The sequence below is a fragment of the Carlito syrichta genome, unplaced genomic scaffold, assembly GCF_000164805.1.
Source record: "Carlito syrichta isolate Samal-C Ts95f unplaced genomic scaffold, Tarsius_syrichta-2.0.1 Scaffold104742, whole genome shotgun sequence".
NCBI lineage: Eukaryota > Metazoa > Chordata > Mammalia > Primates > Tarsiidae > Carlito > Carlito syrichta.
This window is the reverse complement of record NW_007048838.1, coordinates 516091-588179: the sequence shown is the minus strand read 5'-3', so window position 1 is coordinate 588179 and position 72089 is coordinate 516091. Positions and strand designations below refer to the sequence as shown.

Genomic DNA, 72089 nt, shown 5'->3' with positions numbered 1-72089 from the left:
CTAGACAGAATAGTACAATGGTCCTCCAGCACCCAGCCCTGAAACCTTAGACTTATGGCCAGTCCTGACACATCCACACACTCATTCATTTCCTTCTTCTTTATTATTTTGAAGCAAATATCAGGTATTTCATCCATAAATATATCATTATGTATCTCTCAAAGAAAATAATTGCTCTCTCCCCTTTTTTAATATAATCACAATACCATCTAATAATTCTATCTAGTGTTCATTTTTCCAGTAATTTTTAAATGAGTTAGTAGCCAAATAAAGATTGGACATAGTGTTCATTTGTGTCATTTTTAATTTTTTTTATTTTATTTTTTTGAGTTGGAGTCTCACTCTGTCGCCCAGACTGGAGTGCAGTGGCCGCTCCTGGCCACCGCAGCCTCGACCTGCTGGGCTCCAGCGATCCTTCCGCCTCAGCCTTCCGAGTAGCTGGAACTACAGGCGTGTGCTACCACACCCAGCTGATTTTTTTATTTATTGTAGAGATGAGGTCTCGCTGCCCAGGCGGGTCTCGAACCCGCGGGCTCAGGCAATCCACTCACCTCAGCCTCCCAAAGGCGCGGGATTACAGGCTGAGCCACCGAGCCCGGCTTCATTTTTTATTTTTACATTTAAGGACTGCTTTAAAATTTTAATTTTGTTTAATAATTGTGAAAAATATTTACAAAAATCCAAACTCAAATGTACCTAAACAAGGTGCATTCAAAGATGTCTAGCTGTTCTTTATGTCTATTCTACCTGTTTCCTCCCTCCCCTTATAGACAGCCACTTAAAAAATTATGACATTCTATTATTTTTCAAAAAATATAAGCAGATAGGGATGTATATTTTCTTTTCTTTTCTTTTTTTTTTTTTTTGAGTTGGAGTCTCCCTCTGTCGCCCAGGCTGGAGTGCAGTAGCACGCTCATGGCCATTGCAACCTCAAACTGCTGGGCTCAGGTGATGCTTCCGTTTTAGCCTTCCAAGTAATTGGAACCACAGGTGCATGCCACCACGCCCAGCTAATTTTTTGATTTATTGTAGAGACAGGTCTTGCCATGTTGTCCAGGCTGGTCTCAAACACACAGGCTCAGGCAGTCCTCTTGCCTCTGTCTCCAAAGTGCTGGGATTATAGGCATGAGCCACAGCATCCAGCCTGGTATGTATATTTTCATCTTGCCTCTTAAGTAATGGTAGCTTATACTATGTATCTTTTTTTCAACTTTATTCTTAACCTTATATTCTGGAGATTATTCCACAGTAGCACTTAGAAATAATTCACAAGCCAGGCTCGGTGGCTCAGCCTGTAATCCCAGCACTTTGGAAGGCCGAGGAGAGTGGATTGCGTTAAGCCCACAGGTTTGAGACCAGCCCAAGCAATTTAGCGAGACCTTGTCTCTACAATAAATCAAAAATTAGCCAGAGTGGTAGCGCGTGCCTGTAGTTCCGGCTACTCGGAAGGCCGAGGTGGAATCATTGCCGGAGCCTAGCAGGTCAACACTGGGGTGGCCGTGAGTGTGCCACTGTACTCCAGCCTGGGAGACAGAGTGAGACTCCAACTCAAAAAAAGAAAGAAAGAATCTGCACTCCATTTCTCAAGCAGCATAATACTCTATTGTATCGCATCCGCATCATAGTTTATTCAGCCAGTTCCCATTTTTTGAACATTTTTGTTCTTTGTTGTTGTTGTTGTTGTTTTTGAGTCAGAGTGTCACTTTGTTGCCCAGGCTGGAGTACAGGGGCATGAGTGGCACTATCATAGTTACTGCAGCCTCGACCAGCTGGGCTCAGGCAGTCCTTCCACCTCAGCCTTACAAGTAGCTGGGCCTACAGGCGCACTCTACCATGTCCGGCTAATTTTTTGATTTATTGTAGAGATGGGATCTCACCATGTTTCCCATGCTGGTTTTGAACTCCTGGGCTCAGGTAATCATCTGACCTCGGCCTTCCAAAGTGTTTGCATTATAGCCACCACATGCAGTCCCTGTTCCAGTCTTTTGATATTACTGATAATCCTGTAACTAATAGTCTGGTGCATGTCTTTTTACATTTTGCTCATATACCAATGGAATAGAATCTTAGAAATAGGACTGATGAATCCAAGAGTGATACATATGCATCTCAGCTAGATAACATGAAATATTCATGCGTAGGGACTGCGCCCTTCGCTTTCCTACACTGCCCAGCCAGTAGAGAATCCTGTCAAGCTCTGCCTGCCCTAATATGTGTCAGAAGTAGTTCATTGTAGTTTTACTATGCATTTCTCTTATTTTAAGCAGGATATATATGTGCTTATTGATTCTTACCACAGTATTTCACTAAGTATTACTAATTTGGGTTTTTTCTTTGTTTAAAAGAATGTAAGCGTGGGAGAGAAAGTTCTCTATGGTCTCTATGGCATAGTGGAACATAGTGGCTCGATGCGAGGTGGTCACTACACTGCTTATGTGAAAGTGAGGACACCTTCCAGGAAACTACTGGAACACATCACTGGAAAGAAAAATGTGCCTAGTATGCCATCCTGAGTTTATTTTCTTTCTTTTTTTTTTTTTTTTTTTAGAAAGCAAGATTTATTGAGAGGACAGAAAAGCTCCCACAGTTGGGAGGGGACCTGAGAGGGTTGCCCTAGTTTATTCTTAAAAATAAATGAATTGATTCTTTTCTGGAAGAGATAAGTTATTTCACAGATATCTCAAGTGGATTCACATTGTTTTAAGTGAGAATTCCCCCTAAGAGTGCTTAGAGAATCTTAAATATCATGAAGACTGTACTCTGCTACATGATATCAAGTGGCATATGTTTTCTCAAGGTCATTGTATACTGCAGTGGAGTAGTGGTATTTTATTTAGCGATACCAAAATGTTTTGAAGATGTGCCAGGTCCTCAGAACAGAGCTGGAGGTGAAAATTGCTGGCTTTGTTTATGGGTCCTGAAAGTAACTTTGCTTTTTTGCTTTTTTTCCTTCCTCTTTTAGTAAAAACGATCTTTTCCCTGAGTGATTAAGTATTTATAAAGCTAATATTTCATTAGCTGTTGAAATTAAGTATTACAGTCTAGAGATGATTCATTATCCCTATATTAGTCATGCTTTAAAAGAATTAGTTTATTTTGGAAGATGTTTAACCCAAGAAGAAACAGACTACTTCAGGAAGATCTAGCATTAGATAAAGCTAGTTTGTAATGAATATGTTGCTGTTTATAATTTAGAGTAAGAACATAATGTCTCCTTTTTGTAAAATTGTGCTTCTTTTTGTTAGGTTTCAAAGAACCTGGTAGTGAATCGGCAGGCCAGTGGGTCCATGTTAGTGACACTTACGTGCAGGTGGTTCCGGAATCAAGAGCCCTTAGTGCCCAAGCTTACCTTCTTTTTTATGAACGAGTATTATAAGTATTCATGGTAATGATTACTTAGGTCGCTTTTATTTGAATCCTGCGATGATGACTGTAGTCTGTAACGTGCCTTCGTCGTCGCCTCTCTCCCGTAGGGTTAGCCTGTACCTCGAATGCTCCTGAACTTTGTCACCATTGTGGTAAACCCTTTTCAAGTAAATTAAATGTACTCAATGCTTTCCCATGTAAATTCTTATAAATGTAAACACTTTTTTCAAATTATTTGTCCTGGGGACAAAAAATGACCCCAGAATTTACAGTAGGAGCAGAAACCCCTTTATGATGCGGCTCATTATTATAGTCATTCAGAAATGATGCTGGCTAAGTCACATCATCTCTTGAGACAGCGTTTCCTAAATGTCACACCACCTTCTGATTTCATATGTGTTCAATGCCATTGTTTACTTATTTTTTAAGACATTTTAGCCTTTTTAAATTTTAGCTTTGTTTTGAGCAATCAAATTCTATGTTTATTGTACTTGTTATATTTTCCTAATAAACATTAAATATATAACACTTAAAGAAAAATTGTTTATCCATGCACCACTCTGCTTGCAATCATCTCAGGGTTAAGTATAGGTGTCCTACTGTGTAGGAAACACTGCTATGACATAATTTCAGGAAGTAACACCTAATATGGCATAGTTACTTAGTCGTATTTTCCATAATTCAGCCATATTGAAAGGTTTCGGTATAATTTCCATAGTGTGGGTTTACAAATAATATATTGATTAGCTTATTGCCTTGTAGTTTTGAGAAACAAATATATTGAAACCTTTCATAAACATATTTGCAGCCTATTCATGGTGGAGTCAAGGATAATTTACAAGTGGTCGGCCAAGGTCAAAATATAATTACAGATGATAACAACATGCAGAATTGGTCATTAGAAGTTGATAACTCATATGGGATATAGGATACCTTTGAAATATAAATTTATCTGATCATACTTGTAAATGATAGATAATTATATTCTTATACATAACAGAAAAATATACATTTTTTACTTCTTATTTCAGTAAATGTTAAACATGGTTTGGGGAATTTGAAATCACTACTTTTGTCTTCAACAAGCATCATTAATAAATTCATTTATTAATGAATTATTTGGCTTTTATTTTAATGGAGCATAAAGATGGCATTTCTGATTTTCTTTTAAAATAAATAAATAACAGCAACAATGTGATAGTTTTTCCCTGTAGAGTACAAATTATTAAACTGTCAAAACTGGTCATGAGAAGTGTTACTATTTCTTAGGCTTAAATTTCTGAAAATAATGGCTACTTCAGTATCATATTATTGAATCCACTCATAGCTTCATGGTTCAAGCATCTTAATCATTAGTGTTAGTGAATGATACTACTGATAAGTGTCTAGTCTCAGTTCATTCTCCTGTTGACAAGAGAGGATAAGAATAGTAGCTGTAGACCAGGCATGGTGGCTCACACCTGTAATCTTGACATTTTGAGAGGACAAGGTGGGAAGAGCACTTGAGCTCAGCAGTTTGAGACCAGCCTGGGAAACATAGTAAGACCTCGTCTCTATTACAAATAATAATTTTAAAATAAATAAATAAAATGTTTAAGAATAGTGGCTGTAAATAATATGTGGAAATATTTAACCAAGACTTTTTAACATATAAGTGTATATAACATTATCAAGGCTATCAGTGCTACCTTTTGATACATGAATGAATATAATTGTGATTGATGCGAGAGATGGTAATAGTATACAAAATGCAATGCTTAAAAATGTCATCGCATAAATTTCACTTTTAAGCTGTTGAAATTTTAATGGTGTTTTTCTTGGTTTTTAACAGAAATAATGGGGATATAGATGAGTTAATCTGCACAGTCGTGTCTGTAAGAGATAGTTTACTGTATTTTCTGTGTAATTGCAATCTATTAATGTTGAAGATTTCACTACCAGAGCAGTGAATTTTTTGAAAAAATACTAAATTTTTTTATTCAAGACAGCAATGTTGGTAAAATCAATTGCCATTCTTCCCCTAACTAAGTGTAAATTCATTTTTATTTTATGAAGATAGTGTTAAGAGTCATGTACTTCTCATTGGTCAATCACTTGTTTCTTGTTTCAAAATAGATATTTGAATATATACCCTTATCTGCTATGGGTCAATCACTGTGCTGATACTATTTTAACACCTTTTAAAATGGAAACACCTATATAGATATTAGACATTATTCCAGAACTAACATACAAATAAGATTTATTTTCTTAGTGTTCAATGAGCTAATTTTAAAGTCTATTTTTTTTATGGCCTCGAGTTTATAAGTGCTCTTTCCTTGTTTTCTGAAAATGGAATAAATTTGACTTTGAAATCTAAGAATTTCCTCAAGATAGCTTTTGTAATAGAGAAAGCTTGTTAAATTCTACATTTAATTTTTTTTTTTTTTAAGTCCAAGTCTCTCTCTGTCATCCAGGCTGGAGTGCAGTGGCATGATCATGGCCACCACAGCTTTGACCTGCTAGGTTCAGGCGATCCTTCTGCCTCAGCCTTCCAGGTATCTGAAACCACAGGCACATGCCACCACACCAACTGATTTTTTAATTTATTGTAAAGGCAAGGTCTTGCCAACTTGCTCAGGCTGGTCTCAAACTCTGGACTCAGGCAATCCTCTTACCTCCACCTCCCAAAGTGCTGGGATTACAGGCATGAGCCACCGTGCCCATTTTGCAGGGATTATTAAATTGTGAGGCTACTATAACAACAATAGTTTCCAGATCACCTCAGGAAACAGTACAAATAAATAAGAATGTTTACAGACATCAACACAACTACCATAGTGTTTGAATGAATGAATTTTAAAAAGTGAAACAAGTTCCATTAGCTTTATTTAGAAACTGGTTTACAGGGTATGCTCAACCCCAGATCCCCCTAGTTTTTCCATATTTAAAGTGATAAAATTTCAATTGTGTGCCAATATTTTGTCATTTAATGTTTCTAAAAGTAGTGAAGATCACCTTTTTAGGTGGCCAAGGAGAGTGACAGTTGATACCTGTTCTCTTATTTTAAATGTACCAACAGAACTCTTATAGTATATTTCATAACTCTTAGTTTGCATGTGTGATGATTTTAGTCAGTGATTTTATGCAATAGCTGAATGAAATTTCTTAACGATTAAGCTGTGAAATGTATCAACCCTCATCTATTTTTTAGTACAAAATAACATCCTGCCTACTTTTAAAAAATCTGTATTTGTAATTTATTTTTCTGCATGATATTTGATCAAATAAGCCTAAACCAAATATGTGCAATAAAAATGAGCCTTCAGATAGTATATAGTGCATTGTTAAGAAATATTATTTCTAGATATTTAAAATGTTTTTGCTCATGTAGAAATCAACAATTTAAATCTGTTTAAACGATAGATGACTATATTTTCAATTTAATAAATTGAATAAATTCATAATGTCATTTCTACTGTCTTTACTTTTTTTCAGTGTTTTTAGAAAATAGCTGTGTAACTTATTGAGCATTATTTTGAAGTTACTGTATAAACATTCATAATAAATATTAAATTCTTATTTATCTCATGTTACAAGATTGGTCGTGACATTTTTGCAGTACACATTGTTGACAGAATGTTTTATATAGCAACACTGCATTTGCTTATGTCTTAGTCCACTCGAGCTGCTATAACAAAATGCCATAGATTGAGTGGCTTATTAACAGAAATGTATTTTTCAGTTCCAGAGACTGAGAAATTGAAGATCAAGGTGCCAGTAGATTCTGTGTCTGGTGAGGGCCGTCTTCTGGCTCATAAAGAAAGCACCTTCTTGCTGTGTCCTCACATACTAGAAGGGACAAGGAGTCTCTCTGGGGCTTCTTTATGAAGGCACTAATCCCATTCCTGAGGGCTCCATCCTCATGACCTAGTCACTTCCCAAAGGCCTCACCTCCAAATTCCCTCACATTGCATATTTGTGAATTTTGGGAACACATAAACATTGTCCATAGCAACTTATCAACTAAATTCAAACTATCCTTCATATTTTAGAAATTCACTGTTTCAAAACAGTACTTTATGGGCCACTTTGACTCAGATTTCAGCATCTACCAAGGGCGAATCTTTTTCCATCCATGTTTCTCAAAATGTTGGAGTTATTTCGATGGGATAACTCATTAGGAAATATTTTGTCCACCTGTGTGTCTAAGCTTTTTTGGGTGGTCATGAAGCTCTTTGAGATTATGATGAACATTACAGTCCATCTTTTATTTGTTTTATCATTTAATAAGTATGCATCGAATAGCTGCTATACTAGGGATACAGCAGTGAACATAAGAGACAAATCTCTCTAAGAAGTGAGGAAATAGACACTCTAAGAAATGTAAGGAGTAAAAAGCTGGGTGCATTGACTCACGCCTGTAATCCCAGCACTTTGGGAGGCTAAGGTGAGAGGATTGAGCACAGGGGTTTAAGCCTGGGAAACTTGGCAAGATCTCATCTCTACAATAAATAAAAAAAAATTAGCTGGGTGCGGTGGTGTGCACCTGTAGTTGCAGCTACTTGTAAGGCTGAGGCGGAAGGATTGCCTGAGCCCAGCAGGTAGAGGTTGCGGTGGCCATGAGCATGCCACTGCACTCCAACCTGGGCAACAGATTGAGACTTCGACTCAAAAAAACAAACAAAAAAAAGGAGTAAGGAAAAGTTATGTCAAATGATAACAGTATGGAGTAAAATCTGCCTATGGAATCATATGGAAATTAAAGTCCAGGGGTTGAAGACGTCCTAGGAGTAAAAAGCATGGTGATACTAGCCCTGATAGTCTCAAAGAGAAAGCTGAGTGTTAGGGGAAGAGTGGTGTTTTAATACTGGGAACCTCTTTTCTGGCAAGATAGCGATGGGGAAGGGAAACCTGACATCTGTATGTTCCCAGAACAATGTGTCTCCCAAATTTTTGTGTGTAATTTCAGAGGTTCATAGACACCCCTGAAGCCACTTCATATTTTAAACTGCACCCAAGCAGAAATTTCCAAAATGTTTGCATTCTCATATGTATTAGGATAGGCTGCATTACATGACAGTAACAACCCCAAATCCCAGTGACTAAACACAACAAAAGTTATTTCTTGCTCACCCAAAGTTCACTGTGAGTCTGCAAAGGCAACTGATCTCCAGCTGGTCATTCTGTGACGCAGGCTCGTTCAGTCTGTGGCTCTCCCATCCCAACAGCCAGTCTCCTAGCTGTGGTAGGTGAATACAGCATTAAGGGGTCTTGCACCAGCAATTAGCCTCTTCATCTTGGATGTGTGACAACCTGTTGGCCAGCAGTAGTAACATGACCCTACCTGACTGTCAGGCAGGATGGATAGGAAAAAGCAAGCCTCCCATGGGCAGAAGAAAAGGAGAATGGAACATGTGACTTTACTAGAAGTCTCTATCACAGTCTGCCTCTCTGATCACCAAATACTCAGCTCACTCTTTTGAACAGTGGCTCTCTCTTCAAAGGACACAGCCCAAAAGTCCCATCCAGGTAAAGTTTTGTCCTCCATGACTTGGCTCTCCAGAAGTGCCATGTCAGGTTGAGATATCACTCCCAGTGTTCTGGAGACCCAGGAACATACTTAATGCACAGTAGTGAAACCATGCCGCAGCAAACATTCCCATTCAGAAGGGAGAATAAGAACGAGAGATGCTGTCAGGTCCCTTATCCTGGGTATGGGGTATGTTTATGATTATGCTTCTTTAGGAAGAAGTCCCTTGGTTGTCGTCCTCTGTGACCAAGACTACATCCTCTGGATTTTCTTTTTTTTTTTAGTTGGAGTCTCACTCCATCACCCAGGTTGGGGTGCAGTGGCATACTCACAGCCACCCCAGTGTCAGCCTGCTGGGCTCCAGCAATCCTTCCACCTCAGCATTCCAAGTAACCGGAACTACAGGTGCATGCTAACACACCCAGCTAATTTTTTATTTATTGTAGAGATGAGGTCTCACCAAATTACCCGGGCTGGTCTCAAACCCATGGGCTCCCAAAGTGCTGGAATTACAGGCTGAGCCACCGAGCCTGGCCACCTCTGGAAGGATTTTTTTTTTTATTAATATTTTTATTACGGTTTTGTGGAAACAACGATGCTGCCCATCAAAAGAGGACTGGATTTTTTAAATGTGGTACATGTACACAGTGGAATACTACGCAGCCATAAAAAAGAACAAAATCATGAATTTCGCAGCAACCTGGATGGAAATAGAGTCTATAATACTGAGTGACCTCTCACAGAAACAAAGATCCGAGTATCACATGTTCTCACTCATATAATGGACCTTGAACATCCAATGTAATACTATAAGAAAATGACTGACGGTACTGGGAAACTATGGGCGGGGAGGGGGATGGGATTAACAGTAGCAAATATCTGTCTGGGGATGGGGAAATGCCTCTTATCAACAGGGTGCCTGAATGAAACGTAATTGTACACCTAACCCTTAACTGTACACAAATGCTTTTATTAACCTCCATGGCTACATCTGAATGGCAATATGACCCTTGAGGAATTTGCCATCCTTGGGAGTTGCATAGCTTTTTTTAAGACTACTTCTTTTCTTTTTTTTTTTTTGAGTTGGAGTCTCACTCTGTCGCCCAGACTGGAGTGCAGTGGCCAGCCTCGACCTGCTGGGCTCTGGCGATCCTTCCGCCTCAGTCTTCCAAGAAGCCGGAATTACAGGCATGCGCTACCACGCCCGGCTGATTTTTTTATTTTATTGTAGAGATGAGATCTCGCTGCCCAGGCGAGTCTCGAACCCGCGGGCTCAGGCAATCCACTCACCTCAGCCTCCCAAAGGCGCGGGATTACAGGCTGAGCCACCGAGCCCAGCTAAGACTATTTCTTAAATGATTGAGGGCTGAAGTTATTTTTAATTTGGAACAGCCACAAGTTATTTTAGCCAAGGTTTATGGTTTCTTTTTCAGTACAACTCTTAAAAATGTCGTAGGCCTCTCATCTGTTTCCAGTCAGATTCATATGCCAGTAACCATACCAGAGTTTTTCCAGACACACAGTTCTTGGGTTTTCTCTATTTTTTCATTTTCTTGCCCCCCATACCTCCGTCCTGACTTTGTGGCAGGTACTTATAAGCTTTGATGGGAGAAACATACTCAACTACATTTTCACCCTCAGACTTTTTTTTTTACAAAGGAAAAAATTAAGGTTCTACACTCTTACATAATACACTGAAAATTTTTACAAAATGGATATAAAGTCTGCATCCTTCATTATCTTTGTTGCAAGGCTGAGTTTTAATGAGCCTGTGTCACTTAGAAACTTTCTCAAGTTTATCTCCTACTGCTTAGTGTTGAAAAATCCAACCCTGAGAGGCTCACAATGTTTGGTCACTTCTATTCCCTCTTGTTTCAGCTTTCATAAGCCAGCCATTCTTTCCTGAGCTCTACCCTCTTACAATACCCTTGTCAAGGCATCCAATAGCACCCACCACCTGCTAGTATCTGGTTTTTCAACCTCTTTCCCTAACTAGAAATGCATTATGTACATTATCTGCCTCCCAGATTAGCATGAGTAACGGTCATATCAAATGCTTTACTCTGCATAATGTGAAATGCCATATTTCAACGCTACCACATTAGTTTTGTCTGGCAACCAACCCCTAAGTTAATGCTTTTTATTTTAGTTTCTTCATTTCAGCAGCACCCCACTCCTGTTACCAATATCTATATTTCTCTCAAGATAGATTAGTCTTATGCTGCATTAACAAATGACTCATGACTTCAGAATCTCAGTGGTTTAGTTTGTGGTCACTACAAAGTCCTGGTCAGAGAGTGGCTGATGCCTGTAATCCCAGCACTTTGAGAAGCCAAGGTGGGAAGACAGCTTGAGGCCAAGAGTTTGAGATCAGCCTGAGCAACCACAGCTAGACACCATCTCTACCACAAAAAAAAAAAAAAGAAAGTTTTTTTAAGTCCTGCAGATGTGAGGATCTTTCTGGCAACTGTTTCCAATGAAACAATTCAGTGATCCAGGCTGATGGAGGATTTCCCAGCCTTTAGCTGCATTATCTGAAACATGAAGCTTGGTGACAGTGCACCAGATCTTGTAAGTGCACTTCCAGAAATGACTTCATCTCTTAACCCACAGTACATTGGTCAGAACTAATTCATAAAGGCTTCCTTATTTAAGGAAGTTAAGAAATACAGTCTTCTGTGTGCTATTAGTTTGCGGAGAATCGACATTGGTGAACACTGATAATGTTTACTTTGTCATACAAATTAAGTACAGAAACAGTAGTTGGAATCAAATTATTTTTAGGCTAGAGATACAGCAGTCATTGAACATACTAGGTTTACCTTTCTCCAATCTGACCTAAATAGCCAATACCTGCATGAAGCCTAATATGGCCCATTGTTTAATAGCTAAAGTATTATTTTATATCCTCCTCATACTTCATTATGCCAGGTTCTCTATGTTCTAGTAGTTAGAGAAGGTAAATAACCATATTAAGAATTAAAGAGTTGCAATTTGTAATAACTTGTAGCTTTAAATATTTTTATCCTCCATCATATTGTTTATTGGAGTAATAATTATATATATATATGTATATAACATAAAATTTACCATTTTAGTCATATTTAGGTGTATAATTCAATAGCCCAGTACATTCACATTGCTGTCCAGACCTCACCATTCATCTCCAGAACACTTTCATCACCCCAAACAGAAACTGTACCCATTAAACAGTAACTCCCCATCCCTCCTACTCCCCGCAACTCCTAGCAACCTCTGTTCTAGGTTTCTGCAAATCTGTTCATTATAGGCTCTTCAGATAAGTGGGATTATACAATATATGTGCTTCTGTGTCTGGTTTATTTCACCTTGCATAATGTTTTCAAGGTCCATTCAGACTGTAGCAGGTATTAGAATTTCATTCCCTTTTTAGGCTGAATAATATTCTATTATATGTACATACCACAGCTGTAAATTTTTATTAAGTTGCAAGATGGGTGTGATACAGCACCTAGTAACACCATAAAAGTTCAAATCTCAAGAAGAAGGAATAGTTCTCTGATTCATTTCCACACCTTACCTTGCTTTTTTGTTTTCCCCCATTTTACTTTAAGGATAATTTGTTTCCATAATAATGCAAGGTACTAACTTAAACATATCCTCCCCTAGAATTTTCTACTTTAAACACTCTACAAACAGAGGAAGTTAATAAAAAATTCAGTTTACAAAGTCCCCTGTGGTTAGTCATTAACAGCAGATCGCCAAGTAAGACTGTCAAGATGGTGGCTATGGCACTTGATGATCAAGGTGAAGAAAGATCAAACTGCTGTGGTTTATGTACATGACAGCTACTTAAACAAATCTTAACACAGAGGCCAAATGCAATGGCTCACACCTGTAATTCTAGCACATTGAGAGGCTGGGGCAGGAGAATGGCTTGAGCCCAGGAGTTTGACACTAGCCAAGGCACCATAGTAAGACTTTGTCTCTACATTAAAAAAAAAAAAAAAAATTAAGCGGAGTATGGTAGCACACACCTGTAGTCCTAGTTACTTGGGAGGCTCAGACAGGAGGATGATGTGAACCCAGGAGTTTGAGACTGTGATGAGCCTTGAGCCTGCCACGGCACTCCAGTCGGCTACGGAGTGAGACCCCGACTCAAAAAAAAAGTTGGGGTCTCACTCCATCGCCCAGGTTGGAGTGCTGCTGCACACTCATGGACATACTCTAGCGTCGACTTACTGGGCTCAGGTGATCCTTCCACCTCAGCCTTCCAAGTAGCTGGAACTACAGGTGTGCATTACCACGCCCAGCTAATTTTTTGATTTATTGTAGAGACAAAGTCTCACCAAGTTGCCCAGGCTGGTCTTGAGCCCGTGGGCTCAGGCAATTCTCTCACCTCGGCCTCCCAAAGGGTTGGGATTATAGGCTTGAGCCACTGCGCCCAGTCTCAAATTTTTTTTTTTAAACAGAGAAACATGTATTCTGAGAAAATTTGGTGTCAAAATACATATGTTTGCCTGATACGTCTATCAGTTAGAATGCTACAGGGAAGTCTTGGAATAGAGTGGTTAGGGAAAGGGAAATGGAATTGTAAAATTCATTTGCTGGTTTGGCAAACAGTGATTGCCACTCTTTGAATTAGAGCTGAGAATATCTCATTAAACTGGCACAAGGAGCCGGGGATGGTGGCTCATGCCTGTAATCCCAGCACTTTGGGAAGTGAGAGGATTACTGAGCCCACAGGTTCAACACCAGCCTGGGCAATTTGGTGAGACCTCGTTTCTACAATAAACTAAAAAAATCAGCTGGGCGTGGTGGCATGTACCTGTGGCTCCAGCTACTTGCAAGGCTGAGGAGGAAGGACTTCCTGAGCCCAGTAGGTCGAGGCTGCAGTGGCCGTGAGCATGTCACTGCACTCCAGCCTGAGTGATGTGACTCAAAAAAATACAATAAAATAAAATAATAAAATATATAAAAATAAAATATATTGAAACAAGGAACACAACGTGAGGTATCTAATACTCCTCTCCATTTGGCAATGAATTTCCAAAATGATTGGCCTACATTAGGGTCATTGTTCAAAATATTAAGTTATTTGACAGAAGTAAACATCTCTGTGTGTGAAGTAGTATCCTGGGCATTTGGAGGGCAAAGATGGAAAAAAAAAAATCCTTACCTGAAAATTGCCTCAACTTTACTAGGGAAACACACAAAAACAGTATGAATATAGGGAGAAGGAAACATGACAGTTTCAGTAGGATAATCAAGTTTCCCTGCAAAGAGAATATTTCTCTTATTAGAATATTTTTCAGACAAAAATACTTAAAGATCAGGCCTCATGCAAAAAACTTGGAAAATACAGAAAATCACAGAGCAAAATTAGAGATTACTACTGATGATGTGTTATATGTCCTTCTAGCTTTGCTCCATAAAGTGATAAATATATATTTTTGATTTTGGGGTCCTCACTCTGTCGCCCAGGCTGGAGTGCAGTGACAAAAATCCCAGCTCACTGCAGTATTGTTTTGGGCTCAGGTGATTCTCCTGCCTCAACCTCCTGAGTGGCTGGGACTACAGGCATGCACCGCCATGCCTAGCTAATTTATTTTTTATTTTTTTGTAGAGAGGAGCTGGTCTAGAACTGCAGGACTCAAGCAATCCTCCCGCTAGGCTTCTCAGAGTACTAGGACTACAGGTATGGCCACTGCGCCCAGCCACTATAAAGTGATTTTTAAAATTATATTTCTAGCACGAATTTGTGGTAGGTGGACATTAGGAAACAAGGTTAAATAGTTTCCTTTTGCCTCCATTAGTATCCTCATGAACTCACATCATGGTGTAGCCAGATGAACATGGTGAAGGTTTCTAAGATAAAATTTTATTTTGGGGCCACTCGGATTTGAGGGACGGCAGATCTTTAGCCAGTGACGACTTTATTGTAATACAATCCAGGAGTATCTCGGTTTCTTGCGTAATAAAGGAGGACTGGATTTCATGCAAAGGGCATCTATATTCTCACATCGATCTTTATCTCCTTTATCATTTTGTTTCTACTGTAAGTTTCTAGTTTCCTTACCCAACACTTCCCAATGAAACAATGTGGATACTTAGTGCACTGTGAGTCACGCAAAAGTTTCATTTAACGTGGAAAGGCAAGATTTCGTGAAGCAATAAATACTGTATCTTTGGATCACTGTTTTCCTTGCAACTTGTAGCTCCCAGCCTGGAAATTGGTACTTTTGACACTTGAACGTTGTGCGCATTGAAACGCCGTGGAATCCAAATATTCTTCCCCAGAAATGGCATGGCACAGGCCCGTCCGGGAAGCCATCTTGCAGTTGAAGGAAAGGGCAGACCGACGGAAAGTAGACCTCCCGCCGCTTACTCCTAAGGGTCACGGGTAAATAAAATACCGGGACGAGTCGGGCAAGGTAGCGCTGAGCAAGCGTCCCCGGGAGGGGGCGCGATGTCCCGAGGTTAACAAAGAGAACGACAGCTGCGGGTCAACTGGGGTCTTCGCTTTCGCCACCGATCGAGACTGGCCATCTTCACCAAGACCCTAATTTGCCCGGATCGGAACCCTCGGCAGCCTCAGGGAGATCGAAGCCTGGAGTATTCTGAGAAGGTTCAGGCCAGATGCTGAGATACCTGAAAAGCCGCTCCTGGCGCGCCGAGCAACCGGCCAGAGTTGGTTCGGCTTGACCCTGGGGACCCTCCGTAGTCGGAAAGTGGCGTCGCGAACTCGGTCCCTTTTCCGAAGCGGGAGTCTTGTAGGGAAGAAAAGACTTCTTGAAGGAGGATTGCGTTGCTAAAAAGAATAATAACAATACTAGGGGCTCCTTTTGTGTAGAACACTTAAGCTCTTGGCTTTCTGCCCACGCTAAAGATAAAACGGGTCGGGCATGTCGCCGGCTACATTAAGTAATGTACAGGAATGTTCAGACCGTTGCCTAGTGTTGGCCACAGAGTCATGGTGGGTTTTGCCCATAACAAAAATGGCGTGGAAGCATGTCAACCCGGTACGGTCACGTGCTCACAAACCAGGATGAGAGACGAAATGGCTTCAGATGACAAACGGATGTTATTATTATTCACTTCCGGGTGAGGCCAATCGGGCGCCATCTTGTCTTGTTCGTCAAGAAGTAGAAGCATCGAAAGGGTTGGAGAAGGTATTACAGGAACGGTGGCAGCAAGGGTGTTCCGGAACCAGAGTGGGTAAGTACTGGAGAGCAATTACACGTGGGCACTTGCCGGATCATAACAGTCCTCTTGGTTTCTGTGGCGAAGGTAGCATAACTTAAACAGGCTGCGTACGCCGCTCGGCGCGACCGCTGGGACCTCATTCCCTTGGAGCCGCGGCGTGCGCCAGGCTTGGGGAATCAGAGCGGTGCTTTCGCCGAAAAGGAAATGCCTGTATTGAGGAGAGTGCTCGCGACTCCTTCTAAGAGTTTCCTCTCGGAGGAGAAGGGACTAATTGTTGGGCTCCTGACTGGCCGTTAAGCACTGCGCGTGCGCAGTGGGATCCTCCTTGTGAGGAGGGGGTGCAGGGGGTCGGAGAAGGCGGGGGCCCCCACCCAGAGTTTATGCCCTTTGCGCCTTCGACTACGCAGGCGCGGTTTCTTAGTTTGTATTTTTCGTGTGTTCTTATCCAGGGATGGATGTTGCGTGTTAAGCTGCATCAGGGAAACAGGTAGCATCCAGTTTTTCAGTTGTTTTATTCTGTGGTGGTTAGTATGGTCACGTGAACCAGTTGGGCCCTAGGCACATTTTGATTGTGGGTTGTTACATTGTTAAATTAACATTCTATTGAAGATCTCAATTCCTCATTATTATTTTTCCCTACCCCTGCCCCAAGGAAAACAAAATAAACTTGGAGTTTCTCATTTGAGTGCAACAGGGCAAAAACAACAAAAACAGACTAGAACACTAAAGCTTTTACTTGTGGAATCGTTTTGTAAAGTGTCAAAGGGTAGTAGGGAAATAAAACAATTCTTTTAAGATGTTCTTGAGAGTCTCTATATTTTTAAAACTTACTAATGAACTTTATTTTTAAAAACAGTTTTTGCATAAAAATGAGCAGACAGTATGGTTCCCATATACCCCCCTCACCGCACAGTTTCTCTTCTAATTAGCATACATTTGTAAAGTATATTTGTTACAACTAATGAACTAATGTTGATATATTATTATTAATTAAAGTCTATAGTTTATTCTTACTTCCTTAGTTTTTACCTAAAGTTCTTTTTCTGTTCCAGCGTCCCATTTGGATACCTCATTGCTTTTAGTGATGTGTTCATAGGTCCTCTTGGCTGTGACAGTTTCCCAGGCTTTCCTTGTTTTCTTTTCTTTTTTAAAAAATATATATCTTTTTTATATCTTAAAATTATGGGGGTACAATTAAGGGTTAGGTATACAAATAATCATTGTGCAGGTACCCTTGATGAGGTGTGCCCCCCCTTCCCCAGGCAGATATCGACTACCGTTATTTCCTTGTTTTTGATGATTGTTTTGGACTGAATTGTGTCCCTCCAAAATTCTTATGTCCTAACAGTCAGTACCTCAGACTATGAGTGTATTTGGAGATAGTATCTTGAAAGAGGTAAAATGAGGTCACAAGAGTGGACCCTAACTCAGTATGACTGGTGTCCTTTTAAGAAGAGATTAGGATACAAAGGCGTGACCATGTGGAGACAGGGTGATGAGAGCCAAAGAGAGGCTTCAGAATGAAACTGACCCCACTGACACTTGGATCTTGGACTTCAACATTACAGGACTGTGAGGAAAAAAATTTCTGTGGTTTAAACCACACAATCTGTGGTACTTTGTTATGGCAGCCCTAACAGACTGATACAGTAACCTTGACATTTTTGAGTATTGGTCAGGTATGTTGTAGGATGCTCTGCTATTGGAATTTGCCAGCTGTTTCTCTCAAGATGAAATGCTGTTAATGGATTTTGGAAGGGAAGATCACAAAGGTAAAGTGCCTTTTTAAACATCACATGCTGTCAGGGGTACCTATTATCAAGGTGACTCATCACAGTGGTAATGACCTTGATAACCTGCCTGAAGTAGTGTCTTTCAGGTTTCTCCACTGTAGAGTTACCCTTCCACCCTCTTCCTTATTGCACTCTTTCTTTAGAAGAAAATCACTTTGCAGAGCCCATACTCTGTTAGGGTATTGACCTAATTTATTTGGAGTTTTTCTCCATGGGAGATTTGTCCCTTCCCTCCCATTTGTTAATTTATTTTATCATGTATGTCATTATGGACCCATGGATATTTATTTCATAATTTGTGTTATAATTCAGCTTTGGCCATTAGCAGCTCTTTCATTTGTCTACTGTTCCACTTTGACATCCCCTATCAGTTTTTGTTTTGGTTTCTTTAGTACTTTCTTACTTCCTGGCACTTTAAGATGCTCCAGGTTCATCTTTTATGTTTCTCACCCCAATCCCAGAATCAGATATTTCTCTAAGGATCCCTTATTCCTTTTATTGAAGAATGATATTAGAACTAACATCTAGGTGCTTAGGTGTGCTTTACTAGGGTGTCATTTTAGGTTTTTTCTCCACATTTATTTTTAAATTATTGTTATTTTGAGGGGTATTTATAACCAAACTATCCAATTCTCCAATTTTTTTTTAAATATTAAGCTACAAGCTGCATATATTTTAGTGTATGCCAAAATGCATATCACATCAAATAGCAATTATTTTTTTTTTTACCATTTTCCTAATGACTGCAAGATTGATCTCTAGGTGGAAAGTGCCATTTCCACCTAACCTGAATTAAACAAATGACTTACTTTTGACTTTGAGGTCAGTCAATTGGTAGGTAAGACTAAAAGGCTAGGAGTAAAGAGGATTGATGTATTCTGTGACTCTCGGCTTTGTGTTTGATATGAGAAACATTTCACCATATGGGTTAGAGGACAGAGGTGTTTCTGTATCTCTTTGATTTTGTAATTAATGCTTAAGGACTTTAAAATACCACATTTTAATTCATCAATCTTTGACACAGTCTGTGAATGACTTTTGCAAATATTTATGATAGTCATTTAAGCAAGTTGTTTTAGAAGACTTAAAACAATCTGGTTCTAATATAGAGTCATGTAAGTAAAGGGTGAGATACGTTGTGGTCATTTTCTGGAGATACCATAACAAATTACCACAACCTGGCCGGTTTCAAGCAACAGAAATTCATTCTTTCACATCTCTGAAGGCTAAAATTCTGAAATCCAGGTTTTGGCGGGGCCATACTTTCTGGTGGCTGTAGAGGAGTCGTCTTCCTTGTCTTTTCCTAGCTTTTAGTGGTTTCTTTCAATCCTTGGTGTTCCTTGTCTTGTAGACCCATCTATTCCAATCTCTGCCACTGTAGCTCTACATGGGGTTCTCCCTGCGTAAGTCTGTGTTTCTTCTCTTCTTATTAGGACAACAGTCATTTTATTTGGTCCCACCCTGGTCAAGTATGACCTTATCCTAATTAGACTATATCTGCAAAGACCCTATTTCCAAATAAGGACACATTCACAGATATCAAGAATAGGACTTCAGCAAATCTTTTGGAAGGTGGAACACAAGTTATTCCATAACACTGGTGATAGCCATAGCTTGATTTTTTTTCCCCCAGCAATGTGTGATAGTTTGGATGATCTGATACAAACACTGGTTGTCGATCTTTCTGTTCTTCTCAAACCCCAGTTGTTTTACAAGGAAATAGCAGTTAACTTGTATAGCAGTTGTTTTATAAGGAAATAGCAGTTAACTCCTATGAAGGGAGATGCTCTTAGGAAAGTCTTGCAGCCTTGCTCATCACTAATCAGATTTCTCCACACTTGAAAACTTGAGCCTCACAAGCATTAAAATTAAGGCTAAAGGAAGAATGAATGTATTAGAATCAATTTTTGATGTAATAAAATCACAGTAGCATTATTAGAATGTCGTTTTCATGGTTGAATACTAATGTATTTACTTTATAACATATTTCAGTGAATGAGTAAAATATTTACTTAATGTAGACAAAGCACTACTGAGAATTCAAATTATTCTGAGATATTTCTGTTTCCTAAAGAAGATTTGAGCCAGGACAAAAACATGAAAATTTAGTACAGACCCTTGCAAGTACATACGTCATCTTTAACTTATGGAAACTTTCAAGCAATACAAAAGTGAAGAACAGTGAATGCCCATCTTTAACGGTTACCAGCATTTTCCAAATCTTGAAACCAACATGTAAATGTTATTTTTAATGGTACGAGATTATGTTATTTCTTTAAATCATAGTAAAATTTTAAAATACACATTTTTTGATTACTGTGTGGTATACCTTTGTGTTCTTTCTGTTTTCCAGATTTTGCATTTGTTAGTGGTAAAGATGAAAGAAGAAAGAGTAGGTCTTCTAAATCTTTGCCATCAAATCACTTATAATCTTGCTCTTTAAAAAATAGTTTTTGAAACGGTTTATAAAGCATGGTTTTAGTGCTAGGTGCTAGATGCTGAAGCATGTATAAAAGTTTAAGTATTTCAATAATCTCACTCTGTACCAGGTCTTCCCTTTTTCTACAAAATTTAGCATAACTCTAAATTTAGTTTTTATGACCAGCAGTACCTTTTTTGGAGGTTATAAAAATTTACTCCAAATCCTATGTAGAAAATGAGACAGAGGTCAAGTGATTTGCCTACTGTCTCAGTTAGATGACTTGTATAATTTTTATTGGCTATACCAGTCATTATAGGTTTATTAGCTTCCTTTGATTCTTCATATTTTAAAATCCATGTTTCTAAAAATATACACTCATGATAAAACATTTCAAAGAATTCTCTGATCCCTGTTTCCAATTCCAGTGTGTGTGTGTGTGTGTGTGTGTGTGTGTGTGTTTTGAGTCAGGGGCTCTACTCTGTTGCCCAGGCTGGAGATGCAGTGACTTGATCAGGGCTCACCGCAGCCGCCACCTTCTGGCCTCCAGTGATCTTCCTGCCTCAGCTTCCTGAGTAGCTGGGACTACAGTCATGAGCCACATGCCACCGGGCCCAGCTAATTTTTAAAAATTTTTTGTAGAAACGAGGTCTTGCTATGTTGCCCAGGCTGGTCTCGAACTCTTGGGCTCAAGCAATCCTCCCACCTTGGCCTCCCAAAGTGCTGGGATTACAGGCATGAGTCACCTTGCTTGGTCCAGAGTTTACCAGTTTTTTATTGTTTGTTTGTTTTTTGAGTTGGAGTCTCACTCTGTTGCCCAGGCTGAGGCTGGACTTCTGTGGCAACACTCATGGCCACCCAAGCCTTTGACCCATTGGGCTCTGGCGATCTTTCTGCCTCAGCTTCCAGGTAGCCAGAACTATAGGTGCGCACTACCACGCCCGGCTAATTTTTTATTTATTGTATAGATGAGCTCTCGCCAAGTTGCCTGGGTTAGTCTCAAACCTGCTGGTTCAAGCAATCCACTCGCCTCAGCCTCCCAAAGTGCTGGTATTACAGACTGAGCCATCAAGCCCGACTGAGCTTACCAGTTTTAAGAGAATTTTCTATACGTAATTACCATTTTGCAGGGGGTGGGGGGAGGTTGGAGTCTCACTCCATCACCCAGGCTGGAGTGCAGTGGCACGCTCACGGCCACCCCAGCATTGACTTGCTTGGCTCAGGTGATCCTTCCGCCTCAGCCTTCCAAGTAGCCAGAACTACAGGCATGCACTACCACACCTGGCTAATTTTTAAAATTTTTATTGTAGAGTTCTTTTTTTTTTTTTTTTTTTTTTGAGTTGGAGTCTCACTCTGTCACCCAGACTGGAGTGCAGCGGCATGCTCCCGGTCACCGCAGCCTCGACCTGTTGGGCTCCGGCGATCCTTTTACCTCAGCTTTCCAAGTAGCTGGAACTACAGGCGCGCGCTACCACGCCTGGCTAATTTTTTTTATTTATTGTAGAGATGAGGTCTTGCCAAGTTGCCCAGGTGGGTCTCGAACCCGCGGGCTCAGGCAATCCACTCACCTCATCCTCCCAAAGCGCAGGATTATAGGCGGAGCCACCGAGCCCAGCGAGATGAGTTCTTGCCAAGTTGCCTAGGCTATTTTCGAACCCATGGGCTCAGACAAACCTCTCACCTCAGCTTCTCAAAGTGCTGGGATTACAGGCTTGAGCCACTGCACCTGGTCCATAATTACATTCTTAAAAGAAAAAACCTAAAGTTTTTTCATGCTGTTTCATGTAATTTTTTTTCACTTAATAGTACAGTTTGGGGGAACACACCTCATCAACAAGGGTACCTGCATAATGAACATTTGTAACTTAACCCTGAATTGTACCCCATATCTTTAAAATTTCAATAAATAAATAAATACTAATACAGTTTGTACATCAATACATATCAGTATGTAAAAAGTCCACCATATGTATTTTAAGACTGAATAGGGACTTACTGTGTAGTTCACTTTAATTAACTTACTTGCCTTTAATTAAATGTCACTAAAAACAGATGTTTACTGTTAGAAAATATCTCCAAATTTTTGAGTTATGGTGTGAGTATACTTATTCATGGTTTAAGACTGCTGTGGAATTGCTGGACCAGAGAGATGTGCATTTGCAATTTTATTTTGATTTATTTATTTATTTATTGAGTCAGAGTTAAATGGAAGGAAAAGCAACAGATTAACTTGGAGATGATCATATTTTCATGTTGCATCTCTAGAATTTATTTTTATTTTAATAGTGATAATCTATGAACAAACTTATACTTTTTTCCCCCCAGGGCATAAATAATCTTGCTGCTATGCTTCCAAGCTGTAGTCTGACTCAGCCTAAGATTTAAACCGAAGGTGAACCTCTGAGGTCAGTTAAAGTAGCACTTGGTATTTTTTCTTGGTGTTTATTTGTTAACTTTTAATTAAAGTTGTAAGTTAAGTTTCTTTTCAAGAGCTTCAGTGACTCTCTTAGCTTTTAAGGGCTTTAGGTATAGTTGGGAAACTGGAGAAGTCAAAAAAGGGTGAAAGAGAAACACTGAAGAGAGGTCAGAAAAAGAAGTATATTTAGCTTGGATACTAAGTCCAGCTGTTACCCTCAGTCGTGGTGCCATTTAGTGTCTATTTTGCCTGTTCTAATAATGCCATTGTAAAAGAGTACATTGGTGTAACTAGAAGATAAATACGTCTGTCTCACAAGTAAATCGAACTAACGAAAGAAATATGCCTTCACTAATTCAGTATTCTTCAGTTGAGAATTTGGGATCTGCCACTGGTAGAACTCGACCTATGTGACATTCTGACAGTGCTAAAGACTGGGGTTGGAAACTCTTAGAAGCCTGAATTGTAAATGGTCTCTACTTTGTCATCTTGCTTTCCTGCTTATTTGTGATTCTACATTACTAAGACTTGCTTTTATCTTGTTTTCAAGATAAAGGGTCAATGTAGGATTAATTTAGTAAATATTTATCTAGTGCCTGCTGTGAACTAAGTCTTGAGATATAAAAATAAAGAAACATGCCATTTATCACATGTGCCATTGGTTCTTGTATATTATAATATAGTTGTGTATTAGTGTTGGGTAAAGTACAAAGATATTAGACTTGTAAGAATTTAAAACCTTATATTAGGAAAGTTTCCAAACTAGCTACACAAAAGTAGGCTAGTATGATGACTTCTCCCTTACCATCTCCTAGCTTAAATGGTCATTAACATAAAATACTTCCACCTTCTTTTCCATGATATTTACAAGTTAAGAAACCTCGTCTTGGTGACTAACCTCTTTCTGACCTTTTGAATTTGTTCGTTTCTTCTGATATTGTCTCATTCCTTTATCCCCTATAATTCCTTTACACTGGAAGTAAACCCTAAAACCTCAGTTGGATTCAGTTAAACATTTTTGGTGAGAGTGTTTTTAGTGATTCTGGGGACATGGCAGACACCTAATAATGGGGGGGGGTGATATTTTGACAACCTTTGAATTTCTGATTTCTCATCCACTTTTCTTCTAAGGTTTTCTGAATCAATTTTTCATTAGCTTTGGCAATATGAGAGTTTTCTAATTCTATTCTACCTTCTTTATTTATTATCTATAATTATTTATGAAGAAGGATTTTTCTTCATCAGCCAGAGCTGTTTGGTTACCCCCTTAAAGAGGTCTTAGTTGGGGGGCATTAAATCACTTTTTTCTTGTAATCAAAAAATTAGATATCCAGAAATTTATATTATAAAGAATGAGATTTTTTTGTCTTTTTTGAGCTAACTTGTTTAGAGCTATACTTATCACCAAATTCTGACACCAAAATTTTAACATAAAATATTTTACTCTTGCTTGGCAGCTTAAAAATTCCAGTTGCCTCTGGCAACTTATTGACCAGAATTTTAGATCTCTTTAGAAATAAATGTATCATCACATAATAATTTCTGTTGTGTGAGGCTTTAGAATTAGGGAACTCTGACTCTAATTTTTAAACTATGTTTAATTTATTAAAGAGAAAATTCAAGTATATTTTAAAAGAAAGGATGTGGGATCAAGGAGGACAGCCTTGGCAACAATGGCCCTTAAACCAGCAACAATGGATGCAGTCATTCCAGCACCAACAGGATCCAAGTAAGATTTAGAAGGGAATGGATGGGGGTGAATCTATAGAGATGGGTAGGAGACAGATGGTGGGATCAAAGGAGATGGAATTAGTATTGGTGTATTGGATCATTTATGGTCAGAATGTAATCTGTTCTCAAATAGCTTTTCCATAGCATATATGGTAGGAAATTAATCTCCCTTTGAAAGATTTTCTCAAAGGGTAGAAGCTAGCTTTTTGAAGATTATGTATTTTTTAAACTGATTTAGTCCTTGTTTTTCCTAAAGAAAAATTCTAAAATATGTTGCTTAAGTAGTGCATGCTTTTATTGTTAATTCTGAATCTTACAGTTCTGTCTTGATCATACTTAACTGTATGGTGTGCTGTATCATTTTAAAGTTCCTTCTTTTTTTTTGGAGTCAGGGTCTCACTCTGTTGCCCAAACTGGAGTGGAGTGGCATGATCATGGTTCACTAGTTTCCAACTCCTGGGCTTGAATGATCTTCCTGTGTCAACCTCTCAAGTAGCTGGGACTACAGAACCACGCCACCTCATCTGGCTAATTTTTAAATATTTTGTAGAGATGAGGGCTCACTGTGTTGTCCAGGCTGGTCTCGAACTTCTGGCTTAAGTAGTCTTCTCACCTTGGCCTCCCAAAGTGCTGGGATTACAGGCGTGAGCCACACCTGGCCTTAAAGTTTCTTTTTCCTGTGGAATATTTCAAGCGCGTATGCAGAGATAGAAAGAAAAGTATAGGGAGTTCCCATTTATAACTTGGCTTTAACAGTTATTAACTGGTGGCCAATTTTGTTTCATCCATAAAACCCTTAATGTTGCTTTGCCCTTACTGGGTTAGTCTGTTGCTATTTCTTTTTTTTTTAATAGCCACATAGCATTCTGTTGTACAAAAGTGCTATAATTTAACAAACCCAATTTTATTTTATTTTTATTTTTATTTTTTTGAGTTGGAGTCTCACTCTGTCACCCAGACTGGATTGCAGTGGCACGCTCCCGGCCATCCTTCTACCTTAGCCTTCCAAGTAGCTGGAACTACGGGTGCGCTACCACGCCCAGCTAATTTTTTTGATTTATTGTAGAGATGAGGTCTCGCCAAGTTGCCCAGGTGGATCTCAATCCCGTGGTCTCAGGCAATCCACTCTCCTCAGCCTCCCAAAGCGCAGGATTACGGGCTGAGCCACTGAACCCGACACAAACCCACTTTTAGATGTTTAATTTATAAACAAATAAAAGCTATAAACGCTTTTTGAAACAATTAGCATAATTTGTATACATATAATTTACTTGTCCAGGTATTTAGATTTGTTAGATTATAGTTACACACTTAAAAAATTTTAGATACACATTGCTAAATTTAACCCCATATGGGTTATGCCAATAGTATGTTTCAACCAGTTTATGAGAATGCGTATTTAATTTTTGATAAGCTGTGAGCAATTGTTTTGTTTGCTTTATTAATAATGTTAGATCTTAATGCATTTTTGGTTGGTTTTGCAAAAAGTTTAAAAAAAAAAACTCTTGACTGGGTTTAGTGACTCAGCCTGCAATCCCAGCACTTTGGGAGACTGAGGCGAGTGGATTGCTTGAGCCTGTGGGTTTGCGACCAGCCTGGGCAACTTGGCGAGACCTCGTCTCTACAATCAATCAAACATTAGCTGGGGGTGGTAGCGTGCGATTGTAATTCCGGCTACTTGGAAGGCTTAGGTGGAAGGATCGCCAGAGCCCAGCCGATGAACGCTGGGGTGGCCATGAGCATGCCACTGCACTCCAGCCTGGGCGACAGAGTGAGACTCCAACTCAAAATGTATATCTATATAAAGACATTAAGTATAGATATTTGGGAAAGAAAAAGGGAGAAGAGTCTTCAAGGTAGCAGGGACAATGAGTTTTTAGTAAAGATTGACTAACAAGTTGTTAAGGAGATATGTTTTGCCCGCAGAAGGGAGCCTTACTTAAAGCACCTGTGAGAAGGAGCAGGGATAGATAGCTATACCCATCCAAGATCTGTAGGCTCTGATTCAGGCCTGGAAAGATGAATAGGATATGCTGAGGAAGAAATGACTGAGTGAATATTTTTATATTGTATTTTTTAAATAAAAAGGTGATGACTTTTTAAAAGCTTTGTAAACTAAGATGCAAGGGATAAATTCTTACAAGTTAGTAAGAAGTCTGTCAAATATACCCTGCTCCTGTGTCCACCTGCCTTTTTCTTCCCTTCTTTTTCCCAGATAGTGAAGATCTTTTATAAATTTGTGTGTGTTTTATACTTTAGTTTGGTTTTTTTGGGAGGTTTTTTGGGTTTTTTTGAGTCGAGGTCTTACTCTATCACCCAGGCTGGAATGTAGTGGCATGATCATGACTCACTGCAGCCTCGGCTTCTTGGGCTCAGGTGATTCTTCTGTCTCCGCCTACCAAGTAGCTAGGACTACCGGCGTGCACGAGCTAATTTATTTGATTATTTTATAGAGACGAGGTCTTGTGTAGCCTGCAAATCTCAGAGTCAAGTGATCCTCCCACCTCAGCCTCCTGAGTAGCTGGGACTACAGTGGTATGCCATCACTCCTGACTAGTTTTTGTTGTTGTTTTAGAGACAAGGGCTCACTATATTGCCCAGGCTGTTCTTGAACTCTTGGGCTCAAGCAGTTCTCCTGCCTCCCAAAGTGCTGGGATTACAAGTGTGAGCCACCATGCCCAGCCTTGCTTTTTTTAGAAATGGGTTAGGAGTGTTTTTGTGGTATTTTTGTCTGAAAGTTTTAATGTAGTTTATATTAATACTTTTTTTAGCCTGAATAAGGGTTATTTTCTAAGTGTCCTTTAGGCTATAACATGCTTGAATTAAAGACCTCTTCTGAAAAAATATGTATATATTTTTTGTGAGTTGGAGTCTCACTCTGTCACCCAGGCTGGAGTGCAGTGGCACACTCACAGCTACCCCAGCATTGACCTGCTAGACAAGCGATCCTTCCACCTCAGTCTTCCAGGCAGCTGGAACTACAGGCGCACACGCTGCCAAGCCCGGCTAATTTTTTTATTTTATTGTAGAGACGAGGTCTCGTCAAGGTGCTTGGGCTGGTATCAAACCCATAGGCTCAGGCAATCCACTCGCCTCAGCCTCCTAAACTGCTGGGATGACAGACTGAGCCACCGAGCCTGGCCAAAAAAATTTTTTTAATTTGCCTCATACCCTCTCTGTCAGAAATATTTATGATTTCTACTGGGGATCTACATTAGCTCCTGCATTCTGAATGCTAAGTTCTGTATTAATGTATGTTAGGCCAGATTGACTGGGCTGCATTGGCTCAAGCGTGGATTGCCCAAAGAGAAGCCTCAGGACAACAAAGCATGGTAGAACAACCACCAGGAATGATGCCAAATGGACAAGATATGTCTGCAATGGAATCTGGTCCAAACAATCATGGGAATTTTCAAGGGGATTCAAACTTCAACAGAATGTGGCAACCAGGTTTGTTTATGTTTTCCAAATTTGGGAACTTTCTAAAAATAAAATGAATATTAATGTTAACTTTATTAGTTTGCTTAGTTTTATGACTTCTTCATATTAATGCTTAATGAATAGGCAGTTCCAATTTGATTTGACCTTGACATTTTTTGGTTAAAATTACTCTGTACTCAGTCTGCTAGCATTGTGGCACTCAGTTTGATTCTTTTCTTGGTTCTTCATTCCTAGGCTGACAGGGGCTGGGAACACTCTGGAAGCCTCACTTGGAATCTAGGGAAGAGAGCATTCAAATGTCTCTCTGTTGCAACCTCTGGCCTTTTCAGAAGCAGCACTGGCAGAGTAAAACATGTCTAGCCTCTGATTAAAGAAAAATTGTGTCACCATGTGACAAATTAGTCTGTCAAATATACTCTGCTCCTACCATCCACCCACCTTTTTCTTCCCTTTTTTTTTCAGAAAGTGAAGATCTTCCATAAGATTTTGTGTGTTTTGTTTTATTTTTTTGTTTGTTTTCTTAACTTCACAGTATGATTTAGATTCTTTGATGCTAATTCAGTTTTCCATGGCTTGTGCTATTCTTTTTAATAGTCACCTCAAGCTATTTATGAAGGAATCAGTCTCATATTTGGGTATGCTGATAGTGAAGTCATATCCTCCTTTCCCTATTACTACTTACTGTTTCTCACTATAAGAATGGAAAACTCAGGAAGTAATCCCTTGATATCAAAAAGATAAATTTTCTCATCTCTGACACTGAGGTGGTTCATTTCTAGCTTTCTTGAAAGCCAAGTTCCCCTAAGTTTGAAAATGTTTTAGTTCCCAAGTTCAAGTTCATAAATGACTCACCCTGGCATCACCACGCCCCCTGGTTTTGCTCTACTGGCTTTCTTTGTTACCCTGGGCAAGTATTTTAACCTCTGTGTGCCTCAGTTTCCCCTCCTGAAATTGGCAAAAAATAATACATGACTTCTCCCTACCTCACAGGGATGTTGTGAGGATAAATGTGTTCATGGAAGAAAGAAACTATATAAACTCTCAAGGTATTATTTTTGTGGTGGTGTACTGAGCAAAAATAGAAAAACAACGAAAAATTGCTTTGGATTTTGTTAGATTTATTAAAAATAATTTGGGGCATTGGTTTCCATTTGTTTAGGGTATGAATCAGAGTGGAACTAGCTCATTTGAATTATACATAAGACAGTTTATTTCATTGCTTATTTTTAAGGTATATAAAAGGAATAAGTTTTATCTGTTTCTTTTACTGAAAAATTCTGCTTTCTTAAAATCTTAAAATTTTGTGTTGATTTTGTTATAACTCCCTGTTGAATGTTTTTATGCCTAAATCCTAAATAGAATGGGGAATGCATCAGCAACCCCCACACCCCCCTCCAGATCAGCCGTGGATGCCACCAACACCAGGCCCAATGGACATTGTTCCTCCTTCTGAAGACAGCAACAGTCAGGACAGTGGGGAATTTGCCCCTGACAACAGGCATATATTTAACCAGAACAATCACAACTTTGGTGGACCACCCGATAATTTTGCAGTGGGGCCAGTGAACCAGTTTGACTATCAGGTGAAAGATATTTTGTTGCTTTAATATTTTAGATGTGCACATAATCCATTCTTTGGAAGTGTCTCATCAAGAATACCTAAGAGATACGTGTTTCGCTTTTCAGACTTCTACGGATAACCACATACCAATTTTTGAGTATTAAAATCATTAGATTTTTGTTTTTTCATTTTTTAAAGTTTATTAGAAAATGGCATAAAGAATTGATAGGGGAAAATTTCTATAAAATTAAAAATGTGTAAGTGCAATAGCTACATGATGTTTTGTTTTCTAATTTATAACTTCAAAATGGAATATTTACTTGTTAAATAAAAATTAGAAAATGCATAATAGTTGAATACATTATTTGTCAATAATAGATTATGGTTAAGGCATGAATAAAACGCATGAACATAGATCATCTTTCTAAATGTAGTACCTTCTGCTGTGTAGAATATGACTGTTTTTCTAGTGTTGACTTTTTTTTTTCTGTTACAACATGACATGTTAATGGGATTGTCCATCACTTCCTTTGTAGCATCAAATTCATTCCTAGGGACGTAGAACTCTATGGAAAATAGTGTCATATGCAGGGCTTTATTTTCTTTATCCCTTCTGCCAGGGTCTACTCTTAAATTATAGTGCTAGGTGTCATTTTGAAATAACTGATTGCAATTATTAGCTTATAAACTGTGATCATAATAAAACATTCTGGAAAAAACAGTATTTCATTAACTCTAAGGTGGATTTAATAATGGACATACAATATTTACTGTGAGACAATAGTCCTCTCAATACATATGTAGATACTTGTATACTTACACTTGGTATACAGGTATGGCAGTTTTTGCTTTGTTTTTGAAGAAATGTAGTGGCAGGAAGTGTTTACTTACTCCACTTTTATTTGCTAAATCCCATACTAATAACAAAGAGCTCTATTGGCAACTGGCCTAGAAAAGTCTCTTGAAAATAGCAAAATTGCAAAAAATATTTAATGATTCAGTAACTTCTATTTTTCCCTATAACTAAATGTGTCTTTCAAGACTATAGATACAACTTATGCTCACTGTAAGTAGGAAGTAGAAATTGTCAAGAAAATTTCATGGATTTTCTAGTTAAAGAAAAATTAATATTTTTTGTCTTAGTAGTGGTAGGATTAGTTTATAAATGGATTCAGAATGAAAAAGTTTATATATATGTATATATATAAACACACACCCTATTCTGTATTTCTTGAAAATAGCTTATCACCTGGCTTTTAGAAAACTGTGCATTTACATAGGCAGAAAAATCTTTCTTAAGAAAAGTTAAGCCTAGGTACTAGGGGCTACAGAAGTATCGGTGGATATTAGAACCATGGAATTCTTGGATTTGCTGCACACATGGATTTCTACTGTCCCAGTTCATAAACACGCGTGTGTCCCAGAGAATATATTGTATTAATGTGAAGAAAAATAAACTGCAATACTCTTTCAGCATGGGGCTGCTTTTGGTCCACCGCAAGGTGGATTTCATCCTCCTTATTGGCAACCAGGACCTCCAGGACCCCCAGCACCTCCCCAGAACCGAAGAGAAAGACCATCATCATTCAGGGATCGGCAGCGTTCACCTATTGCACTTCCTGTGAAGCAGGAGCCTCCACAAATTGGTAGCTATTTTAGTGGACCATGGTTGGCCACTTTATTATATAAAAAGGATTCTTTTTTCAAAAATTGTTCTAATAACTCTGATATGTTAGGTATTGATACCTTAAAACCCTGTTTTTTATAGTCATAAACCTTAAAAATTGCAAAAAATATACTAGTCTAAAATATTAAAAAGTTTTTAATAAATTTTTACCTTAAAATCCAGATCATGTGATGAAGTGTGTATTTATGATAGCCATAGCATCCTGAGATTTTCTTCAATGTTGGCATTTGAGTACATTATGTAGACATATGAGCCCTTCTTTTTTTTTGAAAACTTCTAATTGTTTTCTGGTGTGGTCTTGTCTACTGTTAGTTCATCTGATGTACTGCTGCCAGATTAATTTTCCTTTGATTATTTCACTTTCCCTAAGTATTTTGGCAGAAAATTTCAATTTTTAAATAACATAGAGCAAACATTTTCAGTGACAAACATATTTATGCCACTTTATACCTAGAAAGTCCCAAATTACCTAGTATTTAATGTATCTGAACATTTGACTCTTTCTTTTTTACAGTCTAGGAAAGTTCTAACTTTACTGCTTTTTTAACTTAATGCTTGTTTAAGTGAATTCTTAGTGTGAAAATAGGACTTGTGCTTTTGTTTGATTTTATATTCATATTTTAGGAAGCAGCTTAGTGTGAGAATTTGGCTCTGAATTACCATCACACTACAATGTCACTATTTGCCTTGGCACATGACTTAATTTTCTTGAGCCTCTGTTCTCTTACCTGTCAAAGTGATCTCTGAAGGAGATAATAGTGATCTCTGAAGGCTTTTGTAAGGATTAAATAAGATGACTTAATGTGCTTTCTTTGTGTCCTAGCAGATTGTAAGCATTAGGACAATGTTCCTGGTGTTATTAAAAGTGATGATTTTTAAGAAAAGCATGATGTTTAATGGACTTTTTAAATTTATTCAAAAAATTTGTAGAAATTCAGAAATAAGAACCTCATGCGTGTTTGATTGTTAAGTAACTGACTTGTACTTTTTTCCCCCACTTGAAACAGATGCGGTAAAACGCAGGACTCTTCCAGCTTGGATTCGTGAAGGTCTTGAAAAAATGGAACGTGAAAAGCAGAAGAAGTTGGAGAAAGAAAGAATGGAACAACAGCGTTCACAATTGTCCAAAAAAGAAAAAAAGGCCACAGAAGATGCTGAAGGAGGAGATGGCCCTCGTTTACCTCAGAGAAGTAAATTTGTAAGTAGAATCCTTGACATGAAACTCTTTGTGATAATCTTGACTGTGCGAAAACTTCATTGAAGTAGATATTTTAGGATATAGAAGAGTATCAGTAATGTTTCTAAGATCACATTCATTCATTATATTGCAGATTCTGTTTTATGTATGTATGTTATGGAAGGTAGGGTAAGGAGAAAGGTGGCAACAAGTTTGCAGACCTCTCATTCCAGAGCGAGATTATGCTATGGGATGCTAGGTAAATCTTATCTTGATAAATCTGTATTCATTTGTTTTGGTACAGCTGACTCTCTAGTGGTAGATTATAAATCAAATCTATATTAAAATAGAAATAGAGAAATAAATTTGCCTTTTTGTAAATATTTCTATATCTGAGGATATAATGATTTTTATTCTTTTTGACATAAGCACCGAAAGTATAGCAACATTTTATTTATTTATGTATTTGCTTGTTTGTTTATTGGAGATAGGGTCTCCCTCTGTTGCCTAGGAACAGTGGCGCGACCATGGCTCACTGCAGTCTTAAACTGCTGGGCTCAAGTGATCCTGCCATGTTGGCCTCCAGAAGTGCTGGGATTACAGGCATGAGCTACTGAGCCTAGCCAGCAGCATTCTAAATCTTTAAACCTTCATCAATTAGGTGGCGTAAGTGGTTTAGGAAATTTTTTTTTCAGCAGTAATGTGCTTCTGACAGGTATGTCAGCCACTAAACCAGCTGGTCTGCAACTCAGAAAAGGCCATTGTCTGCTTTAGAAACAAGTCTCAAGGACAGCAAAATAACTAGATTTTGGCAGTCATTGGTTTTACTTAAATTCCATAAATAACTTTTACTTTTTTTAAAAGACACATGCCAAAGCTGTGTTTTTATTGTGGATTTTATGAAAACAAGAAACCACAGAAAAACAAAAACAACAGGAAAACACTATTAAAGTTTGTCTTTTTAAAAAGTATATATATATATGAAATAGTGAATTTCCAAATTTGATTTTTTTTTTAATTGGAGATTATTCTTTTTTCTTCCCAGATGCCTTTGGGCTTGTGTTACATATATTTTTCCCCTGGTCCAAATAGTCTTTCCATGATAGTATTTAGGAGGTCCTCTTATTTTTTACTTAGTAGGATTGTTAAAAATGACTATGGAACACTTTGACAAAGGAAGGGTTGTATGCCATCTGGTTACTGAAACCTAAAATCATACAGAGACAAACTGCTGACATTTCCTCAATCTGAAGTAGACTGCATTTTTATCTATTCAGTATATAGCCCAGAAGAGGCACATCTGTAGCTTCCTTCTTTTTAGCTAAGTTGCAGGTTCAACTGAGATCTTGGAACTGATTAGAGATTTTTCATTTTAAGTTACGATATTAGGTAAATTGCTTAAATGTATAGCTGTAAAAGTTCTATTGAACAATATATCTGTGGTCCATTTATCCAAAGTTCTACAAGCTACTCATTTCAGTATTATCATATATCATGAGTATTAATTAAATTAGTCTCTGAACATGATGTTTTTCTGGTTATTTATAAAATAAGTCAAAATTGACTAGGGAAGATGAAAATTGGAAAATTAAAATGATTGATTTTTATAAGCCATTTTATAATCTTAAATTTCTTCTCAGGCAATACTTATTTCTGTCTCATAGACTTTTTAATTTGGGGTTTAAGATTTTTTTGATATGTAAGGCAAGAATTTTACATTACAAACACGAATTTAAGTCATATTATTACTTTTTATAGGATAGTGATGAGGAAGATGAGGACACTGAAAATGTTGAGGCTGCAAGTAGTGGAAAAGTCACCAGAAGTCCATCTCCAGTTCCTCAAGAAGAGCAGAGTGAACCTGAGATGACTGAAGAAGAGAAAGAGTATCAAATGGTAGAATGTTACATTTCTTATCATGTATAGGAATTTATTTTGTTTGCAATTAAAAAAAAAAACTATTGGTTGGCTGTCTTAAACATTTTAGCCAAGTACTCTGAAACAATTATAAAATGTTTATTCATTTATAGGTTTACTGGGCAAATAATGTCTGCAAAATCCAGGTAATGGTTAAAATACAAAATCATGGCAAGGCTTGGTGGCTCACACCTGTAATCCCAGCACTTTGGGAGGTGAGAGGATTGCCTGAGTCTAGGGGTTGGAGGCCAGCTTGCATAATTTGGCGAGACCTCATCTCTACAATAAATCAAAAAATTAGCTGGCTGTAGTGGCACGCACCAGTGGTTTCAGCTACTTGAAAGCTGAGGCGAAAGAATCACCTGAGCTCAGCAAGTCAAGGCTGCCGTGGCCATGAGCATGCCACTGCACTCCAGCCTGGATGATGGTGAGACTCCAACTCAAAAAAAAGATTATTCCACCTCAGCCTCACAAAGTTCAGGAATTACAGGCATGAGCCACCACGCTCGACCCCTACTCTCATTTTTATAGATGAGTAATCTGGAGCTCAGAGAGGCCAAGAGACTAATAGTTGTTGATAACCAAGCCAGTACTAGAATCTAACTCTTAATTTCAAGTGTATGTGCTCTCCATTTTATATCATGTTAATTGTTACTTAAGGGTTCTGTTATAGTTTATTAGTGTATTACAGGGGTCAAAAACAAAAGGATTCAGAATAAAAGGACTTCATCTGGTAGAATGGAATAATGTTATTTTCCTTTTTTTCTCTCAGATTTTTAACCCAACCTTGAAAAGTGATTTAAGAAATTAGTATCAGCCAGGTGCAGTGGCTCACACCTGTTATCCCAGCACTTTGAGAGGCAGAAGCGAGAGGATTGCCTGAACTCAGGAGTTCGAGACCAGACTGAGTAGCGTGATGAGACCCTCTCTCTACAATAAATTTTTAAAAATCAGCTGGATGTGGTAGCACATACCTGGTGGTTCCATCTACTTAGAAGGCTGAGGAGGAAGGCTTACTTGAGCCCAGCAGGCCAACGCTGCGGTAACTGAGCATGTCACTGCACTCCAGTCCGGACAACAGAGTGAAACTCCGACTCAAAAAAAAAAGGAAATTAGTATTGTTTGCTTTAAGTTTGATCAAGAAAAAAGTGGAAAATTTAAATAGTATCAATTTTTAAAAAGAGAAGTGAAAAAACTACTTACCTATATTAAATAAGAGATACTTCTTTTAAAACACCCATAGAAATTTTTATTAAAATGGACTTTTAAAAATGTTTTGGATTCAGTGTCTCTACTATAACAGATAAGTTCATACTTTTTTTTTTGAGACAGGGATTTGCTATGTCACCCAGGATGGAGTACAGTGACACAATCACTATTTACTGCAACCTCAGCTTCCTGGGTTCAGGCAATTCTCTTGCCTTATTCTCCTGAGTAGCTAGGGCTACAGTTGAGCACCACCATGCCTGGCTAATTTTTTTTTTTTTTTTTTTTTGATGGGGGGGTGAGGTGAGGACTATGTTGTCTAGGCTGGTCTTGAACTTAATGACCTTATAATCCTCTTGCCTTGGCCTCATAATATTTTTTCCTTTGAACTACATGATTTTGAAATTTTCAAAAGTTTTGATGCTTTAGAATAATGTTCAAGGTTCTGTTCCTTGAATGGTTGATGTGATCTCTAAAAATGTTTTTGGTTCTTGGGAGTTTTTTTTGAGTAGGAGTCTCACTCTGTTGCCCCAGCTGGAGTGCAGTGGCACACTCACAGCTACTGCAGCCTCAACCTGCTGGGTTCAGGCGATCCTTCCAAGTAGCTGGAACTACAGGCGCGCTCCACTGTGCCCGGCTATTTTTTTGACTGATTGTAGAGACGAAGTTTCACCAAGTTGCCGAGGCTGATCTAAAACCCTTGAGCTCAGGCTGTCCTCTCACTTCTGTCTCTCAAAGTGCTGGGATTATGGACATGAGCCACCACATCCAGCTAAAAATGTTTTATAAGATGACTTTGCGTTTTAATGTTTTTGAAAATATCAAACTGTTGTAGTGATAATAATTAAATTAGTATATAAAATATTCTCTTTTAGATGTTGCTGACAAAAATGCTTCTGACTGAAATTCTACTGGATGTCACCGATGAAGAAATTTATTATGTAGCCAAAGATGCACACCGAAAAGCAACGAAAGGTATATTGTGGGTGTTCTTGGCTTTGTTTATCTGGGGGTATTTTGGTTTTGGTGACTGTTTTGGACTTTTTTTTTTGATGTTGTCCTTGGTGGATTACTATCAGATATTTGGATATTCTCTTGCATGTTTTAACTCTGGGAAAGAGTAGATATATAGATATCATATTATAACTATACAGGTATTTTGTTTTATCTGACCTACCTGAGCACAAATTAGCAATCATGCTGTTAACCTCTAAAATGTATTGTGGAAAATTTCTTATGTTCAGTTTATTTTGCTAGATTTTTTTAATACATACTGTGATTTATTTAGGTTTATGACTTCTAATATAATTTATTTTGACTAATGAATTTTGAATCATGAACGTACAGAGTTTAGTTTACCAGTTATAATTCTTACAGAAGCAAATGATTCCCCGCCCCCATTTTTTTTAGTATCCCTTAAAAATGTATTGAAAACAATAATTAAATTATGTGCCATACCTCAGAAATAGAAATCAAGAGATGCTGGTCAACATTTTTCCTCATTATAAACCAATTTCAGGTCACATCAGAATTATTATTTCAAAGCCAGACATGCTACTGGTTTAAAATGAATGTTATGTTTTTAATGTTTCTTCTCTCCCCAAAAAGCAGCAGTAGTAGTAGATTTAACAATACCATAGACTCTCATGACTATGAAATCGTGGCTATTTGTGTTAACATGTTGTTCCTGTTGTTGATGTGATACAAAGCTCCTGCAAAACAGCTGGCACAGTCCAGTGCACTGGCTTCCCTCACTGGACTCGGTAAGTGTTCTCCTTATTTGTGAGAGGGCCTAAAGGGAAAATCACACTTACCTTGTCTCTCTACATGTTCTGTTTTGAAACTGTGCTGTTTCTACTCAGTTTATACATCAAGATAGGTCTTAGAATTATGTCAGTCTTTAAAAAGGCTTGCCTTTTTTTTTTTGACTAACGCATTCACAGTGGAAATTTTATCAATGTGACGTGTAATGGCTAATCAGTAGTTTATTGGGGCAAGTTGTAATGGAGGATTTCCTGATTAATTGCTCCAATATATGCATTTTATATATGTAAAGTTTCATACACACACACATACACACACACACGCAGAGTTTGTGCTGAATAGCTCATAATTTAGCTATGATAGTATCTAAGCTCACTTTCAGGATTACTGCATACATGCCTTAGGGAAGAACCTATCCACTAATGCTTTTAATAACTTTTATATAGATTGTGTGGTAGCAAGTCAGATTTAATGTAGAGGAAAGAGTTTGTCTTATAGTCTAATAGTAGTGATGTGCTCATAATTTGCTATTTGCATGATGTATTATCAAGGCTGTAAAAGCTTGAATTTGCCTTTTCCACATCTCTGTTACAAATTTATTTTTGTGTGGATCCAAAGAAATGGGTAAAAACAAATGCCCGCGTGGTTTTGTTGTGGTTATTTAGATCACTTCAGGGTGGGGAGTAGTTTTAGTACCATACCATTTCCATACCAGTGACAATTACAGTATTCTAATTTTTTTAGAGAAAAGTTGCTTAGCATACTACGTGGGATTTTTAAATTTTAAACTATGAAAGAGTTAAGTTAATTTTATTTATTTATTTATCTTGAGTTGGAATCTCACTCTGTCACTCAGGCTGGAGTGCAGTGGCATGCTCACGGCCACTGCAGCCTCGACCTGCTGGGCTCAGGTGATCCTTCTGCCTCAGCCTTTCAAGGAGCTGGAACTACAGGCATGTGCCACCACGCCCTGATAATTTTTTGATTTATTGTAGAGATGAGGTCTCGCCAAGTTGCCCAGACTGGTCTTGAACCTGTGGCCTCAGGCAATCCTCTCACCTTGGCCTTCCAAAGTGCTGGGATTATAGATGTGAGCCACCGTGCCTGGCTGAAAGAGTTAATTTTAGAAATGTTTTCAGAAGCATCGTAAATTTTATTAAGGTGTTTGAGTTGATTAAACTTAAATGATAGTATGGACAGTAAAACAAACCCATTATCATGATTCTTTTATGGTGATAATATATTAAATGTTCCAGAAAGAATAAGACACTAAGTAAACCATTGCCTGAAGATTCTGTGAACTCTGTAAGCATTTGAATTTATACTTCTCCCCACCCCGAATAAGCATATTCTTTCAGGAAAAGGCAATGAAAAAAGAAATTAGCTTTCTTCTCTGACCTTAACAAGTTTTTAGTGCATAATATATGTTTTTCATATGATAGACTGAGCTTTATGCACACAGGTGGACTGGGTGGTTATGGATCAGGAGACAGCGAAGATGAGAGGAGTGACAGAGGCTCTGAGTCATCTGACACTGATGATGAAGAATTAAGGCACCGAATCCGGCAAAAACAGGAAGCTTTTTGGAGGAAAGAAAAAGAACAGCAGCTATTACATGATAAACAGATGGAAGGTATATACCTTTTAAACTTTTTCAGTTTTGTCCAGTTTTGTGTATATATCTTTTTATTTTTAATCATCCTAAAAATATCAAAGGACAGAATCAATACTAGAATATAAATAATATGTGACATAACTAAAACTAAGGTCACAGTCTTTGTTTTAGGATCCATTCACTCCAGTGGCTATAAGCCAAGCTGTTTAGGGCATTTTTATTTTTTCTTAAAATTCTTGAATGAAAAAACTTGAGTTAGATGAAATATATTTGTAAGACTAAATAATTTGTAACTAGACTGTTTAAGGATAATAGAAAAGAATATTTTTTATTTAGAATCAATTACATAAGTACAGTTCTTAAGAGCTTACATAAAATACTAGGAATAATGAAAAAACATATTTAGAATTTCTTTGAAAAATCTTATTTGGACAATTTGAATGGAAATTATTGAGAGTTAACTGCTAAAAGTGTCCTATAAATCGCTAATATTTACCTTTAAAAATTTAATTTAATAGAACAAAAGGGAAATCATTTTTATTTGCTTCATATGTACCTTACATTTTGATACTCTGTTGCCATACTGTCCAGGAGAATAACTAACTGTATGGAACTATTGAGCACTTGAAGTAGGTACATGTGCTGTAGGTAGGAAAGACACACTAGATTTCAAAGACTTTACATTGAAGAAAAAATACCTGCATAATGAACATTTGTATACCTAACCCTGAATTGTACCCCATTTTTAAAATAGAAAAATTAAAAGTAAAGCCCAAAAAACCAAAGCACTATAATGACTCACTATTCTTTTACATTTAATATGTGTTGAAATAATATTTTTTGTATGTTGGGTTAATAAAATATTAAAATTAATTTTACCTGTTTCTTTTTTAATGTGGTTACTAGAAAGTTTTGAATTACTTATGTAGCATGCACTCTATTTCTATTGAACAGTGCTGCTCTACTGTTATAGTCTGGCAGCTTGAAATTTGATAATATAGGAGTACATTCAGATTTTCTAAGTGATTCTGTCTTTTTCTGTTTCAGAAGAAAAGCAACAAACAGAAAGGGTTACAAAAGAGATGAATGAGTTTATCCATAAAGAGCAAAATAGTTTATCACTACTAGAAGCAAGAGAAGCAGATGGTGATGTGGTTAATGAAAAGAAGAGAACTCCAAATGAAACTACATCAATTTTAGAACCAAAAAAAGAGCATAAAGAAAAGGAGAAACAAGGAAGGAGTAGATCAGGAAGTTCTAGTAGTGGTAGTTCCAGTAGCAATAGCAGAACTAGTAGTACTAGTAGTACCGTCTCTAGCTCTTCATACAGTTCTAGCTCAGGTAGTAGTCGCACTTCTTCTCGGTCTTCTTCTCCTAAAAGGAAAAAGAGACATAGTAGGAGCAGATCTCCAACAATTAAAGCCAGACGTAGCAGGAGTAGAAGCTACTCTCGCAGAATTAAAATAGAGAGCAACAGGGCTAGGATAAAGATTAGAGATAGAAGGAGATCTACTAGAAACAGCATTGAAAGAGAAAGACGACGCAATCGGAGTCCTTCCCGAGAGAGACGTAGAAGTAGAAGTCGCTCAAGGGATAGACGAGCCAATCGTTCCAGTCGCAGTAGGAGTCGAGATAGGCGTAAAGTTGATGATCAACGTGGAAATCTTAGTGGGAGCAGTCATAAGCATAAAGGTGAGGCTAAAGACCAAGAGAGGAAAAAGGAGAGGAGTCGGAGCATAGATAGGAAAAAGAAAGACAAAGAAAGGGAGCGTGAACAGGATAAAAGAAAAGAAAAACAAAAAAGGGAAGAAAAAGATTTGAAGTTCAGTAGTCAGGATGATAGGTTAAAAAGAAAACGAGAAAGTGAAAGAACATTCTCTCGGAGTGGTTCTTTGTCTGTCAAAATCATAAGACACGATTCTAGACAAGATAGTAAGAAAAGTACTACCAAAGATAGTAAAAAACATTCAGGCTCTGATTCTAGTGGAAGGAGCAGTTCTGAATCTCCAGGAAGTAGCAAAGAAAAGAAGGCTAAGAAGCCTAAACATAGTCGATCGCGATCCATGGAGAAATCTCAAAGGTCTGGTAAGAAGGCAAGCCGCAAACACAAGTCTAAGTCCCGATCAAGGTAGTATACTTTTTAAAGTATTTTGTCTGATTTTTTTTAAAAATTTGAATTTATTCAAAGTTGAAAGTGTCCTTTCTCTCTCTCTCTTTTATAAACTCAGTTTGGTGCTTGATAAATGATCATAGTCTTAAATAATGTTAGAAATCCTATATAATAATATTTATTAAAAATTGCAGCATTTTAGTGTAAAATACATTTTTATTTTTAAATTTTGTCTTTTCCCTTCTTTTTCAGATCAACAACCCCTCCCCGTCGTAAGCGCTGAGGAATGATGTGGCAAGAATGCCATGATGTTGTTTAAAAAATTCCATGAGTTTTAAGGGCTTGTCTCATTATAGAGGCACATTGTGGCTGTGTAGGTGAAACCAGAATCTTTTTTTTTAATCTGTAAATAGGTGTACCTTTTCCAATGCTGCTCCAAGTTACTTAATAGGATTTCTTTGTATTACATTTTTTTCAAAAAAAGATAGTGCATAATAAGACTATAAATATGCCATTCTCTTTCAGCTGTAACGTTCTTAAAATTATTCTTGAATGTACTGTGATGTCAATAAAGCTCTTTAGTTCATTTTTGTTAAACTCTTGCACCTTAATTTTATGATTTTAATATAAGGAACGTACTTTTATAACAAAGGCAGCTGGAATTTTGTATAACAGGTTTTAAAGGTACTTTCTCTCACCTCCCCCCAAAGAAGATGGTTTTAAACTTAATAGTTTGTCAAACTTTGTAAATTGTATCCATGGACTTTTGTCAAATTCTAACTTCAAGGGTATGGAAGAGGGCTAGAAATAGGCCTTTGCTTTTCATTTGGAAACATCTGACAACTTTCTAAATTTTTCCTTCTATTTTGGAGATTTTTAATTAACATATTCTCTATGTGTATAAAGTATGGTTCACTCCTGTAAAATGAAATTGCTGGAATCAATCAAGCCGTTGCACCAGTAGAGTTAATTTGTAAGGAACGATTGTGTTTGACACTAATAGTCAAGTCTGGAACTTTATTCTACAGTCATCACCCACTTCTGTTTTAGAAGCATATTTAAACACTTTGGGGTTATAGAAACAAGACTCATGATTCAGTATGTTTGTTTATATTTTTAAAGTATAATATGACCTCAACTCAGTGGAGGAGTGCTGTATTATGCAGGTTTGTGTCAATTTCATAACATTAAAATAGTCTGATTTTTGTCAGTTTTTTAAAATTATGATCAGTGAGTGTTCTAGCAGTTTAAGGCATTCATGGCGTAGGAGTAGAAAGGGGCTTTCAAAGCATTTTAACTTAAGTGCTCAGTTGCTTTCAGGGTTCATTTTGTATGATTATTCACTTATGCAGTGATAGCTGAATCTCAGAAAACAAATGCTTTTCAATTTTAATTTTAAAAGAAAAAGAAGCCAGATGCAGGACGCAGAAAAGTTTTAAAGTATGCCTTCTTACCAGCAATCATTCATTTTAAAAATAATGCCAGATTTTTGCCAAGATCAGTGTTTCCTCAAAATGAAATTAGGAATAGATTTGTATAGTGTGCTCTTGTACCTCTACATAAGATTCTTTTATAATTTTGAGCAGTTATGCATTTATCTAAAGGAAATAAATCAACTGTGAATAAATGCATGTTTACCAAAATGGCTGTTTACAGTGCATTTAGTTCTGATATTTATAAAGATGACATTTCACAGAATAACTTTAAAATAGTTAGAAATTCTGTATAGTTTAGACGTCAGCCACATCTGAAGACAAAATAAAGGAAAATGTGCAATATTTTTTATGTAGGTGAGCTAATACAGTATACCTAATTGCAGAATTATCTGATTAATTTGTAATAGATAAGTTGTATAACATTTTCATATCTTAAAATGTTTTTTAGATCAATCTTGAAGTGAAATATTATTTTCAAAATAAAATTCTACAGAAAAAATTCTGTTGGCTATGATATTCACATTTTGGGGACAGATATGAGCTAGAGCCAAAAGTGATATTTACTCTGCCATAATTGCAAGCTGCTTGTCAGATCTGTAATTTTTAAAAAAATTATCATGACATTTGTGATTATCAGTAGATACACCAGTGTTATAATTTGTAATTTGGGTTTTTCAGATTTTTAATGGCAAATTTAGAGAGTTTATTACTTCCTTGACATGCAATGTAGTATTTACCTTGAGTGGTAAGATTTTATAAAATAGGGTTTCCATGATTTAGGATGTGAATGCTAAAACTTACATATAAGTTAATTAGATGTATAATTTGGTTATTAAACTTTTCTAAAATGGCACCCCAGAAAATTAATAGATTCCGTTTTTGAGACAATCACTGGTCTGGATTGGTTAATCAATGTCTTCTTTAAAAGGTTCTCTTTTAAAATATTTCTAGTGTGTTAATCATAATTGTTTTTTGTGGAGTGGGGTTAAACCACACCATTAAGGAAATAAAATGTAATTTGGAAAAGGTAATTATGAGATTTGTTTCAGGCCCCAAAATAAAAATAAAGATTGGTGTGGAATCTCATTACTGTATATGTTTTCTGCCACTGTAAAATGACTTTTAAGCATCTGTTTCTAGTGGAATAATACCAAATAGGTAAATTTCCCAAAGATAGTCTATTTTTAGTATCTGAGTTATTTTGCTTCTTGAAAAAAATGTATGAAGTATAATGGTAGATAAAAAAAAATTTTGTTGTGCTGGGAGTGGTGCACACCTATAAACTTAGCACTTTGGGAGGCTGAGGTGAGAGGATTACTTGAGTCTGGGAGTTCAAGACCAACCTGTGCAACATAGTGAGACTCTGTCTCTACAAAAGATTAAAAAATTAGGTGGGTGTGGTAGTGCACACCCATAGCCCCAGATGCTTGGGAGGCTGGGGAAAAGGATCAGCAGAGCCCAGGAGGTCGATGCTGTGGGAAGCTGTGATTGTGTCTCTTCACTCCAGCACAAGGTGAGACCCTGACTCAAAAAATAAATTTTTGGGGGCTGTGTTTAGGAATTCTTACACAGGCGTTGTATTAGGCCCACAGTCCCTATAATATTGCCTGTGGAAGTCTGCATTTAAACTGAGTTTTTCTTCTCTTACATAAAACTAAAATGTATTTTAATTTATTAAAGTTTCCAAAATGTGCTCAGTTCTGTGCCACATACATGACAGTAGTCCCATAAGATTATAACATGACATTTTGACTGTACTATAATATGGTATTTTTACTTTTGTATGTTTAATTATACAAATACTTTCCATTATATTACACTTGCCTACAGTGTTCAATATGGTAACATGCTGTACAGGTGTGTAGCCTAGGATTGATATGCCATACCATATAGCCTAGTTGTGTAGTAGGCTGTACCATCAAAGTCTGTGGACGTACACACTGATATTCACACCACAGTGAAATTGCCTAACGATGCATTTCCCAGAACATGTCCCTGTTAAGCAGCACGTGACTGCATAGTTCAATGGAAGTAGAGTTATTGGGCTGGCATCTCTCTGCTACTTGATTTGTTTTAGGCAAATCATGAAATCACTATGGGCCTCAGCTTATTTAATTCTATAAGAGAGGAATTAGATGACTTGTAAACATGCCTAGCCCTTAAATTCTTCAGTTTTGAGTAATTTTGGCCGTAATGTCTAAAATCTAAAAGAGAAAGTGGGCTTTTTATTGGCTCCTAAATTAGCACACAAGTTATATCTGTAACATAAAGGTTTATCAGGATATCTTCCATAGAATTTTACTGTAAACACACATTGGTTCAATCTGCCACATTATGATAGTGTAAGTTATAGAGGATTCTAAGTTACTAGTTTATGTAAAATTTTCAAGTAAACAAAAACCAGTTAAATTGAAGTAGTAGGATATTTCAAAGGGATAAAATTTAGCTATAAGGGAACACTTTACCCTTAACTTGGATGGAAAAAAATGTATAAAATTGAATCCCAAAACTTTAAATAGATGTTAGTATAGCAAAATAAATATACAGACTCTAGTTTACAGCACCTTTATGGGTGGAACCATAATAGAACGATCTCCAACAATGGCCATATACACCTTTACAGCCAATACAACTTTCCTATACAGCTCAGGTTTAAGGGTCATTGGAAAAGCCTTTTGTCGATGTTTGTAATAAAAGGTACTATGAGCCAGTTTTGCATATATGAGCCAAATTAGTTCTGGGTATTCAAAAGACTTCGTGTAAATCATGGATTCCTTTTCTTAATGAATGAAAATGTGGGAAAGCTCTGAAGACCAATGAGGTGTGATACATTAAATGAAAAGTACATTTAAATAATAAAAGTCTTAGAACATTATTTAATCATACATGCACTTTGCTTTTTCCTTAGACTTGCCACTCCCAACAAATAAATGTAACATGCTAAATTTTCTTTTGTGCAAAACTTCCTGCCTTCATTTTGAGAGATGGCCGTGTATCTAAGGAGAGGATTCTAAAGAGGACATAACTGAAAAGTCTGCAACCACTGTTAGGAGGTCAATATTTTAGCTAAGGAGCCATAAATGAAAGAATATTTCTGAATAGTAAATTTCACTCTTTCAAAGAGCCCTTTACCAATTTGACCATGGCTGTTGAAAACAATGATTTTTTGCCTTCAATGTTGGAGGTTTATCATTGTTTTTAAAGAAAGGCTTTTAGAACATTTGGGAGTAAAATGGTACTGATCACTTCCTAGCTCTAAATAAAGTCTGCCTAGGCTGATAAGTCTCCTACTACATAAAGTACACGCCCTGTCCAGGATATCGGTCACTTGTAGAAAATTAAATTTGGATTCTGGCCCTCTGTGGTATTTGAGTGTCTTTAAAGTGGAAACAGTTCTGCTTTTACGAAAGAAGTGCTGCCCGACCTCTGTGATTCGAGGGTTCAGATCAGCATCTTACAAGAATATAAATGTCCTTGAAGAGACATTTGTTAAAAGTGACAGCTACACGGGCTTACAATATCACATAACACAAAGCAATGGCATGGTGGATGTCTGTTTTGAACATGAGGTTTGAGGTGGTCATAAAGGATCTTCAGGGTCATTTTTGGTAATAGAAACAGGTTCAGTGCACGCAGTTTTTGGATGTTCAATGTGAAAGTAACTAACCACACATTTAATGCAATCACGAAAGTCGGCTGCAGGCGGCGAGAGTGGGTCTCGGAACCTTCCTGTTGAGGATCTATTTCGGGAGGGACCGAAAAAGAGGTGGGATCCTTTGTCGCGATGTGGGGCGGCCGCAAGCTGAGTTCCTCCGGCAGTCGTTTTTTCGGTGTGTTCGGGTCCGGGCGTCGGGGTACACAAACCGAGCGCCCTCCCCCAACCTCATCGGCCGGTGAGTGTACGTGCGGAGGTCCCCGCGCGCCGACCACTGGGCGCGGGCGGTTCTGCGCATGCGCGGAGGGAGGCGGTGGTAGTCACAGAGCTGCGTGGCGCGAGGAGTCACCGCCGAATCTGCAGCTTGGCTCCGGGCTCCTGCTCTCCGTTGAACACCCGGGGTGATCCCTTTTGCAGGCATCGGGCAAAAGAGCTGAGGCCTAGTGGTCTTGGCTGAGAAGAACGCAGGGGCGGGTAGCCTCCAGGTATTCCTTGACCTTCTTGTTTTGGTGGAGCTCCCCCAGGAGCGGGGCAGGAAAAACACAAGTCTCTGCTAGTTGTGCATAGCTTTTTGTCTGTCTTTTATTTGCACATATCTTGCTTTTCTTCAGAAAGAATTTAAGGCAGCGATACCACTTTTGGATTAATCGGTTAATTCAACAGACTGTTGCAATTAAGTTCAAGAAAATGATGCACTGTAGACTACAGTTTGATTTTGGAACCCTCAGTGTTAACCAGAAAGTTTATCTCTTAGGTGAAACTCATTTAACAAATACTGTGTGCCAGGCACTGTATGGTCACTAGGAATTTAAAAATGAGTGATACCTCAAGGGTCTTTTTTTTTAAATGTTGGAATAGAACTAAGATTATAAGTGAGCAAAAATTGGGAAATCTAATAGCCTACCCATGAGGTTTATTAGTTGGTACTCTTGTACAGTGAAAAATAGTACAGCCAATAAAAAGGATTTAAATCTAGTTATATCCACATGGAAAAAATGAGTAGGATATTGTGTTAAGAAAGTAAGTTGCAAATCAGTATGTATTGTGAACTTGGAGATATAGGTTAGACACATATTGAGAATTAGAAATAGGCCAAAATTTTAGCAGTGATTGCCTGTGGTAGAATAGGTAATTTTCTATCATTTTATCACACTATTATACTTTTCTTTTTTTGAACTTTTTTTCCAGTAAATGTGTCTTTTATCAACAGAATTTTACTGATAAACTTATTTCTAGATTATGAGGGATGAACATGGAAGGAGCATGTGGTCTGTATTTGGGATCAAGGATACCTCTTGAGTGAGGTATTTTTAGAAGTCTTGAAGGAGTTTGCCAGTTTTAGAAGCAGTTGGAGAGACCAAAGGATCAGCATGAAAATGTATAAGAAGGTTTATGGAGAAACTAAAGTATTCCTTGAAAAGTAAAGTGTGTGGATGGAGGGCAGGAAGTAATGGTAGGAGTGGCAAAAGATGAGACTAAATTCGGCCATGACAAGTTCACGAAAGGTAATGTATACCGCCCAAGGTTGCTTTTATCCCTGAAGACAGTGGAAACTACCGAAGGAGCAACATGATCAGGCTTGTGTTTAAGAAATTACACTTGAGCTGGGCTCGGTGGCTCAGCCTGTAATCCCAGCACTTTGGAAGGCCAAGGCGAGTGGATTGCCTGAACCCAGGGGTTGGAGACCAACCTGGGCAACTTGGCAAGACCTCGTCTTTACAATAAATCAAAAATTAGCCGGGCCTGGCAGCGCAATCCTATAGTTCCAGCTACTTGGAAGGCTGAGATGGAAGGATTGCCAGAGCCCAGCAGGTCTATGCTGGGATGGCTGTGAATGTGTCACTGCACTCCAACCTGGGCGACAGACTCCAACTCAGGAAAAAAAAAATATATATATATATATATTTATATATGTAACCATTAAACTAAGAAAGGATGCTTAACCTGACTCATAAATTAAAACTTCACTAAGAAGTTGGGTGCAGTGGCTCATACCTGTAATCCCAGTACCTTTGGAAGTTGAGGCAGGAGGATTGCTCGAGCCTAAGAGTTTGACACCAGTGTAGGCAACATAGTGAGACCTTGTCTCAACAAAAAATAAAAAATTAGCCAGGTGTGGTGGCATGCACCTGTAGGTCTCAGCCTACTCAGGAAGGTAAGGCAGAAGGATTGAGTGAGCCCAGGAGGTCAAGGCTGCAGTGAGCTGTGATTGTGCCACTGCACTCCAGCCTGGGCAACAGAGTGAGTCCCCAACTCAAACAAACAAACAAAAAAATGCATATCAACACTAAGATGCCATTTTATGCTTGATTAGCAAGCACTAAAATGTCGAGCACACTGGGTGACAGTGTAGGAAAACCAGCACTAGATACTCTCATATATTACCCACGGGGTTGTAAATTGTTCAACACCTATGGGTTTGGCAATTACAAATTTACAAATGCACATACCCTTTGACATAATTCTTGGGATTTTACCTTTAGGTTCTCTCAAACACAAACAGAATTACCTATGTAATTCAATTTCATAGTTTTGCTAATAACCTAAATACCCATTAATAGGGAACTACTTAAGTAAATGATATAGCCATAGAATGGGTTACCATGCAACCTGCAAAAAAAGGGGAAACTGTGCTGTATTATAAAATAATCTCCAAGATACATTGATAGGTTAAAGAAAATGCAAGCTGGGCTCGATGGCTCAGCCTGTAATCCCATGCCTTTGGGAGGCTGAGGTGAGTGGATTGCCTGAGCCCGCGGGTTCGAGACCCGCCTGGGCAACTTGGCGAGACCTCATCTCTACAATAAATCAAAATTAGCCGGGCGTGGTAACGCGCACCTGTAGTTCCAGCTACTTGGAAGGCTGAAGTGGAAGGATCGCCGGAGCCCAGCCGGTCGAGGTTGCGGTGGCCGGGAGCAGCCACTGCACTCCAGTCTGGGCGACAGAGCGAGACTCCAACTCAAAAAAAAAAAAAAAAAAAGCAGAAGAATGTGTATATTGTACTACGTTTTATATAAAATTAGAGAAGTTGATACTTTGAAATAATTGCATATATAAAATGTCTCTGGAATTTTATATACAAATTTAGTAATGATGGTTGCCTATAGGTAAATAAACTGGATAGCTACAGTCAGGAGTGGGAGAGATACTTTGTAGTGATCCTTGACTTTTAAAATTTTTTATTTTGAAATAATTTAAAATTCACAAGAAGTTGCAAAAATAGCACAGATAATGTTCCATATACCCTTCACCCAGTTCCTCAGTGATAACATTTTATATAACCACAGTACATTGCCAGTGATAGGAAATTGACAGTATATTAACTACAGAACTTATTTAAATTTCACCACCTTTACATACATTTATTGTGTGTGTGAGTGAGGGTGTGTGTGTGTGTGTATGTGTGTGTGTGCGCGCATACAGGCATGTGTACGAGAGGGGACCCCAAAAAACTGGAATTTATTTATTAAAAATCGTGTATTCTTAAATGTTTAAACTTCAGTCACCTTTAAAGCACTCTGACGCAATACACCTATCAAGATGCTTTTTCTACCTCTCAAGACAGTTTTTGAACTTTTCCATTTTCCATTTTGATGCCTTCTGCTGTTTTTTTTTTTTTTTTTTTTTCACCTCTTGCATATTGGCAAAATGTCTCCCTTTGAGAACTTTTTTCATTCAGGGAAACAAACAAACAAAAGTCACTCAGTGTGAGACTGGGAGAATAGGGAGGATGGGACACAGGAATTACATCATTTTTGGTCAAAAACCGCTGAACACTCAGTGGTTGTGGGCAGGTGCACTCATAAGTCACCCATCATGAAATGGGTAAACACTTGACAGAATCTCAAAAAAAAATCACTGTAGCTGAACACAGCCTCTCACAACAACACTACCTGGTACAGTGATGCCAATGGGTTCCTAGAACACTTAACTAGTGGGGGAATACATACAACCAAGGGGCATGCCCCCTCAAAATTCCAGGTTTTTTGGGGTCCCCCCTCTTATATGTGCTTGATCATGTATATAGATTGGTGTAACCACCACTGTCAGGATACAAAACCACAAACTTTCTGGTGCTACGTCTTTTTAGGCAAACCCTACCCCAACCTTAACCTTTGGCAATCACTGATCTATTCTTCATAACTATGATTTGTCATTCATATGAATGGAATTGTGTGGCATATACCTTTTGAGCTGAAGGTATATACTTTTGAAATCCATCCAAGATGTTACCTGTATCCTATGCTTTTTATTTTTTTGTATTTTATTATATCGACACAGTAGTTTGTTTTGCTGTTCACATATTGTAGTATATTTTTGTTGTTTTCAGTTTGGGCCTCTTATAAATAAAACTGCTATGAACATTCATATGCAGGTTGTGGATGGACGTAAGTTTTCCCTTCTCTGGAAAGGTTAGGGCTAGAGTTAGGGTTAGGGTTCTCTGGAATAAATGCCCAGGAAGTGCAATTGCTGAGTTGTATGGTTGTGCACATTTAATTTCATTAGGAACTGCTAAACTGCTTTCCGAAGTGGCTATACTATTTTATATTCCCATTAGCAATATATAAGAGATCTAGATGCTTCATATCCTGGTCTGCACTTAGTAATATGTGGATTTAAAAATTTTAGTCGTTTTGATAGGTATGTGGTGATATCGCACTGTGGCTTTCATTTGCATTAACTTAGTGGCTGTTAATATTGAACATCTCTTTATGTGTTTATTTGTATCTGAATATCCTCTTTGATGAAGTATCCATATCTTTTTATATCTGTTTTATTTTATTTTATTTTATTTTATTTTTTTGAGTTGGAGTCTCGCTCCGTCGCCCAGACTGGAGTGCAGTGGCTGCTCCCAGGCACCGCAGCCTCAACCTGCTGGGCTCCAGCGATCCTTCAGCCCCAGCCTTCCAAGTAGCTGGAACTACAGGCACACGCTACCACACCTGGCTAATTTTTGATTTATTGTAGAGATGAGGTCTTGCCAAGTTGATTGGGTGGGTCTCGAACCCGCGGGCTCAGGCAATCCACTCACCTCGGCCTCCCAAAGCGCTGGGATTATAGGCTGAGCCACTGAGCCTGGCCATACCTATTTTATAATACAAACTTTTTATAATTATATGGCTTAGTTTTTGTTGGGGGAAGATGTTTTTGTTTTTTACTGTTGAGTTTAAAGAGTTCCTTATATATATTCTGGATACAAGTCCTTTGTCAGACATGTGTTTTGCAAGTATTTCATTTCAGTCTTCTCTTTTTCTTAACAGAATCTTTTTCAAAACAAAAGTTTTAAAATTTGAATCCAGGCCGGGCGTGGTGACTTAGCCTGTAATCCCAGCATTTTGGGAGGCTGATGTGAGCAAATTGCCTGAGCCTGGGGGTTTGAGACCAGCTTGGGCAACTTGGTGAGACCTTGTCTCTACAATAAATCACAAAAACTATCCGGGCTTGGTGGCATGCGTCTGTAGCTCCAGCTACTAGGAAGGCTGAGGTGAAAGGATCGCCTAAGCCCAGCAGGTCAAGGCTTCGGTGGCCACAGCACTCCAGCCTGGGCGACAAGAGTGAGACTCCAACTCAAAAAAATCAATTAAATAAAATTTGAATACACTCAATCAGTTTATTTTTATGTATCATGCTTTGGGTGTTATGTGTAAGAACTCTGCCTAACTCTAAGTCATGAGAATTTTTTTCTGTATTTCTTCTAAAAGTTTTATAGATTTGCATTTAGACCAGTGATCCATTTTGAGTTTTGTTTTTTGTCTTTGCTTTTGTTTTTTTGATTTGGGGTCTGGCTGTGCCACCCAGGCATGAGTACAGTGGAACCTCAAACTCCTGGGTTCTAGTGAGCTTCCCACCTTAGCCTTCCACGTAGCTGTGATTTTAAGGACCTGCCACCACACCTGGCTTTTTTTTTTTCTGTAGAGATATGGTTTTATTATGTTACCCAGGCTGCTCTTGAACTCCTGACCTCAAGTGATCCTCCTCCCTTGGCTTCCCTAAATGCTGGAATTACATGCATGATCCACTTAGCTTGACCTATTTTTGTATAAGATGTGAGATTTAGGTTGAGCATTGTAGAATTTTCTGTTTTTCTTTTACTTATGAAGTTTAATTGTTTCAACAGCATGTACTGAAAATACTGTCCTCCTTCTTCCGTTGAATTTCTTTTGCAGCATTGTCAAAAATCAGCTGGGTTAACTTTTTTGGCCTGATTCTGGTCTCTCTGTTGTTCCATTGATTTACATGTCTGTCCCTCCTCCAATACCAAACTGTCTTAATACTGTAACTCTATAGAAAGTCTTAAAATTCAACTTTTCTTCTGTTTCAATATTATTTTAGCTCTTCTATTTCTTTTGCCCTTTCTTTTCTTTTTTTTTTTTTTTTTTTGAGTTGGAGTCTCACTCTGTCGCCCAGACTGGAGTGCAGTGGCCACTCCTGGCCACCGCAGCCTCGACCTGCTGGGCTCCGGCGATCCTTCTGCCTCAGCCTTCCAAGTAACTGGAACTACAGGCGCATGCTACCACACCCAGCTAATTTTTGATTTATTGTAGTGATGAGGTCTCACCAAGTTGCCCTGGTGGGTCTCAAACCCGCGGGCTCAGGCAATCCACTCACCTCAGCCTCCCAAAACATGGGATTACAGGCTGAGCCACGGAGCCTGGCTTCTTTTGCCCTTTCATATAAAAGTTAGAATCAGCTTGCCTGTATCTACCAAAAAAAAAAAAAAAAAAAAAAGCTGTTGGGATTTTGATAGTACTTGTGTTAAATGTATATAGACCAATTTGAGGACAACTGATGTCCTTACTATGTTGAGTCTTCCAATCAGTGAACATCCTATGTCTCACCTTTATTAGGTCTTTGATTTCTTTCATCATTGTTTTATAACTGTAAACATATAGATTCTGTTTTTATTTGAGTTGCACAGCAATGAAAGTATTTTTTTGGAATGATTTTAAATGGTATGACATTTTGTATTTTGAATTTTGCTTCCCAACTGTTTATATTTAGGATATAGAGACATGATTGACTTTTTGTGAGTTGACCTTGTAATCTTCAACTTTGCTGAACTCACTTGCTAGTTTCAGGAGTTTTTGTTTGTTTGTTTGTTTGTCAATATTTCCTGGGATTTTCTACTTAGACAATAGGGACAGTTTACAGTCTTCCTTAACATCGCTATGCCTTTTATTTCCTTTTCTTGCTACTGCACTGGATAAGACTTTCATTGCTATGTTGAATAAGAGTGGTGAGAATGGGCATGCTTACCTTGTTTCTGATTTTGGGAGGAAAGTGCTGAGTCCTTTACCATTAAGTATTATGTGAGTTGTAGGAGTTTTATAGATAATTTGTAAAGATATTTTGTATAATATAATTTGTAAAGATTTGTATAGATAATTTTTATAGATAATTTGTAAAAATAATTTTCCTTCTAAGTTTGCTGAGAACTTTTAATCATAATGGATGCAGATTTTATCAAATGTTTTGTCTGCAACCATCAGTATGATTGTATGGTTTTTCTTTTTTTGATTGTTAATATATGATCAATTACACTGATTGATATTTTTAATATTGAATTAGTGTTGCTTGCCTGGACAAATCTTGCTTGGTTGTGCTGTATTATCCTTTTTATATGTTGCTGAATTCTATTTGCTAATACTTACTGAAAATGTTTGTGTCTATTCATGAGAGAGCTTGGTCTGTAGGCTTCTTTGCTATTCTTTGTTTGATTTTTGTATCCAGGTAATGTTGGCTTCATAAAATGGGTTGGGAAGTATTCCTCGGCCTTCTATTTTATGAAAGTAATTAGGTAGAATTGGTTGTTATTTCTACTTTAAGTGAGTAGATTTCACCAGCAAAGCCGTCTGAGACTAGAGATTTGTTTTTCAAAAGGCTTTTTAACTATGAAGTTAGTTTATTTAGTAGTTATATAGAGTATTCAGGCTATGTACTTCATCTTGCATGAATTTTGGTTGTTTGGGGGTTTTTTTGGAATTAGTCCACTTTGTCTTAGTTGTAGAATTTCTGTGTGTAGAGTTTTTGTAGTATTTTGTTATCTTCATTTCAATGTTCATCATGTATATAGTGATTTTTTTTCTTTAATTTCTGATACTGGTAATTTAGGTCTTCTCTTGTCAGTCTTGCTAGAGGATTATAAATTTTATTGATCTTTGCAATGAATTAACTTTAGGTTTGATTTACTTTCTCTGGTTTTGTTTTCAATGTTTTGATTTCCATTTTTATCTTTATTATTTTCTGACTTCTACTTGTTTTAAGTTTATTTTGCTCCCTCTTTTCTTTTCCTTTCTTTGAGTAAGGCTTTCACACTCTGTTGCCCAGGTTGGAGCACAGTAGCACGATCACTGTAGCTTCAACCTCCTGGGCTCAGGTGATTCTTCTCAGCCTCCCATGTAGCCACAACTACAGGCACGTGCCACCATGCCTGGCTAATTTTTTTATTTTTTGGAGTAGGGTCTCACTATGTTACCTAGGCTGGATTCTCTCCTTTCTAGTGCTTGAGGTGGAAACTTAGATTGTTGATCTGACACTTTTCTTTATTTCTTTCTTTTTAAATTATTTTTTAAAGATGTTGGTTATGATCTTTCTTCTTTTTCTTTTTTCTTTTTTCTTTTTTTTTTGAGTAGGAGTCTCACTCTGTCGCCCAGACTGGAGTGCAGTGGCCGCTCCCGGCCACTGCAGCCTCGACCTGCTGGGCTCCAGCGATCCTTCCGCCTCAGCCTTCCAAGTAGCCGGAATTACAGACATGTGCTACCACGCCCGGCTAATTTTTTATTTATTGTAGAGATGAGGTCTCACCAAGTTGCCCAGGCAGGTCTCAAAACCCTCAGGCTCAGGCAGTCCACTCACCTCAGCCTCCCAAAGGCGCGGGATTACAGGCTGAGTCACCGAGCCTGACTCTTTCTTCTTTTTCAATATGATTATTTAGTGTTACAAATTTCCCTCTAAGCACTGCTTTAGCTATAGTCACAGATTTTTATATATTGTATATTTATTTTCATTTAGTCAATTTAAAAAATTTTTCCTGAGGCTTTTTCTTTGGCTTATGTTGTTTAAAAGTGTTTTGTTTAATATCCAAGTGTTTTGCTTTTTTTTAAATGATATTTTCTATTCTAGTTTGCTCCTGTTACAGTCAGAAACAGTTTTTGTATGATTTCACTTTAACTTGTGAAGATTTGTTTTATGTTCAAGGATATGATCTATTTTTATAAGTGCTTCATGCATGCTTAAATCATGTATATTCAGTTGTTTGGGAGGAGTGTTTTATAAATTTTGTTATAAAACTTTATAAAAGCGTTTTATAGATTTTATTGGTTGATAATGTTGTACAGTTCTTCTTTATTCTTACTGATTTTCTAATGGTCTATCAATGACTGAGGGAGGGGTATTGAAGTCCCTAACACAATTGTGGATTTGTTTCTTTCTCGACTGTCCATTTTTGCTTCATGCGTTTTGAAATTCTCTTGTTTGGTATGTACACATTTAGGATTGCTTTGACTTCTTAGTGGATTGTCCCTTTAATATAATGATGTAATAATGTTCCTCTTTGTTTCTGGTACTTTTCTTTGCTCCAAATTCTACTTTTTTTTTGAGTTGGAGTCTCACTCTATTGCCCAGACTAGAGCGCAGTGGCATGCTCACAGCCACCACAGTTTCAACTTGCTGGGCTCAGGTGATCCTTCTGCTTCAGCCTTCCAAGTAGCTGGAACCACAGGCATGTGCCACCATACCCAGCTAATTTTTTTGATGTATTGTAGAGACGAGGTCTTGCCAAGTTGCCCAGGCTGATCTGGAACCCTTGGGCTCAGGCAGTCCTCTTGCCTCAGCCTCCCAAAGTGCTGGGATTACAGGCGTGAGCCACTGCGCCTGGCTAAAGTCTACTTTGTGTAAATGTGTATTGAGTAACTGAATGTTCTGCAACATAGCACCTGGTTCATAAAGCAGGTCCTCATAAGTATAGGCTAGGTGAATATTTTAGGATAATATATATAAGGTTATGTGTGTATATGTGTGTGTGTGTGTGTGTGTGTGTGTGTGTGTATCTATATACACACGCACACATTTTTTTCCTCTCTAAAAGGTGTTGAGCATATGTAAAAATCTATTTTGTGTAGCTAACACAGAATTGACAGAATTTGATCGAGTTCTGACACAAAATAACATAATTAATATTATCCTGGTTTAAAAAGTAACACTTTATATTTGAATATTATTCTTTGTAATTTTGTGCAGAGTATGGATGCGAAAAACCTGAATGATATAAAAGCTTAAACATATGCATTACTTGCTTTTGCTAATTATAATTTCAGAAATGCCTGGATTAGAGTTAGATACCAGAATATAAAGCCTTTGTTTAAGTAAAATCCAAAATTTAGTTTTAAAAAACTCTTTATCAGTTGTAATTTGACCTAAGATTACCATATAAAATAAATTTTCATTTACACACATATCAGGGATTCTTACTGTGCAATGCTTTTCTCTAGACATTTAATTTTTTTTCAGTTTATTCAAAGAACCAGCTTAATTGGACTCTACAAACTAAACCAGGGGTTTTTGGTGAATACAGAACCATGTGGTTCAAATCCTGCAGGACTTTTTCCTGTTTGAACAGAATGAAAATTTACAGGTGAGTTATTATATGGCACATATTTACATAATTATATGCAAGAGTTGTTTAGTCGATTATTTTTAATAAACCCAGTCAGCATGTAATAGCTCATGTGGTTTGATTAAAGTAGCTTTTACTTATTTAAATGTTAGCTAATTTATTTTTTAATAGTTTTTAAATTTGGAAAGTTTCAAGTGTACAGAAAAGGTGATAGAGTAATACACTATCCAGCCAGTACTTAACCCTCATCTACATTCAGAGATAGCTTTTTTTTTTTTTTTGAGTTGGAGTCTCACTCCTGCGCCCAGACTGGAGTGCAGTGGCCGCTCCCGGCCTCCGCAGCCTCGACCTGCTGGGCTCCGGCGATCCTTCCGCTTCAGCCTTCCGAGTAGCTGGAACTACAGGCGTGCATTACCACGCCCAGCTGATTTTTTTTATTTATTTATTGTAGAAATGAGGTCTCGCCAAGTTGCCAGGCAATTCACTCACCTCAGCCTCCCAAAGCGCGAAATTACAGGCTGAGCCACCGAGCCCAGCTAGCTTTTATTTTTAATATAAAACTATGTTACTTGGAGAAGTATGTTTACTTTCTTATAGCATCTTCATGACAAAATACAATGCAAATCATAAATGTAGCTTATAATACCTACTGCAATGTAAAGAAATTTTAAGATAATTATTTGAGTGCAGCATAAATATGATAAGGTGGGTAAGGTAGTAAGATTGAATCAAAGTAATGTCTTTCTGTGTTTGTACTTTGAAATCCAATTTCTAACCTTGTGAAAAATAATTGCATAGCATTAATTAATGCTTCAGCTCTGTCTTTTAAGTGCTTGCTCCTGCTTCTTGTAAATGAGCTCCTCTGGGGTTGGATGTATATAAAATGATTTTTAGTCAAATGAACAACTGCCTACTTTTATCTGTTGTAAATTAATCCTTGATTACTGAGGCTTTGCATTAAGCTTGGAAAAGGCTTATATATTCCTAAAATAATATTAATATTAAAGAGGAATGACATTTGAATCTTAAAAGAATAAAAAGTAATGAATATAGAATGTACACTCCATATGTAGCTAAGAAAAGCATAATAAAAATATGACTGACATCACCTTTTCTTTTTTTTTTTTTTTTTTGAGTTGGAATCTCACTGTCACCCAGGCTGGAGTGCAGTGACACACTTGCAGCCACCCCAGCGTCGACCTGCTGGGCTCCAGCCACCTCAGCCTTCCAAGTAGCCAGAACTACAGGCGCGTGCTACCATGCCCAGCTAATTTTTGATTTATTGTAGAGATGAGTTCTCGCCAAGTTGCCGGGACTGGTCTCAAACCCATGAGTTCAGGCAATCCACTTGCCTTGGCCTTCCAAAGTGCTGGGATTACAGGCAGAGCCACTGAGCCCAGCCAACATCATCTTTTCTAACTTAACAGCCTTATTATCTTTTACCCAAACAGGCCTTTATGGAAGGATTTTTCTATATTGTACTATGACATGGAACTCAGTGTAGTATTTGTCCAACCCCAGTTTAATCCCTTTGAGTAAACAAAACTTGATTAAACATTTAATTAAACAAAATTTTTAACAAATTATATACTTTTCTGGGCCTTTATCTTCAGATTATTAATTTAATAAATGTTTCCTGAGTACCAACTATGTTTCACCCAACCCCACAATTTACTTAACCTCTCTGAACCTCCTTCTTCTAATCTGTAAAATAGGGATAATAACAGTTCCCCCTTGTAGAGTTATCAGAAGTATTAAATGAGACGAAATATGTGGAGTTCTTAAACAGTATTTGGCATTTAGGAAGTGCTCAATAAATGGTAGCCATTATTATTATTAGTTGTAACCCAGAGGCCAAGTTTTATAAAGTTCTGCTTTGTATCAAAACGTACTTGGAAAACAAATTAATTTTGTTTTATCTGTGAATATATATATTTATAAGTAGTTTTGTAAGAAAACTTAGTTTTAAGACATCAAAATTGAGCAATATATATGTATTTTATATGTATTTAGAGTCCAGTAAATTGTAAATAAGAATATCTTTCTACATAATAGATCCCATGTTACATTTTTTTTTAAAACAGCTATGTTTGTCTGGCTCTTTGTTTACACCTCTTAGGTACCTCTGGACGAGACTATACAGTACTTCACAAACCACAGTTGACAGCAGTGAGGTCAAAACCTTCCTGGCCCTGGCTCACAAGTGGTGGGACGAGCAAGGAGTGTATGCTCCTCTTCATTCCATGAATGACCTGAGGGTACCATTTATTAGGTAACATTCCAGAAACTCTGAGTCTCTTAAAATGCAGTTTTTTAAAAAAAAATTCATCTTCTTTTACATTCATTTTTCTCTTGGTTTATACCTAGATAGTTTCAAGATGCTGCATTTTAAGTTTGCTTTGAGAACTAGGGAGATTCTCTTCAATGTCCACTTTTGAAATCATTAATTTTTAAATTTAATTTTTTTTTACTATTCCTAATGAGATTTTTTTTTAATTATAAAGATGTGGGGTGCAATTCAGGGTTAGGTATATAAACATTGATTATGCAGGTACCCTTGTCGTTTTTATTTTAGATTCAAGGGATACACGCCAGAGTCTGCATGTTCATTACCTGAGTGTTCTTGTTTTTTTTTTTTGAGTTGAAGTCTCACTCCGTCGCCCAGACTGGAGTGCAGTGGCCGCTCCTGGCCACCGCAGCCTCAACCTACTGGGCTCCGGCGATCCTTCCGCCTCAGCCTTCCTAGTAGCCGGAATTACAGGCATGCGCTACCACGCCCGGCTGATTTTTTGATTTATTGTAGAGATGAGGTCTCGCCTGCCTAGGCGGGTCTCGAACCCGCGGGCTCAGGCAATCCACTCACCTCAGCCTCCCAAAGGCGCAGGATTACAGGCTGAGCCACCGAGCCCGGCTACCTGAGTGTTCTTAACATGGACATATTGTGTAGTGAGGGACTGCATCTCAGGTTTTCCATTCTCTAGGTGGTGCTCATTGTACCCATAGGTAGTTTCTGAACCCCGCCCCCTTCCCTTCCTCCCCCCTTGTTGGTGTTCGCAGTATCTATTATTTCCACCTTTGTGACCATTTAGATTCCATATGTGAGTGAAAACATGCTGTGTTTGATTTCCTGAGAAACTATTAATTTTTAAAAATATCACCCATCACTTAACTTGAAGCATATTTGGACATCATGTTAAGCAGAATTAAATCCTTATGAAAGGAAACGAGGGTCCTATGGTATTGAGGCCATTTTATAGCTACTGACCTGCCATGTGGCCTTATTGACTTTAGGCAGTTTGGGTAAAGGAAATGCTGCTGAGAAAGTTTGATTCAACAGATATTTTTTGAGAATTCATCTTATACAGAGCTTAGGGCCTAGACTGTAAAAGATATTAAGATGAATGAAATATAATATAATCCATGTGCTTCAGGAACTTATAGGTGACTGTGGGAGAAAAAGAAAGGTAAGAGTTCATCAGGGCTTACATTTAAGGCATTGTTCATTTGTTCTTCTGTCCATTTATTTATTCATCAGACATTTTTGAGCAGCCAGTATAGGCAAGGCACTGTGATAGATGCAGAATATCAGACTCAGACTCCGCCCTCATGAAATTTCTTGATTGGTTTTTGTGAGTCATCCAGAATCATTGCAGCAAAAAGAGAAATATTGGCATCTTTTTATTACCATGACTTTGTGGATCACTGAAACACTAAGGCAAAGAAAAGCAGGAATGCCTTTCTAGTAGGCTGGAACACTGGTTCTCCATAAAATGTGGGCCTTGAGCTGGTGACATCAGTATCACCTGGGAACTCATTAGAAACATAAATGATCAGGTCTCATCTAAGACCTACAGCTCTGGAGGGGGGTCAGCAATCTTTTAGCAAACCTTCCAGGTGACTCTGATGCATATTAAGTTTGAGGATTACTGTGACATCTTTAGACATCTTGTAAAATAGATAATTCAGGGCAGTACTAGCTATGGTTAAAAGCTCAGATTTTATTTTGAGCAGAATTGGAAGTCATTGAAGGGGAATTGACATGACCTAAATTATGATATAAAAGTGTCTTTTTGGAAAATGCATTGGACTTCATTGTTTCCTTACTGTATATTAGAACATTCCAAAGTGATCTAGTTAACCACTATCCATGTTATTCTTAGAATTCATGTAATTTAATAGCAATAGAAGATATTCTAAGCTGCCTTCAATTATTAAAGTAAAATTAAATGTATATCAAGGATTCCAAAAAAATGTATACATATATATGCATTACTTTTCGAAGCTGAATTAAGTTACAGTAGCAATGTGTAGTGTGACATTCATGCAAAAGATGGCATTAATCAAATGTATGCTAGTGTCACCATGTAGCAGGCAGGATAGTCAAAGAAAATGCTGGAAGCATGACTGTCATTGGAGGAGCACAAGACCATTTTGAAATGGTATTTGAAATTCAAGAACGTTGTGGAAGTACAATGACAATGGAGACCTGAGTCTGCAGCAGAAATTCCAACACGCCTAACAATTGCACGCATTCGTAATAAGTTTGAGACTCATGGTTCTGTGTGTGATATGGGAAGATCTGGGAGGCCTCGCACAGCAACAAGTCCTGCTTCTTCTGCTATGGTGTTGGAACAGTTTACACACTTGCCACAGATGTCTACCAAACATGGTCAAGAGTACCTAGACATGCTACATACATCCATTTTATTTGCAATTCATACACTTTTTGGGAATGAATGATTTTAACAAGATGGCACCCCTCTGCATTTCCATTGAGATGTGAGAACTTCCCTCAATGAGAATTTGCTAGGACAACGGGGCAGGATAAAGAGATGTGGCTGAGTTTCTCCCACGTTCTCCTGACTTAGCACCCTTGACTTCTACCTGTGGAGAGCCTTAAAGGATGTGGTGTACCATAGACAACTGGCTACACTGGCGGTATTTCAGGAAGAGACTAAAATGGCATGAGTAGCAATACAGGTGACATTTGGGTCAACGTTGCTCAAGTGGTAGTTCGCTGTAATCAGAAGTGTCTGGATGCTGATGGTAACCGCTCTGAGCACCTCTTATAATAGCAGAAGTCAAACATGACTTGTATTCATCTTTTGTTATTGGTATATGTTGAGTATTACAATTTTTGTACAGTTTTTCCTTTCTTAAAATGTGTATACTTTTTTTTGGCACTCTTGTATATATAAAGCTCAGTTTGAACGTTTAGTTTGCAACATTGTTGGGTGTATACATACCTGTGTATGTATGTATGTTTGTGTGGTAAAGTATTACTATGATGATCTTAGAATGAAGTTTACTTGATTTAGATGCTTATTTACATGCTCATACATGAAAATACCACTTAGAGAACTAAAAGAGATTCAATTTAGAAGGGAATATAAGCAAATTCTGAGACTATAAGTCTCCCGTCTTCTTTTTCTAAGCCCTGTAAAATAGCATATTTCTTGCTGACAAGAAATGGATCTAGTGAATATTGACAACATAGCTAACAGATGTCTCAGGTGACATGACAAAAAAAATTAGGTTAATCTAAACTCAATTATTTTGAAATATTTTCTTTATATTATGACTAGAGCAATAATTAAATCATAGTTACTACTAGATTCTTTCATATCTTTACTCTAAGCCTCCTGTTTTTTATTATTGTAAATGTTTATAAATTAATTGTCATTTAATGCTGAAAATAAAAGATTTGTTATCCAAAAATACCAATAATCCATTTAAAATGGAGTTGAGAGTTCCTTGAAAATTATATACTTTAAAATTTTTACATTGATATAAGTTAATCATTTTTTTATGTGTTGAATTTTTTTTAAAAAGAGACAATCTTTTGAAAACAGTTCCTAATCACCAGCTGGGAAAACCTTTGTCTGGGATGAGGATTCTTGATGTTGGCTGTGGTGGTGGACTGTTAGCTGAAGTAAGTGACTGACAGCTTTCCTGCTATTTTTAACTGGGGAATAAATTAAGAAATGGGCTTGTGTCTCATTTATTCTTTCAACAAATAATATTCACTAAAAAAAGGAATGCAAATGTTGATTTTAATCTTTTTGTGATTATAAAAGTAACACATGCTTTTTATTTTTTTTTAATCTAAAAAAATTTAGAAAATTATACTGATGGATAAAAATAAATATGGGGCCTGTGTCATTGGAAAATTCTGTGATCTCTTCTGTTTGAAGAAATTAGACAGTTTCCACTGGTGGAAACACATGGATAGGCTGTCCTTTCTCACTGGTTTCAATAACAGAACCTAACAGTTTTGCTGAATTGTGGGGCACTTCCTTTCTTAAGTGCTAAGTACTTGGAAGAGTAGTCATCCTTCCTGTGAAGAGTATTTGCTTTAGCCTAAATGCCTTGTAGCTCTATGTAATACTCTTCTGTCACCACAGGAACTTTTGTTTCAATGATGCACCATAATTTGATCTTTGAAAGATGTTTGAAACAACAGTATGGGATCCAAATGCAAGCTAAGATTCAGTGGGATGTGGCACTGTCATGGTACTCAATTCAGCCAAGTTGATGGGGGGTTAACAGAGGTCTTTGATGCACAGCTAAGTTCTCACATGCACAAAAAACTAGTCCTGGCAGTGGGCTAGTTTCTCTTGACATCAATTATAAAATTTCAGGAAACTTAAAATATATGTAAATACGGATTGCCTGAGCCCGCGGGTTCGAGACCCACCTGGGCAGCGAGACCTCATCTCTACAATAAATCAAGAAATCAGCCGGGCGTGGTAGCGCATGCCTGTAATTCTGGCTACTTAGAAGGCTGAGGCAGAAGGATCGCCGGAGCCCAGCAGGTCGAGGCTACGGTGGCCGGGAGCGGCCACTGCACTCCAGTCTGGGCGACAGAGTGAGACTCCGACTCAAAAAAAAAACGTATATATGCAAATACATCCCTTTGAATCAAGAATATCTGGTGTGCAATTGTGAATGAGTTAAGATTTTACTATGTGTGCCCTGTAATCTGCTCAGTGTATTATTGCAGATCTTATGTCTTCAAAGTTAAAATAATGTGATTTATACCTTTAGTTTATTAACTAACATAATATAAATACTATGCAACTTTTGATTAAAATTACGCCTGTATTTGAAAACTTGGACATGTCATGGGAAGTAACTGAATATACGTAAAAGCTTAGAAGAAAAGCTATGAAGAATCATTTCTAGTCAGTCATGGAAAAAAACTGTGGAGAAAAAATTGTTCTTTATAAAATTGGAATATTTCAGAAATGATTGCTGTGGTTTTTTGTTGTTTTTGTTTTTCTTTTCTTTTTTTTTGAGTCAAAGTTTTACTCTGTTGCTGGGCTCAGGTTATCCTTCCTCCTCAGCCTTTCAAGTGGAACTACAGGTGTGCACTACCACACCCAACTAATTTTTTGATTTATTGTAGAGACGAGCTCTCACCAAGTCTCCCAGGCTGGTCTCGAACCCCTGGACTCAGGCATCCTCTGGCCTTTGCCTCCCAAAGTGCTGGGATTACAGGCATGAGTCACTGCACCCCACTGATTGCTGTGTTTCTAATGACATGTTTTTTTTTGAGTCAAAGTCGCACTCTGTTGCCCAGACTGGAGTGCAGTGGCACACTCATGACCACCGCAGCCTCAACTTGCTGGGCTCAGGCAATCTTTCTGCCTCAGCCTTCCAAGTTGCTGGAACTACAGGCGCGCACTACCATGCCTGGCTTATTTTTTGATTTATTGCAGAGACAAGGCCTCACCAAGTTGCCCGGGCTGGTCTCGAACCTCTGAGCTCAGGCAATCCTCTTGCCTCAGCCTCTATTGTACTTTAAATATGTTAACGTTGCACTACATGCAAGTAAATATACCAAGAGTACAGAGACAAAAATGTTTTACTATTCTTAAGTGGTTCTCGATAAGTTTTTTGTTGTTTGGATTGTTATTCTCACTTTTAAGCTTCCAATTATGGAAAAATTCAAATGTATACAGACTAGAGAAGATATCATATGAATTTCTGTGTACCTGCAAATGAGCTCTGGTAATTACCACATCGTGGTTAATCATCTTTCAATTTTTATAAGCTTTTTATTGCTTACATATGTTCTGTTTTGTTACTGAGAGTAACTTTTTTTATGCCATTAGCCTCTAGGGCGGCTTGGGGCTTCAGTTCTTGGACTTGATCCTGTGACTGAGAACATTAAAACAGCACAGTGCCATAAATCATTTGATCCAGTCCTGGATAAGAGGATAGAGTACAGAGCATGTTCCCTGGAAGAGATTGTAGAAGAGACTGCAGAAACATTTGATGCCGTTGTAGCTTCTGAAGTTGTGGAACATGTAACTGATCTAGAAACATTTTTACAGTGCTGCTGTCAAGTGTTGAAAGTAAGACTTATGGAGTTTTTATCTTGGTTTTTTCTTCTGAGTGTGTGTATGTATCCACAGCAATAAAATGTCCCATAATACTTAAGCAGCTCAGCAGGCCAAGTATAGTACAGAAGGAACTGTGAAGCCAGCATTAGGGGACAGCATCTCTGCTGGAGATTTCTTCTACCCCTCAGCTTGCCCTCAATGCCAGGATTTTCCAATGCCCTATTAGTGCCCTGATATCCAGGAATCTTGAAAAATGTCAATGCTGAACATTGGCTGGACATTTATAGCTGTATTTTCCCATTGGTATGGTCTGGAATAAATATCTAACAGATAGTGAATGACAATTACCAAGAAATTGATTTGGATTAATACTTAAAAATCAATAAAAATAATTATTAGTATGAATTTATTTAAGTATCTGATACATATGTGTAAAACAGTTTTCAGCTTATGAAAGAGAACTTGATACATATGATATCACTTGATCGTACCTACAACTAGGTAAAGAAGTAAAGGTAGGTATTGTTCTCACCTCCTTTGACCTATGAAAACTCAGGATTTGTGAGATGTCAAAGGTCACTAGACACTTAAGTGGGGCTGTTTCTTCCCATTACTTACTATGCGTTTATATTAATAGTATAATTTGCCACAGACTTAGTCCTTTGAATGTGGCTCTAAATTTTCTTTCAACTAATATCCCTAAAGTATCATTATCATTATTACTACAAGATTGACTCTATCATTTACATATTCAAGGTGCCACCCTAAGGTCAGAAGTGAGAAGAAATGCCTAGCTCTTACATAAATAGAGCTTTTAAAAATCGTCTTTTAAAAAAACTTTATTTTTTAAGTTATCTTGAATGTATGGAAGTGTTTACAAAGATAGTCCAGTGTTCCTTTTGCCCATTTTACCCTTGTGTTAATGTCTCACATGTAAAGTTCGGTATTAGAATGGGTCACACGAGAAGTCTAGCAACCACAATGGAAGGAGACACTCCCTCTCAGTTGCTGCCCTGTGCTTACACGCCTGAAGGGGTTGCCAACTTCATGTCTGCACCGTAGGAGCCTCACTGGCCTCCTTATAGTACTAACCCTGTGTATAACCCACGGTACAGTTCTCAAGACTAAGAAATCAACATTGGCATTTTACTTAGTAACTGCACTACAAAACTTGTTAAGTTTCATTACTTTTTTTGCTAATGTCATTCTTCTGTTACAAGATCCATTCCAGGCTCCTACATGTGTTTAGTTGCCATGTCTCCTAGTCTTCTTCAATCTGTGACAATTTCTTGGTGTTCCCTCTTTTTTTTTTTTTTCCCAAAGCTAAGTAGAACTCTATGGTAGGTCCCTATGCTTGGTGTTTCCTCTTAAATGGGCTTTATTAAGCGTATCTCTTATTTTCCAAGTGAAACCTCTTAATTATTAATGTTTGTGCTATGTGTCAGTCAATATGTATCATTGGGATTCTTTGACACACGTGAGGAACGCTAGCATTGTGGGTTTTAAAGCCAAGTCCTACTTTCATGGAAATCCTATATTTTAAAAGGTGACTATTGCTTACTGCCGTTTCCTTAGAGTATAATTTTGTAGAACACAGATTAGATATTCACAAGTGATTCTTTAGATATTTTAGAATAGTAGAGTTTTACAGAGAAGAACTAATGTGTGATGATATAGTATGTGATTTTTTGTTTTTAATTTCAGAGCTCACTCCAATATTTCAGGAATTCCATTTGTCTTTTGTGTTTTTTGGTTCAGGCTAGTATTTGAATTATATTACCTTCCTCCCTCCCCCTCCCCTTTCTTTCTCTCTTCCATATGTCAATAGCAGTATGAGTATTTTAGAGGGAATCTTTGGCATTTTACCACCAATAAGCTAATGATAATATATCAAAGAAGGAAGGAGCATAAATGTTCTTGTCATATATGAGACTAAACATAGGAAGCTCCATAAATAAATTAGTCACTAAAAAATGGTAGACTGAACAATCTCATAAATGTTTTGTACTCATCTCAGTGCTTATCTTGATCTCTTTATATTCTTTATGCAAATGAAGTCAAAACAAAACAAAAGACATTCAAACCTTAATCACAAATGCTTTTATCAAAGAACACTTACTGGCAGGGCTCCCCTGCACAAAGTGAGTAGCCCTGTGCTGTGCCAAACAATTTAGTCCTGCACGGCACTTAAAGCCGTGTTGACATATGTTAAAATGTGAATATAGACATGAAACAAGGAAGAGCGGCCTGTTCTCATTTCAATGTTAACATATTTGATATGTCCAAAAGAATATGTATAATATAAATATAAATCACAATCAGGTGTGATTTTAAGAGTTAGTTGTAAATACTGTTGTATAAACTTAGTGATGCATCAAAAATGCCTTTCATGGTAAATTTTCCAAGATAAAAAAATTCTGTTTTGGTAAATTATATTTTATTACATTTTATTTATACTCCTATATCTCAACTGTACTAAATTATTTGGAAGAAAAGAGGAGGGAGGAGTAAGCTAAGCCCTTACTGAACTGATATACCTAATCTTTTAAGTTTTACTTCTGTATAATCTTAATTTTAAAAATTTTACTTCTTTTAGCCCGGTGGCTCTTTATTCATTACTACAATCAACAAAACCCAACTGTCCTATGCCTTGGGAATTGTTTTTTCAGAACAAATTGCAGGTATCGTACCAAAAGGTACTCATACATGGGAGAAGTTTGTTTCACCCGAAAATCTAGAGAGCATTCTGGAATCAAGTAAGTATTAAGAGCCATTTTTACCATTTTCAAAGCCTAACTGAACTTTTAATGCACCTGTAATTACTAATCATATAACCCTGCACTTAATTAACAGGCCATCTTTGCGGGGGGGGGGTTGGTTTTATCTGCTCAACTAGGTCAAAGTCAAAAAACAACAGGTCACCAACTCCTGGAGGTTAGAGTTGAGCAGTAACTGCCACTCCTCTCTCACCTGTGGCACCTAACCCTGGGCCAAGCAGGCAACAGGTGATCAGTGAATACTTTTTGGCCCTTTGGTCCTTGTTTGTTTAAGGATGAGGCACAAATGTCTGTTATTTACATGGCTTCAATTTGCCCTAATGAGCCCTGTCTGTGTCAGTTTATCTTACTTATTATTTTTTTCTGACTCCTCCATATTCAGATCTACTTTGAACTTCTATGTTATTTTTTATGTATTTACAATATTGGTTATTTTGGTGTTTTTTTTTTCCCACCCTCTTATGACCTGGAAGGCAAGAATGTGTTTCCTTTCTGTATTCACTGTATTCACTATACTGTCCAGCTCTGCTTTACACATAGTAAGCACTCAGTTTATGTGTTTAATTCCTGTCAAGTAATAGTATCTGTCAGTCACCCTGCAGGGTACTTAAACACCTGTATTTCTCATGCTTTTTCATATAACATTCTATCAATGAACTTTATTTTACATGGAATAGTATCAGTCTGTAGCAATGTAGTACATTATAAAGATTTCTGCAAATAGATTTGTTGAAAATAGAGTAGGAAAAAAAATCTCAAAAGATGTTTTATGGGGATCTCTTATTGGCAGGCATTTTCTAATAACAGCTGACGTTTATTGAGTACTTTCCAAATTCCAAGCACTGTGTCACTTTACACCCCTAGCTCGTCTGATTCTAACAGCTCTGTGATATATGGTCTGTACATGTAAGACAACTGAGATTTAGAAAGGTTAAGTGACCTGCACACTGACACCATCTAATAAGTGCCAGAGCTGGGATTTGAACCCAAGCAGTCTGCTTCAGAGTGTCTGTTTTAGTCTGTTGTAAGGTATGATCTCTACATGATTACAGAGTATTTTTGCCACTTAAGTTATGGAACGTTGCAGGAGACTCTTGGCACTTGGAAGGTAAATGTTTATTAAATCTACTCTTTCTGATTTTTTTTTTCCAGATGGTCTGTCAGTTCAAACTGTGACAGGGATGCTCTATAACCCATTCTCAGGCTACTGGCATTGGAGTGAAAATACCAGCCTTAACTATGCAGCTCATGCCATGAAATCCAGGGTACAAGAACACCCAGTGTCTGCTGAGCCTGTTTCAAAAGGGGAACCAGAAGACCTCCGAGCTAATGCCTGCCCCAACCCGGTTGTGCATGAAGAGCCGAAGAAATGAATTGCTTCTGAGGGTGGAGTAATAAGACTTGAGAGTCTGATGTATACAAATATAAAACATACACAATTTATCCTTAGAATCGTGAAAAAAAGGCCAATAAAAACGGCTAAAAACCTTGGACAAAGTTTTTATATTTTATCTAATAGCTATTTTCAAGACCTTCTGTGGATAAACAGTTTTGTCGAGATATTTTGTGTGATCTAGGTACTTAAGTCCCTCAGCCTTTGATGTATGAGTAGGGTATACATATTTGTTTCATCTCACAAAACAGATTTTTTCCCTTATGTATTTGCATACTTGTATGGTGTAATGTATTTTAATTTAAAGGAATCTATATCATCTATATTTTTCTTTATTTGGTTTTAGTTAAAGGCAGTTGTGCCTTTGACTAATAAAAACCACATAAAGTATGTATGTGTGCAGGTGTCTTTTTGGTAGAGTGATTTATGTTCCTCTGGGTATATTCCCAGAAGTGGAAATTGCTGGATCATATGGAAGCTCATCTGTAGTTCTTTGAGAAAACGTCACACTGCCTTCCATAAAAGCTGAGCTAGCTTACATTCCCACCAACAGCATAGAAGCATTCCCTCTTCTCTGCAGCCATCGCCAACACCTGTTGTTTTTTGACTTTTTAATAAATATGCTGGATTTTAATACAGAACTGTTTATTACAGGTCTTTTGCATTATTTTAAACTTTACATTTTAAGATAATTTCAAAAGTAATTTCAGACTTAGAAAAAATGTGCAAAAGGAATACAAAGGGTTTTCATATACCCTTTACTCAGCTTTCCCAAATGTTAACATCTTTTATTTTTTGATTTGGAGTCTCACTCGGTCTTCCTGGCTGGAGTGCAGTGTCATCCTCACGGCTACCCCAACATCAACCTGCTGGACTCTGGCAATCCTTCTGCCTCAGTCTTCCAAGCAGCTGAAACTACAGGCATGTGCTACCACGCCCAGCTAATTTTTTGATATATTGTAGAGACAAGGACTCACCAAATTGCCTAGGCTGGTCTCGAACCCTTGGACTCAGGCAATCCTCTCACCTTGGCCTCCCAAAGTGCTGAGATTACAGGCTTGAGCCACTGCGCCCAGCCCAGAACTTTTAGTTTCTGAAATTGTGTCCCTGCTTGTGTAGAAACACAAGGTAAATGTAGCAAAATATGAAGTCAGTGAGTCCTGGTGAGGACACACAGGACACTATTTCTTCAACTTTTCTATGAATTTGAAAGTTTCAAAATCAAATGTTAGCAGAAAATGTTAATGAAATTGTGGTTCTGAGTTGGCCTAGAAAACAAATCCTGCCTGAATTAATGTGCAATTATGACTCCTGTTGCTTTTTAAAAAAATTTATGAGTAGCTTTTGCCACTTACTGTCATCCTTTGGGGTTGTGGAGTGCCAGGCTTTGTGCTAAATGCTATGCCTGTGCAATGTCATCTTATCCTCACAACAGCCCAGTGTGGGAGGGACTATAGCTTGCTCCATTCACAGAGATGTTGAGTAACATGTTCAGCATTACAAAACTAGTAAGACAGAGCCAAGATCTGAACTCAGTCTGATGCCTTAGCCCCTGCCCTTCACCATTTTTATACTGAGTGTTCATGCCATCATATATGGTCCCAGTAGTAGCATAGCTCCATACAGCTGGATTATTATCACACATTGGGATTGTCTGTATACAAGGCAGCATCTTCAAAAGCATTTAAACAGAGCTTCAGGAAGTTAATCTGGGCTATTGCCTCGATTCTCTTAAAGCTTCATTGTCCTACTATGATTAAAACAACTATACACTACTTAATTGTAACTTCATAAAATGTTTTGAAGACCCTATATAAAATTACATCCTTTCTACATTATAGTTAGATGTTTTACTATTGTATTAATGATAAATTGAAGAAAAGCATTGAGTTAAAACAGCACACATCAAAAATAGTTTAGTCAAGCAAAAAAGTCAAATTTTTGGACACTATTTGAAATATCCCTTTGATGTATGCCTGGAACACTCAAGAAGGCTTCTGTGTTACTGTTCACCTGAAATATATAATGTTAAGAAGCATCAGAGATTTAGAGACTGTTCAGCAATCAGACACAAGTTCAAGTTATGATTATCAGTAATATTTTTAAAACCTGAACTGATGAGGTTCCCACAATTCCATCCAACATATTTGCATCATTAAAGGCCGTATAAGCAGGTCTGAAAAGCTAAGAAAATGTCAGTGTAGAATAAAGATGGAAGCAAGGACAAATAAAAATATTAGTACAGCCATGCATGGTGGCTCATATCTATAATTCCAGCACTTTGGGAGGCCAAGGTGGGAGGATTGCTTGAGGCCAGGAGTTCAAGACCAGCCTGGGCAACATAGTGAAACCCCATCTCTACAAAAAAATGGAAAAAAAGAAAAGTGTTTGTACTACCAACATGTAATTGCATTTATTAACTTACAATGCTACTCTATTAGAAGGGAGATTCTTACTTGACAATTATTAATGGGATGCAAATGGCACGCAAGCCTTTTCTGTATCAAAACATGCTGCACAACTTACACGAACATTAAGCCAAAAAAAAAAAAAAAAAGAAAAGAAAAAACTGATTGTGAGATCAATACACCTCTTGTATCCCAGTGAGAAAAGGATACAACACATATAAAGAACTACTGTCTAGGAAATACGAGGCACCAGCTGGACCCGAAGAAAGAAATACGTCCTCAAGAAGATGCGGTGGCAGAGCTGAGAATGGGGGTGGAAAGTTAAAAGGTAAATATGGACACCAGATGTTTCCACTTTAGCTAGATTTGAATCTTTGTTTCTCATTGAGGAGCAGGAAATAATGGATGCAGAACTCACTGACGTAAGATCCCCCTTTCTTTCTTGATTTTAAACAACCTTGATATGCTCCTTGGATGACACCTTTCTTTGAAAGCAATCAGTTCAGACCCAGGTCACTGGGGCTCCAGGGACCTGCTGGGGCTGATGTGTGTGCCAT

The 72089-nt window shown here is 37.8% G+C and overlaps 3 protein-coding genes across 9 annotated transcripts in view; all 3 read left to right on the top strand.

Moving 5' to 3' along the window:
- Positions 1–4224, top strand: part of USP45 (ubiquitin specific peptidase 45) — an 85384-nt gene extending 81160 nt beyond the window's left edge. For both annotated transcript variants that reach the window (XM_021716172.1, XM_008065870.2), the window contains exons 16-17: positions 2346–2499; positions 3246–4224. In XM_021716172.1, the coding sequence (XP_021571847.1) occupies positions 2346–2499; positions 3246–3376 (285 nt within the window). In that variant the 3' untranslated portion in view covers positions 3377–4224. The remainder of the gene's footprint in view (positions 1–2345; positions 2500–3245) is intronic.
- An 11719-nt stretch (positions 4225–15943) lies between these two features.
- PNISR (PNN interacting serine and arginine rich protein) lies at positions 15944–43422 on the top strand. 6 transcript variants are annotated; one of them, XM_008065840.1, is made up of 13 exons: positions 15944–16075; positions 22601–22680; positions 24303–24420; positions 27684–27872; positions 29223–29446; positions 30899–31070; positions 32119–32309; positions 34047–34184; positions 36287–36386; positions 37121–37174; positions 38638–38808; positions 39838–40918; positions 41153–43422. In XM_008065840.1, the coding sequence occupies exons 3-13, from the start codon at positions 24333–24335 to the stop codon at positions 41181–41183; spliced, it is 2439 nt and encodes an 812-aa protein (XP_008064031.1). In that variant the 5' UTR covers positions 15944–16075; positions 22601–22680; positions 24303–24332; the 3' UTR covers positions 41184–43422. The 6 variants fall into 6 exon arrangements, with proteins under 6 accessions (XP_008064031.1, XP_021571869.1, XP_021571858.1 ...); XM_021716194.1 differs by lacking the exon at positions 39838–40918 and having other exon boundaries at positions 41153–43417; XM_021716183.1 differs by lacking the exon at positions 22601–22680 and having other exon boundaries at positions 15950–16079; positions 24305–24420; positions 41153–42836.
- Positions 43423–46120: 2698 nt separating this feature from the next.
- On the top strand, positions 46121–69514 carry COQ3 (coenzyme Q3, methyltransferase). Its single transcript, XM_008065915.1, has 7 exons — positions 46121–46229; positions 56501–56624; positions 58726–58878; positions 62439–62538; positions 64724–64966; positions 67551–67710; positions 68884–69514. Exons 1-7 carry the CDS (start codon positions 46121–46123, stop codon positions 69102–69104), a joined length of 1110 nt encoding a protein of 369 aa, XP_008064106.1. The 3' UTR covers positions 69105–69514.
- The last annotated feature ends 2575 nt before the right edge of the window (positions 69515–72089 follow it).

Coding starts and splice junctions, on each gene's coding strand:
- PNISR (XM_008065840.1), top strand. CDS start 24,333: ATGTGGGATCAAGGAGGACAGCCTTGGCAACAATGGCCCTTAAACCAG. Junction 36,387..37,120: donor ACACCGAAAAGCAACGAAAG/GTATATTGTGGG, acceptor TGTGATACAAAG/CTCCTGCAAAACAGCTGGCA. Junction 37,175..38,637: donor GGCTTCCCTCACTGGACTCG/GTAAGTGTTCTC, acceptor TTATGCACACAG/GTGGACTGGGTGGTTATGGA.
- COQ3 (XM_008065915.1), top strand. CDS start 46,121: ATGTGGGGCGGCCGCAAGCTGAGTTCCTCCGGCAGTCGTTTTTTCGGT. Junction 64,967..67,550: donor GCTGCTGTCAAGTGTTGAAA/GTAAGACTTATG, acceptor TACTTCTTTTAG/CCCGGTGGCTCTTTATTCAT. Junction 67,711..68,883: donor AGAGAGCATTCTGGAATCAA/GTAAGTATTAAG, acceptor TTTTTTTTCCAG/ATGGTCTGTCAGTTCAAACT.